The sequence below is a fragment of the Polistes fuscatus genome, unplaced genomic scaffold, assembly GCF_010416935.1.
Source record: "Polistes fuscatus isolate 324 unplaced genomic scaffold, CU_Pfus_HIC Scaffold4, whole genome shotgun sequence".
NCBI lineage: Eukaryota > Metazoa > Arthropoda > Insecta > Hymenoptera > Vespidae > Polistes > Polistes fuscatus.
The window spans coordinates 3,061,041-3,121,988 of record NW_025113118.1 but is presented as its reverse complement, the minus strand read 5'-3'; the positions used below and the strand labels follow the sequence as shown (position 1 = coordinate 3,121,988).

Below are 60,948 nucleotides of genomic sequence, written 5' to 3'. Positions count from 1 at the left end.
ATTTCATTTTTCTCTCTCTCTCTCTCTCTCTTTCCCTTTCTCTTTTTCTCTTTCTCTTTCTCTCTTTCTCTTTCTATGTGCCGCGCGCAGTTGCTTCCGTAAACAGAGCCTAATTTGCAGTAAGATTTACCGCTCTCGCACGCGTCGATGCATTCGAAGAACTTGTACCCGTGGATGTCGCTTCCTCGGATGCTGAGAGTTTTGCTCGAGTATATCTCTTTCTCTCAGTCTTTCCCACATAGGCCGTTCCGGGGGGTACCACCGTCGTCCTTCTTTCGGCGAAGAATCGTGCGAATCGATTGCGGCGGCGGTGTCTTGGTAGTAAGGGACAACACAGTCAGGGAGGAAGCGAGGTAAAAACACAGAAAAGAAAAAGAACGGTGGGTGGGAGAGGGATAAGAGGAAGAAGAAGAAGAAGAAGAAGAAGAAGAAGAGACGAAGAAGAAGGGGGAGGAAGGAGGCAGTTTGCCGGTGTAAACCGAACGAGGCATAGAGGAAGAATCGGTAGGCGATACTTCGTGGCGGGGGAGGAGAAGAAGAAGAAGAAGAAGAAGGTGAAAGAGAAGGAGGAGGAGGAGGAGGAGGAGGTGGTGGTGATGGTGGTGGTGGTGGTGGTGGAGGTGGAGGTGGTTCCAGGTTGGTAGTGGAGAGAAAAGGAGGAACGGGAGGGAAGTTGGTATCGCGGATGGCGATGGCGATGGCAGAGTCAATGTCCTAACGCTCGCACTGGGTCACGGCGAGTTGCGGCCAACGACCCAAGCCCAGAGCTCCTCTTTGCACAGAGCGAGCGAGACAGGGACACGGGACAGAAGGAAGGCGGCGGGCAAAGGGAAAGAAAAGGAGCGAGCGAGTGAGCGACTGAGCGAGAGATAGATAGAAAGAAAGAGAGAGAGAGACAGAGGAGATAAAGAGTGTGTTCTCTGGTTCCTCGTCGCGGTGTATACTGGGTGCTCGATGCGAGAAGCTTCTACTTTGCAGCTTTCTCGGCGATCTATAAGAGAGTAGTAGAGTAGTATACCATCCCCCGTCTTCTGACCAATCGATCTCGCACTATTCATCCGCCTCCGTCACGAGTTCCCTTCCCTCCCCTCCCCCCTGCACAAGTCGTCCCTCCCACCCTATTCTTCTTTTTATACGAGAAACTTCTATCTTTCTCTCGAGTTCATCGATTCCCCCCCCTCCCCCCTGTTACTACTCGTCGTTGTCGTCGTCGTCGTCGTCGTCGTCTTCGTCGTGGTGGTGGACTGACGTTAAGAGATCGCCCAGGAATAAAATAGAACGTTCGCTAAGAGTTTAGGTATATAGCGAACGGAAAAGGAGATCGTTGAAAGATATTATTTAACTTCTATTCGTAAGGATATATACGCGTGGTTTCGAGCGTGCTAAAACATACGCTGGATATCGAGAATTCGCGTATTTCCGTAAACTCACTGAGAAATTTTTCCTCTCTTCTCTCTCTCTTTCTCCCTCTTGTTATGGCGTACGTAGAGGAGAACGAGAAGAGGAGATGGAAGAGGAGTAGGAAGAGGGAGGAATGGTGGAACCGACGTTGCACGTTCGTTGTACCTCCTCCTTCTTCTCTTCTTCTTCTTCTCTTCTTCTTCTCTTCTTCTTCTCTTCTTCTTCTTCTTCTTCTTCTTCGTGCCGGCGAGACCCGGAGCGAGACTAATAGATTGCATTCTCTATCTCCACATTCTCCGTCTCTCGAGTAAATGCATCTATCCGTCTATCTATTTATCTACCTATCTATTTATCTATCTATCCCTTTCTTCTCTTATCCCCTACCCTCCATTCCATCCCATCCTACCCCACCCCCTTCCCCTTTCTTCACCACCCCCTCCTCCTCCTCCTCCTCCTCTTTCTCTTTCTTCTTCTTCTTCTTCTGTCTCCTCTCAGTCTTTTCCTCCGTGCATCTTCCTTTCTCGCACGGATGCTTCTTCTTCTTCTTCTTCTTCTTTTTAAAGTCTTTTCTTCCTTACGCTTTAAAGAATCGACGAACCGATGGAAACACGAGATACCATATATACACCTAACCAACGTGATCTTTCGGAAACTCGAGAAAAATCGATGTCGAGACGCCTCGTCGAGGTCTTTTATCCTATCGCGCGAGGTTACATCGCAATGGATAGATACATCGAGCGCGTGCGTTATTTTGATTCATTCCGTAAGTTCTCTCTCTCTCTCTCTCTCTCTCTGAATGTTTCTTTCAAAGACCCTATTCATCATTTTTCAATAAAGCGTCCATTGTAGAAAACTCATGCGCATTGTTCGAGACAATAATTTTCAACCTTTTGTGTCAAGATTCATAGTTTTTTTTGTAATTTTTAACTTAGATAGGTTTAGATCATTTGAATTAACCGTGTGATATTGTTTATACTGTATAAAAAAAGAAAAAAGAAAAGAAGAAGATGTCAACAGGTAGTAGTAGTTCTTTAAGAGCTAGTGAAAGGTATTAGACGAAACGTGCTTACCGGTTTACGCGAAATTGACTGAACAGAGTCGACGAGTTAACACGCCTGCGAGAGTAGCTCACGACGTGACGAAGCAGAGATCGTTAAACGTTAAAGCCTTCGCACGCCCTTCACAATAATGTGTAACAGATCGACGCGTTAGCCACGGGGATCAATTAACCAATTGGTTTCGATTTCTTAATTACTCGTTCGTATTAATAGTTAATTTTTCGTCAGGCTTAGGGGATAATCATTCGAATAAATTACTGACATATATATTTTTGTACATTAATCTTAACTCATCTAACGAAGAAAGATGATTCGTAGGTCAGGGGATGTTTAAAAATGAATTTAAAAGACACGAGCAAGTTAGATGCATCACGAGTGTAATTATTTGTTAACGAAAACGTTAATCTTGAAATTGATAGGTCGATATAAAAATGTATTCTTGTTTATTAAATCTCATTTATTATATTTCTATCGTCAGATAGACGAATGAAATAAATAAATAAAAATAAAAAGTTTCTTTTTATAATATCTAATATAATTATCATTTAAAAATATTTCATTCGATTCAAATGAATGAAGTATATGAATAAAACAATGGGTAATCTTCGAGCTCATATTGGAGAGAGGTTACGAGTCGAAGTTGTTGAGTACGTGTCGATCGTCGCGTTCCATTTTCGGCAAGTCGCGTGACACCGCTGATCGATTCCGCGTAAAGCCTTCCGTTAAGGTATGGAAGAAAAGAATAAGAATAAGAATATGAAGAAGAGAGGAAAAAGAAAAAGAAGAAGAAGAAAAATAAAAGGTAAAAGTAAAGGAAGAGAAGAAAGGAGGTTGCGTAGTCGAGGTACCAAATCATCCTCTCTCGTTCTGGTTACCTTTCGATTAGCAGACGACTGAATACCTTAACCACTGGGTAGGGATAGGAAGGGAAGGGAAGGGACGTGAAGGGACGGGAAGGGAAGAGAAGGGAGCAAAAGAAAGCGCTAGCCGAGGGTTACTAAGTCGAAAATGTATTCGTAAAGCGGGATCTTCTCTCGCGTGTCCCGTTATAACGTTGTCCAAGTATAGTTTGGCGCGAATGACCGAAGCCCATTTTCTTTTTTTCCTTTTTTTTTTTCTTCTTCTTCTTTTTCTTTTCTCTCTCTCTCTCTCTCTCTCTCTCTCTCTCTCTTTTCGTCTGCCCTCATTCTTTCTCTCTTATAGATTATCCCGCTATACACCTTTGTCCTTCGCCTTCTCCCAGTTCTTCTTCTTCTCGATGATGTTTTCTAGCTGCTCCCCTAACGGATGTTCTCGTTTACTCTGCCACCACCCATTGTGTTTTCCCACTGTTTTCCGTTTCCTATTTTCTTACCTATTTTACTATTTATTTTTTTTTATTGCTACACTATACTATTACTGACACAGGATTGGAAAACGATATGTTGTACATATTGGATTTTGAATTAACTGTCATCAGCTGCTGACAAAAGCAAATGATCGTATTTATCGTGTGCTCCAATTTTCGAGGAAAAAAAAAAGAAACATTTATTACGAAGTTATTTGATTTTTCAATGGAAACACGTACTGCGAGTACGCGGAACGGGGGAATCAACGTTCTAACCCGTGGAAAACATTTCCCAGAGTATTTCCGGCAACAGGAGGTGTGTTGACCTTTGTATAAGCACGTTAGAGAATTAGCGCAGTGACAGGCACCACGAGGTCTCTCTCGTAAAGGTGTTAGGTGCGAAGATTACAAAAAGTGGGAGTTTAGGGGTGGGGAGGGGGGGAGAAGATAAAGAGACAAAGAAAGAGGAGAAGAAATATGAAGTGGGGCTGTGGGAGGAGGGAAAGAGGTTTGAAATAGAAGAAGAAGAATAAGAAGAAGAAGGAAAGACTACTCGGAACAACGCGGAACGGCATGGCAGGCAAGCAAGCAAGCAAGCAGGCAGGCACGAAATCTTGGATGCGCCGGTATACTCTTTCTCTCTTTCTTTCTCTCTCTCTCTCTCTCGGCTTGTACTTTCACTTCCCTCCTCCTCCTCCCATCCTTTTCCATCCCTCTTTCTTTCTCTCGCATAGAACTACTTTTCCTTTCAAGCCCTTGACTGAGGTGCCCGACCATGCCCATCTTGAATTTAAAGATACACCTTTGAAGTCATATATACCATATAGTAAAGAAAGAGAAAAGATAGAAAGAGAGAGAGAGAGAGAGAGAAAGGCTAAAGTCGGTAGGATACAAATCCGTTTATATGTTCGTTCGTTCATCCTCTGAGGGCCGTCCTTACTATCCGTGGACTGCCCACGTCGTCGCGTGGGATAAATAGTTGCTCGTCCATCCGTACCTATTGCCCCTCGATCAGTGAACGAAGAGCGAGAGAAAGAGGTATAACCATGGAGTTGAAGTCGGTGGTCTTGGGAAAGGGGGAGGGGGAGGGGGAGGGGTAGAAGGAGGATAGTGCTCGTCGTGACCTCCGCCTTGCGAGGAGCGCCGCGAACAGGACGGAAGAGGGAAAAGGAGAGTAGAGAAATCAGACACGGTAGGGTGTAAGACGGAAGGGAGGTAAAGAACAGATAGAGAGAGAGAGAGAGACAGAGAGGAAAAAAGAGAGAGAGTGAGAGAGTGAGAGAGAAGAAGAGAGGTGTTTCGCGCGTGTGGCAACGCTTTCGTGCGAAAGAAGAAGCCGAAGAGGAGAACCGGGGGTTAGGAGAAGCGGGAGGAGAGGTGGCGAGGGAGAGGGGGAGGAGGAGGAGGAGGCAACGATAGCGAGGTTGCGATAGCAGCAAGAGGGGGAGGAAGGGAGGGAGGGAGGAAGTCTTGACTCGGCGAGTGACGCGAACGAAGAGCCAGGAAAGGGTTCGAGAGGGAGCGAAAGCGAGCTGGGGTAGGGGTTGGGACGAAGAGAAGGGAGGGAGGGTCAGGAGGGAGAGGTAGTCCAGTCGAGATGATGCAGTTGTGCGTTTGCAAGGAAGGCGGAAGGAGGAACCGCGGAGGGAACCGGTCCCGGTCACTGGGCCACCAGCCGGCCGTCGAACCCGCCACACTGCCCCCTGCCACCGCCTCCTCCTCCTCCACCCTTCTCTACACAACCTCCTCCTCCCCCTCCTCCTCTTCTTCTTCATTCTCCTTCTCATCCTCATCCTCATCCTTCTCGCGAACGCTTCCCACCGTGTGCCAACCTTCCTCTCGCCACTTCTTCTCCCTCCCTCTCTCCCTCCTCCAACTTCTCAACAACTCTCTACCTTGAAGTTCTTTAAACAATGTCAACTAGCGTGTACCCAGCCGATACTATGCTACTAACCATCGTAGTAGATGCTCGACTGTGTTCCTCCCGTGATCGATAACACCAGGTCTTCTCCTTTGGCAGTTAGGACCTAGAGAAAATACTTTTTTTTAAAGATAGATAAATAGAATATAATGTCGGTTAACACAAGTTATATTTTGGATAATTAAGGAAAGTGTTGATTTTTTATCATTTTGAATAATGTATGTATTATTTATTTGCTCTCGGTTTTGTTTTGAATTTAATTAAAATAATAAGTCGTATGACTGAAAACGAATAATAAATATACGATGCGGTTTTGGAATATTTTCATAAGATTGCGAAATATTGCGTACGGATATAACCACCATTGTATTCGTCGTGTCGAACGTTTCATTGCAAGGAACTACTCACATGCTCAACTTGCTTGCTCGCTTGCTTGCTTGCTTGCTTGCTTGTCGTTTAATCAACACGGTAGTCGCTGCTCGTGCAAAGAGAGAATGCAGAGGTTTGTTTTGGATCGGGCTTTCGATCGTGAGAGAACGCGCACGCTGGTCTGGCTGGCTGGCTGGCTGGCGCATCGCAAACGGAAGCGGGCCCTCTCTTACACCGTAATCTCCTCAAGATACGCCAAACATTTTCTCTTAATTAAGAAAGGACGTGCCCGTAATTAAGTTTCATTTCTTTCCATGATAAGTTTCACGCTTATGATTTGCACCTTTTCTCGAATTTTCTTGTTGTTATTGTTGTTGTAACTCTAACCGAATTGAGAAATAGGGGAAACGAATAATAATCGTTGATTTTTTCTTCTTTTTCTTGAGCTATTTTTTCATCCTTCTTCGATTAGATTCATTTGTTTTGATTTAATTCGATGATATTCTCGCATGAGAAAATAATTCTTTTAATGTGAGATGAAAAGGATAATTAAATGTACGAGAAAGTTTGTTGATACGAAGAGAATATGAATTGTTTGATATTTCGTAATTTATTAATATTTATGTTTTTTTTTCTTAAAATAAAGCATTTGTTAATATTAAATTATTATAATTTTTTTGTTAATATAAGATTTATGATAAATGTGTGATTGTTTTTCTATCGTAAGAATTTTAATAAGCGCGGGAAATAAGAATCTACGTTATCGACACAAGAGAAAACACATCTGTTACGATACTTTAAAAGTACAAGTATTGCTGATAATGCAGTGTACCAGTGAGACTAATTCGAAAAGATTATCTATAAAAGATACAACATCGACAGATCAGTATATATTAAGATAATGAAAGAGAACCACTTTATTAGCAGTCGATACAGCTCTGTCGATAAAAATTCCTATAAGAAAAAATCTTAAAAATTGAATAATAGATAAACATTTAAAAATATTTTCCGACGATGATATTTATCCTTCGTATTTTTTCTATTTACAAACGATAAAAAGTTTAATTACAATTTAAACGTAAACATTGTTATTTTTAATTGAATCTACCATTTTGTCAAACAAAAACTTCTTTATTTATCAAATACACAGTGTTCGGATCAAACATTTGCAATGTGTAATTTTTCACAAATTTTATATTTCTCGTAAAAAGATATTAATTAAAATTGATTACGTACAAAATACTTAATTATTTTTGTTTATTCACTATAAATGTATAACATCATTTTTATTGTATTTTTTTAAAGATTAACAATATATTCTCGATATAAAACTCATCTCTTTATCCATGTATTATTGATTTGATTAAAAAAAAATTAGTAGACAAAATGCTACAAGTTGTATATCAAAAGATAATTTGTATAAATTACGCTTCGTAACAAGAATTATAGTGTATAAGGGATATGAATGTTCTCAAAAAAGTTGTCTTGAAATATTTAAAATAGAAAAATAGTATATACGTAACAACAGACCCCTAAGCACAAGTGTTCAGACCTTTTCTTTGAACGTTCGGTGTACACATCTGTTCTAAAACGGTCACCGGTTCGGCGCAAGGGGAATATGGTTGACAAGGTTGACAGGGTTGACAAGGTTGACAGGTTGGTGGACAAGGTTGATAGCAAGGATCAGGTGGACACGTACCGCAAGGAGGAGTAATGCAGGGTACAGGAGCAGGTTCGCAGGGTACAGTGCATGATTGGTATGGTGGTATGCATACAGGTTTGCAATCAAGTTCGCAGACGTATTGCATTTCTGAAGGTGGATCGTTTCGTACGGTAAGACATTTTCCTTGAATCAGGTAGCAATAGGACAATGCCAATACGGGATTTCCGCTGTAGGGTAGGTGGTGGGGATGCGGCAAATGACCGTTTATGTCGATATTTGTGTACTTTAAAGGCGAACAGCTGCAGGCTCCGTGCTGTAATCGATATTGAAAATAAAAAAAGAGAGAGAGAGAGAGACTAAACATAGTCTTTAACACCGTTTGATAAAAATAAAAGCTTTCAAATCTATCATTAACGCCTACACCAAAACCGATTATCATTTAAAACAAAAACACATCAAACGAAACTTCCACCATTAACATAAAAATATGTGATCAGTTTAAAAGCAATTCGTTGAGCACCGAAACCTGAAATAAAGTAGGGTTTAAGATTCTGAAGAACAAAAAAACAAAAGGGTAGCACGATATTGAGGAAAAGGAATAGTTCGGAAAAATATAGGATAAATAGGTAATTCCGGAGAGGTCCTGAAAAAAATAATTCGTTATCAATTTTTTCCATCTTTTTCGTCGGTCCAGGATTGTATAATTTTGTCGAGAAGATAGTGTTTGGCCAGTGCCAAAATCGGCGAGCCTACTGGTTGAGATGGAAGATCACCGGCACTACCAGCTATGTCCAAGTGGCAGTATTTAAGTGGTTTTTTGGATTCAATACCGTTCTAAAAGTAATATAGGACCGTGAACGGTCGTAGATAAGTATATGATGACAGAAGTATAAGAAAGTAATTTTTGATTATGGTTAAGATTAGTTGAATACCTTGTCCAAGCCAGAGGCCATAATTAGAAAGGCCGCAGGTCCTTGATGACCTCTCTCCGTTCTAGAACTCGGTTTGTTTACCGCTTGCAACACGTCGTCCCCTTCCGTGCGTCCCTCGTGAAAACGGAAATCCTCTCTGCGTATTCTGGATATCTCAAATGGGTCGCCTATTGTTTCACCTGAAGCTTGAAGCTTCTCCGCGTTGCAAACCAATTTGGCTACAGCGTTGTCCATGGCAATCTTTACGATAGTAGTCGAAAAACCGTGTTATCGAAGAATATCATAATTAATAAAGAATTAAAGTAAAATAAAACAAAAGTACTTACGGAATATCCGGTACCAGCTGATAATGGAGCATGACCGGTCAACGTAGCAACCGTAAAGATATGAGGATTCACCGAGCAAAGTGCCATTTCTTTGATATGATAAAGTGCATCGGCCATAATCATTCGTCCTTCGGCATCCGTGTTACCAACTCGTACCCTCGCACCAGATTTCGCAGTTATAATCTCGTCGGAAACGTAAGCATTCTCACCGACGCTGTTTCTGACCATGCACAGGGCGACTACTACCTTCACCGTTGGTGGTTGTAAAAGATTCACCACCTGACAAATATTATTATTTCTTTTTTTTTTTTTTTTTTTTTGTATCAAATTGGGGGAAATAATCTTAGGGTTTCGTTTGTCAAAAATTGTTTTCGTGAAACTTTTAGAAAAATTATGATTTAAGAACGATGGGTTTGTTTAAAAATATTATTGAATATAGAAAAACCTGCATAAATCCTGCACAGGCAGCAGCTCCGCATTTGTCTCTCGACATTCCGCTCATGTTACCTTGACATTTAATGTCTGCCCCACCGGTATCGTAAGTGACACCTTTGCCAACGAGCATTACAGTTTCTAGGACACAAGCAGGATTCGGTGGTTCGTAAGTTAGGAAGATGATCCTTCCAGCATGACGTGGTATTACCGAAGCTGCCCGATTAACGCACGAGAAGAGAGGATACTCTTGAAGCAAGGTATCCTGATCGGATATCACCTGCATTGTAACGTTCGAATTGAAAAACAATTCGGCCACGTATTCCTCAACTCTAGGCGGTGCCATTCTCTCTGGATCAGCTCCACCTATTTTATATAAATTCATTAATTTATTCAATTATTCACATACAAACAATATAATCCAATATTCTCGTCTCCTTTTTACTTTTCTAAACGATTGAACAAATCGAATTTGTTATCATTGTTTTCCCCCCCGAACACGAATGTACGAGAGTAAGAAAACAAAAAGGGAAAATTACACCGACCAGGATTGTTCGTTCGTTCGTTTTTGCGCGGCATCGTTAAATCTTCCGATTGGATGCACTTTCGTCCGAATGAATTTCACGATTCTCCGTCTTTCTCTCTCATACTCTTTTGTATACTTCGTTCTCGTGTGCGCGGGCAAATATTTTTTTAGATTAGATGAAATCATACGCTACTGACATACCTATACGAACGTATTTCACACGTTCATATTTTACATTCTTTTTTTCACAACGTAAGCAAATAAAAAAAAAGAAAAGAAAGTTGCAGGACGTTTAGAATTCTTCATTTAATTGAATCAACTATCGATCAACTTGATAGACGTATTCCATCCGTATAAGATCATCTGTAGATCTATCGATCGATCGTAAACGCAATAAAACTTACATTAGGGTATTGTTTCAATCTCTAAGTCAAAAGATATATAACCATTAGAAAGTTATTATTTTGATTCTTTACTCTGGCAGGCGGTTGATTTAAATTCGGGTTGAATCCCGAGAGGTACAGTTAAGGTTTACTCTACGAAATTGCATTATTTTTGCCTCTCACTCTCTCTCTCTCTATGTTACCAGAGAACATAAAAATAAAATAAGAAAAGGTTACGTTAACGTATCCGAATTGGAATAAAACACTTGCACTCGGTCAATCAATTCAATTCGGAAAAACTCAATTAACTGTTCAAATTGATGGTCATATTTTACGATCTGTTCGTTGAATAAAGAACAAATAACTTAGAATATTTGTCAAAGTATACTCTATCCTATCGAAGTTTTACATCGTTCGAGGATGAAAGAAATGAAATGTATATTTCATTTTGAGAAAAAGAAAATGGAATCTCTATACCGAACGAGAGAGAAAGAGAAAGAGAGTGAGATGATTGATTTCGAAACGAAACAACATTGAAGACGCGTATGAATAACAAAAAGAATAAGACAAAGTAATACAAGAAGAAGAAAACTCGATCGTTCGAAAGAATTGTCTTCTGGTAATCGAGGGAAAGGATCTTTCCTGTCTCTTTCGTGTCTGTTGAAATTCCTACGGCGAAAAAAGGGAGTCAAGAAAGATATATATATATATACTTCTATTTCTTCCTTAAAGAAAGTTAGTTGGGGATTGGTAGGAAAGAAGAAGTCCATCTGACGAAGAAGGGATTTAGTAGTTGATGCGTTTGCTCTTGGCGATGTGACGGTGAACTTTGTTTCACCGATGGAAAAAGAAGAAGGTTAAGTAGAGAGAAAGAGAGAGAAAGAGAGAGGACTTACCGATATCCCTTGCGACGAATCTGCCACTTTCCAAGGCTGAGGCTAGCTTCACGATACCCTGGAGCTTTTTACTGCAAATCGGACTCCAGACTGCCAGTTGACAGGCCTTGTAGCAACGTTCGGGACATATCTCTCTCACCTCGAGGGGCTGGAAAATGTAGGTGTTCTGAGTTACCCGTAAAAGAAGACAAAGAATAAGAAAAGAGAGAGAGAGAGAGAATCAAAGAGAAAGAGAAAGAGAGAGAGAGTTTAGAATAGCGTTCCGATTACGCGCCGTTGGGATTCCAAAGGCGTCTTCCGGTATTTGGAAAACGATGCATCCTATTCGTCCTCGTTTAGAAGGAAAGGAGAAGAGAGATAGTGGCTAGGGAAAAAAAGGCTACGAACCCAACGGGTTGCATCGTCCCTACTAGGAGGGTTCGGGTATTTCGCTAATTAGGTCGCCTAGTCGGCCGCCAGGCTTCTGGAATGCAAGTTATTCGCTCGTTGCTTCTCCTACGAGACCTTCTCATACCTCTTTCCTATCTTCTCTCTCTCTCTCTCTCTCTCTTTCCCTTTTTCTCTTTTTCTCTGTTCCTCCACCTCTAACCCTTTTTCCCCCATTCTTTATACTTTAGCTTTCTTTTGTTTGATCATTCATTCGTTCATTCATTCATTCATTGCTTTCCTTCTTACTTTGTAATCTAAACGCATCGCGTTTTAATTCTTTTAAATGATATTTATCATTTAAGCTTTAGATTTTACTTTTTTTTCCCCCTTTTTTTTTGGTGACATAAAATAATGTTCGAACAATTTTAATTTACCCAGCGCTTTTATTGTGCTCGGGCACGTATGTCAGGATGGTTTTGTGTTTTTAAATTGACTTTTCGAGGAATTTTTAGAAATTCGCTCACCCGGAGCACCCCCACCCCCACCCTACCCCCTACCGCTTAATACAATTCAAGATAAACGCAAAAGAGAAGCATCTTTTAATTTCCAATCTTTTTTAATTTAATATTTATTAAAACGTGTGCCCGGGGGACATTTTTGACATTTGAAATAATGTAGAATTTTGTTTTAAATACTCCTTTTTATAATGAGAAATGAAAACGAAAAGAATTTGATTCCCTGTATAATATGATCCCTTGACAAAAAATGTATATATGAATTTGTGTGTGTGTGTGTGTGTGTATGTATGTATGTATGTATGTGTGTGTATAATATTACGTAGATTATTAAATTTCGAAGAGCTTTATAATAACTCGATAAAATATCATTGAAAAAGTATATACTATCGTATCACGTACGATTCGCGTATAATAATATTTTCAATTATTTTTATTAAAATTAAAATATCAATTTCTCTCTAATTTTAAAAAGAACAAAATTGTTATTATATTTCTTTTTAATTACTACCACTATTGGTATAAGTTCTAAAAAATTGAAATATTTTAGGGATAATTCGATGAAGCAAGAAGGTTGGTATTAGTTTTTGCAACATAGGAAAAGATATGCCATGCAATTTGTCTACTTGTACCTAATCTATCCGATATGCGGGGCAAAGCTTTGCAAAGTGGGTACTTGCTCAACTCGGTTGGAGGCAAAAAGTTGGGCACATTTTTTTCAACGCGTAAGCACCACCCATTAGTAAAAAAGGCAACATCCTCGGGGATGGAGAATGGGGGGGAGGAGGGGGAGAGGGAAGGGAAGGGAAGAATAATGAGTTCTTATAAAGTAATCTAACGTTGGGAACATATAATTTGACGGTGTATAACAATGTTTAATATCGTCACGTATTTGAAAGAATCTTTTTAAAAAAGAAAAAAAAAACAGAAACAAAGTTTTCATACTTTGCAAGTATCGTGTAATTATTTATCTGACAAAAATTTCAAATCTCAGTTATTATGTCAGGAAACTTCTAAACGGAGGAGGGGGAGTCGTATACTGTATTAAAATAGATTTGATATTTACAAAAAAAAAAAGAAAGAAAAGAAAGGAAAAGGGTCTTCTATCCTTATCTGTTTCGAGTTGGTAAACGATATTTAAAAAAAAATAAAAAAAAGAAAGAGAGAGATAGAGTGATAGAGAGGATGAGTAAGAGCTTGTTGAAAGTTTAGCGTAACCACTCTAGAGGCTTTTAACCGTGCAGTGAATTTTTCGGAAGTTTGCGAGTAGTAGCTCATGAAAATATGCGTGGGTCCGTTATCTGTGACTACTAATATTTGCATTTAGTTAGTTTAAACGTGACCGTGCATTAAGCATTCGACATTCGTAACTATTCATTTCAGATTAATTGAAAAATATCGAAGAGGGAGGAAGACCCCAAACCCCGCACCCCCTGTCCCCTGCCCCCCGTCAAAGAAGAAAAAAAAGGAACGTTACTCGGTAAGAATAATGGTTGCTTCCTTCTGTTCTTTTTCTTTTTTCTTTCTTTTCTTTTTCATCGGAATAATTCAATTTGAGAAGATCGAGAGGGATCTTTCAACGCTCGTGGAAAGCGAAGTATAAATGGTTGGACTGAAAATAGTTGCATTGCTATGGGAAGATGCATTTCTACTCATCGGTTAATGTCACGTGTGCGATATGCCTTAGGATCTACGAGTTTACAAGGATAAATGTTGAGAGTGAAATAAGAGAGAGAGAGAGAGAGAGGAATCGTAACTCGGATCGTCGGACAGAGTTCTCACTGAATTCGGTTTGCTAAGCGATAGCAATTCCTTAGAGATATACTATTACTGGCTTTTCCATTGTGCGAACGCAGCTGCATAGATGGTTGCATCGACGGCTTGCATCGACGGGTTGCATCAACGACTTTGCCTTGGACGTTTGAAAATGATTTTCCTTTTGTCAATCGGTAAACACCGTAAACGAGTAGAAGGGTATCGTTTCTCGTGAAAATGTATTTTTCTCTTATTAAGTTTATTTTTTCTTGTTATTATATTCGACTAAGTTTTCCACGTATATTTTATTTATCTACGAGTATATCATATACGCGTGAATTCTTATTTTTTTTAGCATCATTATTTTTTTTTTACTCGTATTCGTAGATTTATTGTTTATCGATTTTTGTTCTTGTTTTTCTTTTTTTAATTCTTATTAACCCATTCAGTTACAAATACTTAGAATTGTTTAGTAGGGATGGAATTAGTTTATTATTAGTACGACTGTTTCTATTGTTGATTGATATCGTTAAACTACATTCTAATAATAAATTATATATTTAATGATTAAAAATGTTTGTTTTGTTAATATACTTTTCATGTGACCAAGACTCAAAAGTAATAATCAATAAATAAACCGACATCATATAATATTATTTTACATTGATATTTATTATTATAAATGAAATAGCAATCAAAGGGTTAAATCGATCGTAGAAAGATATAATCAAAAAAATATGTTATTAATAAATTTAAATTATTCTTTTAGAAAAGGAGTAGTACTCACCACGTAAAGTCCTTCCAAAGCACCAAGCAATGTAACCAACTCGACATTTTCAAAACGTACGTCAGGTAGTAGAACTAGCAACGGACATCTCACCCCAGCTTTTAATGCTCTGACGAACAAAATCGATTTAATTAGATTTTCTTGGCTTTTTCTTTTTTCAAAAATATGTTGCTTTTTATTACACCTTACTTAAAATAGCGAATCCTATTAAAAGTACAAAAATAAATCTATCTATCTATCTATTCACGTATAATGAAAATTTTAATACTGATTATTTTACTTGATAAAAGGTACTGCTGGACTGCAACTCGATTAAATTACAACGAGTATTAAAACCTGAGTTCTCGTTAAATATTAAATATATATATATATTTTTAAATATATATATAAAATTTTTTTATATTATCTCGACACGATTCTTTTTATCTTTTTCTATTTCTCTCTTTCTGAATACAAATGTAGAATAATAGAAACTAAATTAGAGGATAACGATAAGGATAATTAAATGTGCTAAACGATACGAAACGAAACGAAACGAAACGAAAAAAAAAAGTAAAAATTCGATTTCGATGTAAATCATTTAAGACGAGAAAAAAATCTTTACCAGATGCCCCGTCGTCATTGGAGTTGTAGTTGGTAGGGGTAGAAGGGGGTAGGGGGGTAGTAGGAAAAACGATATCGATTGACATTACTCACGAGTTTCCTCGATTTCTCTAAACCACCTATCCCCCCCTTCTCCAACTTCGGGAGGCGGAAGAGGCCAGGAATTTCATTTTTCAAGCAAATTTCGCGGGAATCGAAGGAACGGATCGCGCGGAATTTTGTTCGTAGCCTTTAACGAATACACTTGCGTTTTAAATTCGTGGGAACGTATTACTTACACGGATAAACGTATCTCTTTGTTATTAATGCAGTAACACGTTGTCTCGAAAATGTACATACACACACATACACACGTACACGCAAAGATAAATGTAAAATCCAATATACGCGAACATAAATGTAGCAAAACATGAGCAATCAAAAAAAAAGCATGAGCTTATACAGTGTGTCCCCCACATAACTCTAGTTACGATTTTTCAAGTACTTGCGATAACCTGACAAAAAAATACTTTAAACAAAAGTTTATCTGTTTTTGATTGGCTATAATTGCAATAGAAAAAAGTTGAAAAAATAGTTTCTTTTTTAATGTTTTTTAAGACTACCTTTATCTTTTTAAATAGTTTTTAGTAGTAGTTTTAGTAGTTTAATATTTTTTAATAGTTAATATTTTTGACTTAACAGTATTATAGTCCATATAAATACGAATTCAACGATATAGTATACTATGACCTTTGGATGACCTTGAAAGCAATAAAATAAAAATTTCAATAAAAAATTATTTTACTTGCCGCCGGCGAGCAAATGGCACAAGTGCTTTTAAAAACAAACAATCAAAAACAGATCAACTTTTTTGTTTGAAGTATTTTTTTGTCAGGTTATCGTAAGTACTTGAAAAATCGTGACTAGAGTTATGTGGGGGACACCCTGTATATAATTTTAATATAGTTACTAGAACGAAAAAAGCATAAGTCGAAAAATCAAACACGAGAAAACGTGATATAACGAAAAAATCATTAATTAATTATTATAAATAAAAATGCGGTTTTACATTAAAATCTCGCGACGACGACGACAACGACGACGACGACATAATCAATGCGTTAATATAAAAACCGATTTCTCTTTATCTCTCATTTTCATTTTCTTTTTTTTGTTTTTTATCAAACAACGAAGAGAACCAGCAAATGCTGCGACAATTCGGAATCTGCGAGAAACAGATATCTCGTCCAGTTTGTTTTTTTAATTCTTTTTTTTATTATTTTGTAACTCGACACGTCGGCCAAGTTGTTCTCTCTCTCTCTCTCTCTTTCTCTCTCACTTTCTCTCTTTCTCTCTCATGTAGACCCGGATTTAATTATCTTCGTTTTCGTGCTAGAAAGAACGACCATTTTTCCCTTTACCGCCCCCCCCAGCGTTTTCAATTTCCGCGTTACGCTTGGACACGTTTGGACAAGAGTTGGGACCATGTCGAAAATTTTCCCTGCTAATCTGTAAATATTAAAGGAAAGAGTGAGAGTGAGAGTGAGAGTGAGAGAGAGAGAGAGAGAGAGAAGTAAAGAAAGACAGGAAAAAGAAATTCGTTGAATTTTCGTAACGATAGTTAAGAACAATGTACCACAATGTTTTATCGGCTGGTTAAACCCTTTTTAAATGGTTTGCACGTTGGCACTAATTCTTGCGAATAATGTCGCGCGTGTTCAAGGAAAGAAAAAGAAAAAAAAAACAAATAAAAAAACCCCCTTTCTTCCATTTTTTTTTTATTACCTCGGCCCCTTTTGCTCGAAAGTCACGAGAAGAAATTCCTTTGAAATGATAAATGAATCCTCCTTCTTTTTTTCTAAGCTTCCGCATACGCGTGCAATTTTAATTGCATAACTGGAGGCAACAGATTAATTGTGAGACGTACGAATTTCGACCTTACCCTCGGTCAGAAAAAATAGAAAAAAAAGGAAAAAATACAAATAACGTGAGAATAATAAATGGGTTTTTAATGAAATAACGCGTAGTTACGAATTTAATATTATGGAGTGGTTTTTTTTTTTTTCTTTTTATTATTTAAGCGTGCTCGACGATCAGGCGTAAGAGAAGGTATGAATTTCAATTGAAATTCTTAAATGTACGTGGAAATAATGTATATGGGGGTTGGGGGGTAGTGTAGGAGGGGGTTGGGTAAGGGTTTTAAATAAATCAAGAAAGGAAAATAGACTTTTAATCGTTGACACTAAACACCGTATCGTGGTCACACCACCGCGTTTGGTTTAAATGGTTAACGCTTTTAAGGTGATCTCGGTGTACCAGGAATTAATGGGGAATTTAGCTCGCGTTGTAAACCGCACACGCGAAACAGAAATAGTTGTCTTCGTTGGACATTCGTAAATTTGTAAATATACGAAAAAATAAATATAATATGTGTCGCATTTCGTGGTCTTTTTTTGAACGGCAAAAAATTTTCAAGGACAACTGGGGGTGTATAAGAGCGCGTGTATACGTTATTGGTTGCGTTTAATATACAATGACAAAATTATTCACTAACGTTCGTTGTATTTTTCAATTTGTTCTTTTAACTCGTTGAGAATCGTTTTAAAAATAGTCAAATATGACGTAGAAAATAAATAAATTTTTATATTGAAAGTAATTATCGTGAAAACCTTTTTTTTTATAATACGGCCTAATAATATATATGTTAGAAAATTATATGTTAGAAAAAAAAATGTATTCTCTCGAACGGTCTACGAAATTTTGGGGAATTTTTGTAGTTGCATAGATATTTCTTCGCGTTATCAAAAATAAATACCAAACACTTTGAGTAATTTTCTGACCTATATATAATTTTTTTTTTTCAAGAGATACGTCGGCGACATACTAACCCACATTCAATCTTGAAATTTACGCACCAAGCTTGAATTATCATCCAAAATAGTTTTCCTCGCTCGCTTTGCCATAATTAAAAGCTTTTTCCTATTTAGCGCATTTTCGTACTATTCATTATCTTTTCACTGAAGTTTGAAAACTCGATTTTTTTTTCTAAAAGAGCATACATAAATAAATTTACCCAATTGCGCTCTAAATTCGCATGCGTGGGCGTGTGTGTGTGTATTATCAAAACAAAAAAAATTGTAAAGACGTCACAACAAAACTTTTTTCCTCTTTTCTTTCAAAATATTTAAAAATATCTAAGAGATAACGAAACCATTTATTTTTTAACAAGAATATAACATTTCAAACTATCAAATATTTTAAATATATATATATAGTGAAATGTTGAATAATAATAACAATTAGATGGAAACAATTTTTATAGTTAACAGATCAATAATCAAAATTAACATAAAGTCTATTTTTAATAATACCGATTAATAAACATTGCCACCAAACACATGTGTATTTGCGTTAAATACGAATTATTATAATCACTATTACAACAGTATCGATTTAGTTGAATCAATATCGAAGAAGAAAATCATTCGCAAACATTCATTTACAAATGTTTCAATAATTCATATTTTAATTCGTTCTAATAATGAATTTTCTTTGAAAAATTTACCTTACGATACCTTTGGTAGCAGCCTCACCGAAACTTCGTACATCGTGATAATCCATGTTGAGTGGACCCGTTGGACTATAAATGAGTCTTTTCGCAGGTAAATTGATCGGTAGGACAGCACCGATTACGCCAAGGGCAGAATCGATTTGTGCTGCGCTATATAGAACCGTTTTGAACGGTTCTGGTTCATCGATACCAGGTGCATTACCTGACACCAAGATTATGCCATCGTAATCGCAGCTACAAATGTTCGATTCTATCTTCAGTTGACAGGGCATCCATCTAGAACAGATTGTCATCTTATCAACTGTCCAAAGTAAATACTCCTATATATGTACATATATTATACAGTAGTTGTGTTGTATATATTTAACACGACGATATATTATTCATGAAAATAAAATGGAATAATTGATCTAAGGGTAATATATGCTAAAATGCGAATTAACTGTCGAATGCAATATTGTCAAATGCATATCGATGCATTCGATTTAATATTCATTCGTAGATAACGTGTTTTTTCTTTTTTTTCTTTCTTTCTTTCTCTCAATAAATACGTAAAAATAATTCTTTTACAAATAGCGTTATGCGTCAAAAAGTTGCCCGACGATTTTCCTCCTAACATATATTTTCATTATTTTTTTATTATCTTTTTTTTTGTTTTCATTTCTGTGACCGCGTATTTCGGTAGACGCAATTTTCAGACAAATCGCATACGACACCACCGTGAACCTTTTCGAGCAGATTGCATGCGAACGTTATTCTCGAAATTGTGTAAAAAATTATCTTTCTTTTTCTTTCTATTTTTTATTTTTGAAACTGCTATATTTTTTAGACAGTAACGCAAGAGTCGCGTATCCAATTTCAATTAAAAGCGTCGAAATGGAATGGCGAAAGATCGTTTTCAATCGAAATCAAATTACATATTTATAAGATCGAAGAAAAATATTGAAATATTTTGTTTCTTTTTTTTTTTCTCGAATAGTTGCAATTTCGAGCTTATCAAAGTGTGACGATTGATAGGACGAGAATAAAACGAAACTGGTTGACGTAGATAATAATTGAATTTATTATTCATTTGATATTCCTCTCTCTCTCTCTCTCTCTCTCTCTCTCTCTCTTGCATCCGAAGAGTTCCATTTGGAACGATGACACAAAATGATAACTATACTAACGTTGACCGATTATCGAAACGTTTTTTGTTCACAAAATAACGATGGTCCCCTGCGTGTGGGTGCGTGTGTGAAACAGAATAATCATCTCTCTTTCTCTCTCTCTCTCTCTTTTACCCGTTCGTTCCTTTATTTGACTGTTCGATTTTGCAATTTCTCGTTTGCGGATGAGAAACGAATGTCATGATTCGAAATAGCAATGAGTTATTGTCGAGTTTTGTCCCCCCGCATACTCACTATATTTAATATTCGGTACGTAAATACTGAGTTATGTTAGCTTAAACGCGTTGCAGAAACGCATTGTGTGTGTATTCGTCATCCAACGAAACTTCGGTAGTAAAACGAACACGACGACAAAAAAAAACCATGAAAAAAGACAACGGTAAAAAAAATAAAGAAATAAAAATGCTTCTATACGAATTGAAATATTTACAATCGGAACTTTGTTTGACGGAAACGAGAGTAATATCACGTCCGATGAAACCAAATATCGAGAAATGTGTATTATTACGTACAAAAAGAAAAGAAAAAGAAAAAAAAAGGTAGGAGAGAAAATATTTGAAAAAAAGTGAAATTCATAATTAAAAGTACATTTCTCCATTTGAATATGTGATAAACGTGATTTAATAAACGTCAACACGTCAAAAATATATATTAACTATTTATCAAATCATAATAGTTTCGCAGATAGTAAGTGCAACATTGTATTACAAATTTTTGTAAACATTTGATAAATAATTTGACCCCTTTGTGAATCAATCGTAAACGTTTTTTTCAACATTTGTTCGTTTAATCTCGAGTATAAGGTCAAACAAAAATGAAGATATTTCTTTTTTTTTAATCTACTTTATTCTAATGAGAAATGAAATATATTGGGTTGGCAACTAAGTGGGCATGGTTAGTTTTAACAAAAATCTATTGAAAATACAGATTTTCGGGACCTAGAAAGAGATAAAAGAGAGAACGTAAATTATATGCGAACACGAAGTCATTTTCTATGAATTTACTATTGCAATTTATTTTATCTTATCGTACATATAGTTATTATTTAAGTTTATCTCCCCTTGTTTTTACGTTCCTTGCATTTCTTCGAACGATTTTCTTAGCCAATTTAAAAAAAAAAAAAAAAACTGCATATTCTTCGTTCTTTCAATCGAGTCATTCGCAACAATCCTTTGTCGCAAATCTTCTTCTTCTGGATTATTTTATTTCCCAAACTCTTTATTCGTAAATTTACTTTACGAAAAGAGAAATAAAGAAAATAAGGATACAAAAATACGAAAAAAAAGAAATTGGAAACGAAACATACTATACACGGCAAAACCCGATAAGAATATTAAATGAGAAGTAGAAGAAGAAAAAGAAGAAGTAACAAAACCTGAAAACGTAACATAACCTATAAATCATCCTACGATGTAACATAAATTCGGAACGAAAAGAAAAAAGGAACAAAAAAAGAAAGAAAATAAAAAAAAACGTATGACGAAGGTATAACCATATGTCGTTGATAGAAATCGAAAAGCTTTGGTATATTACGTATACACACGTTAATTACTGTTCACTATCGAACTGTTATATCAATTTTATACGTCTCGTAAAACATATTTTATGCGACACGACACGAAAGAGTATTAGGAACGATCGATATCTCATCTAAACATCTAATATTGCATGTTTCTCTTCTTTACTATGGCATTGAAAGTGAAAAGTACTTCTTTATAGTCACTTAAAATAATTTTTCTTTTTTTTTTTTTCTTTTCCCTCTTCCTTCCACTCTATTTTTATTCTCATAAACATAAACTCGCGTATAGTGAACCCCGCGCATGACTTGTTTCTTTCCGTTTGAGGAGAAAAAAAAAATATAAAAAGCAAGATGGTCATCGACCTTCGTAGAATCCTAATCGATAATACCTGTGTATCGAGATTGCTATAAAGGATTCGTTAAAATGTTTAACGAGAGTTCGAGAAACGGGAAGGGGAAAAAAAGAGTTTTTTATATTTGTTTTTTTTTTTAATAGAACAGAATTAGAAGAGTTATTGGTGAAATTCACGATTCGTAGTTGTATTTAGTAGGAAGTTACTGGGAGGAAGATTGGGAGGAGGTAGGGGATTAATCGATGATGAAAGTTAATTATTAACTATGTTTCCCTGGGGCTATATGCTCGAAGATGCTCAATGTACAATGCATTTGCATTTATATTAACAATATGCACAGAAACGTTGGTGGGTTTCATTTAAGCATGGTCTTATACGTATTACTAACCAATGTAAATTTTCAATCGATAAGAAGAAGACTAGTTTAATTTTATAAAAGCTGATAGTAAAGCATAGCTTGTCTAATGCTATCTCTCTCTCTAATCCTTATACGATATTAGATTAAATTATTATATTACAATATTATGTATTTAAAACGTGTTGAAGATAAATTTAAAACATAAAAGCACTCGAAGTATATCTTCTTGGATATTTCCCTGTAGTAGATAAACGTATGTGTGTGTGTATGTGTATGTGTGTGTGTGTAAGAGGGAGAAAGAGAGAGTCAGGTATTGAGTTTGTAAAGTGGAACGTGACTACAATGTGTCTATCTCGCTTTAACGATGCCAACTTTTCTAGCTGATAAGGTTTAAAGTGGACAGCATACAAAATATTATTTTAAGTCTGCGGATTCTCTCTCTCTCTCTCTCTTGTTATACCGCTAGTTACCATCATCAAAGGAAAAACGAATTTTCACCGATGTAAATGAAAAAAAAAAAGAAAGGGAATCGTAATTCGAAAAATAATATAACCTCATCTCGTTTCGAATGATACGAATGATATAGATTTAATTATGCATTTTTTTTTTCTTTTTTTTCTATAGTCACAGTTTTCCTTGTTAACCATTACATTACAGATGTATACTCATTATATTTTTAATGCAAAAGTAAAATGAAATTATGTTCATACTACCTTTTTTTCTCTAAATGGTTTGAAATTGTTTGTTACATTTTTTTCCTCATCGTATTCGTAGAAGAAAAGAATTTAATTATTGAATATAGAAATTGCAATAATTTTGTAGCCGATTTAATTAATCTAACTGATGATAAAAAAATACTTCGTTTTATTTGTTTTCTTCTGTCCAATTTAAATTTATGCAACATAGATTTAGAACAATGAAGATAGAGATAAAGAAGAGAGTATGTTTGGAAGACGAGAAAGATGTAAGAGGTTTCAAATATTTCTGTTCAATGTAACATGAAAATATCAATTTTTCTGTATATTCGGTATTATACCAGGATATATCGTGAATAATGTAATATGTACTATATACATTTCGGTGATCATATAATCTAACATAGACTTTAATTATGCATTCACCTGCAATGCTTTATTTTCCACGATGGAGAGAAAAAGAAAAAGAGAGAGAGAGGGGTGGGGGGGAAAGAAAAATCTTAAAATGAAAATGTCCAGTGATAAAAATAAGATTATTGCTAAATTATACTGTCCATAATTAATGACGTCTTAAATTATAATTCATCGTGACGATGAATAATAGGAAACGGTGGAATGAATTATTAAAGACAACAATTTTCCTACGAGAATACTAATTTCTGAATTATATTACAATAATATATACATATTTCTCGAATCTATATATATATATATATATATATTAAAAATGAGTCTAACATTTGCGTAGTATTTTTCGAAATTAAAAAAAAATTAAAGATCGACTCGAGTAGTCGATAATTCGTTGAATATTTTGATCATTTAAAAAAAAAAAACATCGAATTAAATTGCGAGAAATGTTGAAGAATTTAATTAACAAAGATACTATATAGGAGAATGAATGATTAGAGTAAAGTAGTATTTTTAAGAGTGCGAAGGAGAAGAAAGAACTCAAATCCTTGCGAATGCGTATAACGACACCGAAGTAAATCATTTCGAGAATGAGTAATGAAACGAATGAACATAATTCTAGGAGTGTTAAACGAGCGTTTCGCAGCAACGCGATACCGTTATTACTTATCTTGGGTCATGTTTCTGTCATTTGAAGATATTTCACAGTATCACACGATAACACGGAGAAATAAAACGTACGTGTGCGTTGCTGTACAATTTTCATACACGATTGTTACTAAAGATAAATAAAAAAAAAAATGTCTTTCATAATGCGAATATCGAAATGATTTTTTTTCGTTTCGTTTAAAAAAAATAAAACATCTAATATGGTGAAATTAAATAAGAAAATAAACAACCGAATAAGAAAATTGCATAGGTTATTATTTGTGATTTGTTGGTATAGTGACAGATGTAGAAAAGGTTAACTTGTGAGCAAAAGGGATTCTTGACAGTTGGGTGGTAGTATGGGACGTATAAACGTCTCTGAAAAATAAAAACTTAGAAGAGAAAAAGAAAAAGAGACATAAAGGACGAGACCGAAGGGAGAGCATCGAACCGGCGCGCGTCTTCCAGAGTATGCACAGCCGTTCTCTCTTTTGCGCATGTACGTAAAAGTAATAGTAATAGTAGTAGTAGTAGTATGAGAGAAGTGTCTATTGAGATTCGTTTAAGAATGCTTCATAGATATATTGAAAATGATCAGAATACTTTGAAAAAGTGATAGATTATTCCGACAAGTCTTCTGAAGCTTCTATAAAAATTAGGGATTTCTTTACAAGGCCGTTTAAAAGTTATAACCTTTTTTTAGTTAGAACAAATTTACACGTACTTAAATGGAAAATCTGTTGTCAGGCCAAGTTAAGTGAAAAAATAATAATGAAAAAATGATTAGAAAAATTCGTTAAATTGTAAACTAATAGATTATATATCCGAAAAGCGTATAAGCAATTAACATTTAGTGATTTCAATATTAATTATGGGGAAAAACAAGTAAAAATGAGTGATATTTAAGACATTATTGAATGTAGAGTGAGAATTCACAGATAAAACGTGGCAATCTCGTCATTTTCAATATATCTACGAAACATCTTTAATACGATTAATACGATAAAAGTTAGAGATACACACAACACGTATTAATGGGACAAAGAATATACGTAAAAGAAAACTCACCTTGATTCAACTGCCATGATGAGATAGAAACTAGTTTTACACCACGAGATAAAAGAATTCGTTGAATCGCGTTGATTTCAAATCAACTGCTGGTACGGCATTCGGGTAATATTTTGAAAATTTATTATTAACTTAATTATTACGGTTAGTAATTATTCTCGTCCAATTGTGACACCTGTCTGAAAAAGAGGAAGACGGAAAAAAAAGTTAAAAAATATCAACAAATGAGAAACGAATTTATATGTAGAAGGCGTGGAGGGGAGTTGGGAGGGAATCGATAAGAGAGAGAGAGAGAGAGAGAGAGAGAGAGAGAAAGATTAATAGACAGATGATACTTCACGACGAATTGTAAATTTATAAATGAAACGTAGCCACCAGTAACGCAGGGATTTTGTATTGTTTCCAATTCTGATAAAGAGGAGGGTCGGATTGGTGGGATTTTATTATCAGGTGATAAGCCACGCGAATAACTTATTTTGACATTGTAGAGGAAAGAAATAACAAAACGGTCAGCGTTGTTGGTTTTAAACGATAAGAGGGGAATAAAGAAAAAAAGGAAAAAAATATAAACCGAAAACGATGAACGTGTTAACGTAGCACAGAACAGCACAGCACAGCACAGCACAGCACAGCACAGCACAGCACAGGTTAACTTCTAACGCAACTAGAAAAAAAGCGGAACTTATTCGGACGATGCATTTCACGAATTACATGCAGCAACACTAAACTCCTCCTGACGCTACTACCACCGCTGCTGCTACTGCCATTGCCAGTGGTACTACTACTACTACTACTAATACTACTACAACACCAACGGAGATGGCAATGATGGGACTTTGTCGTCGTCTTCTTCGTCTTCCTTCGTCGGCTTTACAGATTCCACGCGTTCCTCATAGTTTCCTTCCATTTCTCCAAGATAAAGCTTTCAACTTTACCGCCTGATGCGTATAATACCCTCTCGTGTATGTTATTTTTATATTTTAATTTGAACGTCGAACTAGGATAAAATATTTCTAGCATATTTGAGATAATTACTTTATGATCTGAAATTATTCTTATTGTCAGTTTTTGAGAATCAAAATTTACATTAAATTATTTTTAATACTTCTGTTAATTTTTTATAATCGATCATGTTCCAAACATTATCATTCCATTTCTTTCGGGGATAATTTATTTTTTTATTTTTCGATCGATTTAGTTGCTATTGGCAAAATGAGAAAATGAGAAAATGAGAAAATGAGAAAATGAAGGGAAAATGGCGATACCTCTGGGATAGAGGCCAGGGGGAGGGGACAAAGGGCTTTGTTTCGGTACTCGGTTTTAGAGTCAAAAACAGAAGGTTTTAATCTGCCTTTGTCGACCCAATCGATAATCAACCGCGTCATACTACATATATAACCATAGTATAACAGTGCTACCAACGTGTTGCTCAAAATTTTACGGGTTGGGAGATTGCGCACTTTTATATTGCTTTGAAACGAGAAAAATTCTTTTTTTTGAACGAAGGTAAATATCCCGTTTGATTATGTGTACGGCATATTTATGAAAATAATAATAATTAATTGAGTTTATTTTTCTTATTCGTTATTATCCGTTGGGCAGATTTACACGATCGCGAGTTACTTTATCAACCGAGTCGAGTTAAACGCGAAGTTATCAACGAACAGCATATTTGTTCGATGGTATTCGAAGGAAACAAACGGTTTCTTTTAAAAAAATAACCACCATACCGGTAAATATGATACGTAAGAGAGAATAACTTTTTGCTATAGAGGGGTTAATTTTGTTAGTGGTAATTAATTATATTAATTATTATGGATTATACGTAAAATAAGCTTAAAAATGATTATACATTGAATTTATTATTGGATAGAGATTCGAAACTTTTGATAATTTTTTTATCTTTACAATTTATTCTCAAGATTTATATATATAGGAAGAAATAATCACTTATTCGACAAGTAATCTACGTTTAAACATATTCATCTCATAAATTCACTCTCGATCGTTATTAACAAATTCTCTATGCTATATAATTGATTACGTATATTCGTTTAATTAATAAAGTAATTTATAATGTGTTTTAAGTATAAATATGCACATTGGCATCGTACAAGTCACAGAAACATTTATGGCATTGTGGAATTCGTATCTCATTCATTCTTCGATCGTAACTCATGCTAAAATATATATATATATATATATATTATTATATATATTATTATTATATATATATATATATTATATTATATTATTATATATATATATATATATATATATATATATATATATATATATATTATATTATATTATTATATTATATATATATATATATATACATTTATATATAATTATATTTTATCTATGTATTTATTATAATTATATATATATATATATTTACAAAAAAAAAACAAAATAAAAATTAAGAAAAAAAATGCATAAAATAATATTTATGCATCATCGAACATGCGTACGCAATATTCATATCTCGTGATGACTATAATATTTAATTGGTAAACTTAATCTAATACGTATATATTATTCAAGCTTGATCTGATACAATATACTAATTTTTTCTTTCATTTAGAAAACAAAAAAGAAAAGAAAAAATATAGAAACACATCAAACGCGTGATCAAGTATGAATGATAGGAAAATAAAAAGAAGATAAAAAAAAAATAAAAAGAAAAAATATCATCTTAAATCCATTCCGAACGTTTTCTTTTTGGAGGGGAATTCGCGTATTTATTCGTGATAAGAAGGAAAAAAAACAAAGAGCAAGAGTAAAAGATAAGAAGAAGAAAAAAAGTCAATGAAAATAATAAAAATGTGTGAATATCACCGGTCATATTAGCCGGATCGTCAGTCTGATACCGAAGCTAGAACGCTTCTGATGCATTAATATTATTATTATTATTAGATCGAGACTCGGAATTCGTTCGGCATCGGTGTTTAAGAATAAGCGATGACATTTTTTTCATGAAAAATTCAACGTCCATTAAATAGTGCGAACAATTTAATGGCAGAACAAAAAAATACGTTCCTAAAATGGATCGATATTGTGGAACTTTTTTTTTGAACGGCCTTGTTCTAATGTAATTTTAAAACTATTATTTTATGGCACGTATGTATATATATATATTTATATGTATATCGGATCTGTATTAACAAATAGTCATTTCACCTCGAGTTGGAATAATTCGATCGAAGTATTCTTTTTTGTTTTTTTTTTTTTGTATCGTTCAAATACTCAACTTGATTACATCACAGCCTGGCAGTATCCTCGTACGAAGCACAATAATATCATGACACTTTTTTGTTTTATAATCGTTAATATAATATTTTAATAGACTAGTCGTTTTTCAAATGAACATTTTTCATAATCTCGTACCTTTGGAGATTTCATTGGTAACTTCCAACGTGACACCCTTCAAAGCATTTAATTTTTGAACGTAACCATTATCGAAGTGATTTTTACCGTTATTGCGTAGGGTACCTTGATTCGTATTGGTCTTCTCGTTTCCAGTAGAAATCGAGGTTACGGAGGAGGATGAAGTTGCGTTCATTGGATTGTTACCATTGTCGAGACGCGTGCTACTTGCGTAAAGTCTTTTTTTGCCCGGGAATAGTGTGGACAATTTGTAAGCTAACGGATGTAACAAGTGTAACTCGTAAGCATCCTCCTTGGTATTAGCCGTTAGTAAACTGACTATTATTCCAACTAGAACCGTCGATAAACTGCCGATCAAGGCGTAATACATGTAAGTAATAGCGTAGATATATGTTAGTGCACTCTCGCGGGGGTCTGGGTTTAGCAGAGTCGATGTTTCGTCATCCCAATTGTTGACAATGGTCGAGACGTTCGATACGGAATTTAACATGTGGCTCGGTTTCGTGATCCAAGATGAAAAAGTGTCGTTATGGCAGCCATCAGTTGACAACGGTAACACATCGTCTTTCGTTTCAATAGCCAAATGTCCGAAGGTCAACCACAGTGTCATGAAATGACTGAAAATCATTCCCGCGGATGCACCCTTCCAATTGGCACATGGCACGAGCATTGCCAATATGAAAACTCCTAAAAGTGGTCCGGAAGTTGCTGACGTCATTAACATTGACGATTCTATCACACCGGATAACGTTGCCACGACGAAACTTAAACCGATTATTATCAAACCGTAGAACACGGATAATATCTTGATCGTTCGTAATTGCAAGGTATCTTTGAGATTACTCAATGCTGGAATTTGACTTAGAAAGTCCTCGAACGTCACCGTTGCCAGAGAATTTAGGTTGGATACGGCTAATGTTAGCGCACTGTTGAACAAAGTCGCCATTACAAGACCCAATAGACCTGGCATGTTGAGGAATTTGTCTTGAACGAAGAACGGTACTATCTCGTCGAATTTCGAGATGTAACCCATGCTGAGTGGATCGCAATCGGCGTAGTTGGCGAAGATAACCATTCCCACTACCCAGGATAAGGAGAATAGTATAGCAATGGTTGGTACGTTTGCCATCATAGTTCTGAAATGAGAAATAAAACAACGGGTTAGTTTCGGTATTGGAATATACAAAAATTCGGGTCAACTTTTAGGACGATAAGAATTACACGAGAGAGTCGAGATAAAAGAAGAAGAAGAAGAAGAAGTAAAAGTAGAAGTAGAAGATAAAAGCAGTGAACTAAACTCGAGTCAGTAAAGAGAATTAGGTTCGGGATTATGTTCGACTTTACTTCCTTCGGATTATCTTACTTCTCGGCCGGGTTTGATTGGGGAGCCAAGTTTCGCGTATTTATTCTTTCCAAACAAATAATTCCCAGTCGAAGATTTATACCGCAGTGTTAGTTCGGTTTTTCATGGGTAAGAAACGTATGTCGGCCGGATGTTGAATTGATATTATTGACCTTATTGGACGTCGAGTATCTCTCATACTAAAAGTTTTGGCTTCATGCCATTTACCTCGACGAAAGGCTTCATTGATTATGTCGTAAGGGAAAACGATTTTCCTCGAATCGAAAAATACGATCTAACTGTTACAAACGATAAACTTTACCGAATTCCTTCTTCTTCTTTTTCTTTTTATTTTAATGATAAATCTGGTTGTTTGATTACACATCTATTTTCTCTCTTCCTCCCTCCCTCACCCCTCTTTCCAAGTGTATTATAATTATTATTAACATTTAAAATCAGACACGATTATAAACATTGTATTGCACGCCGAGTGAATTATTTAACAACTTACTTTACTTTAAGTAGATTATATTTATAATTATCTTTTGTTATCTAATGTATCGTCGTAGTAGACAAGGAATTTGAAAAATTACCTTTTATTAACTTTCTCGAATTGATAAGGATTTATGGATCATTAATCGTGTTTCGAATGAAAATCATTTCTTTTTCAAACTACAAATGTAATAATTTGTATTTTTTTTTTTTTTATAATAAAATCACGCGGTCGAAAACAGATCGGTGCGTTGGCAAAAAAAAAGAATTATTTTTTGTTTTTTTTTTTCATTTTAAACCAATACCAACGCACGACGCATCGTTACGATTCTGGTCTAGATTTCGAAAATAATTTGACGTTATTTTGAAAACTCTCACGTTACGGCGTAATTACATTCGTTAGCGGGTTCTTTTTTTTATTTTCCCGCAAAAATTGTTACATTTTCCAGTCATATAAATATTGAATAGGGACAAACAGTGTGCTAGACTGTCGGTGGTTAAACATTTATTATTCAAAAATTGAATCTCAAGGTACTGTTACTTTTCTTTGAAACTATCACGTGGACGTACACACACACACACGCACACACACTTTCTCTTTCATTTGACTTTTCCGTCGTTTATATTATTTTTACTAGGGTTATCATAGTCGTAGTAGTAGTTGTCGTTGTTATCTTTTGGTGTTGCCGCGTTGTACACGACGAAGTAGAATCGAGGACGCGTTAGGAAACTTTTGCCGTCCGCCGGGAATGAAATTATTTCCATTCTCAAGGGACGAGAAGCAACGAGAGAAGAAGAAGAAGCCACGGTTGTGTTTCGAAATAACGAAAAGATAACTTGCGAATTATTTCAACGCCGGCCCCGTGAACGAGAACAACGTGTATCTCGTTTAAATTACTTATTCCCTTTTTATTTTGTCGAATCGTCATTACTCAAAGTAATCGCGTGTAATCAAAATAATATATTTATTTATTGTCCTTTTTTTTTCTCTTTTTTTTTTCTTTTTTCCATTGCACTTCCAAACGCTTTTATTGTTTTTTTTTAACGGATACGAAGTATATTACGCGGGATAAGAGTCTCGTAAAAAAAATAGAAAAGCGTGTAATAAAAAATATTTTCGTCACGAAATTTTCCGCGAACGATAGCACGATAGTAAACCAATAATATTGAAAATAATTTATTATTTTCTTCTTCGACATTTTGTTCTTTTTATACGATTATCAATGTGTTTTTATTGAAAAACGGCCTTTGTTCTGATATTATTTCAGATCGCATAAGAGGCTAGCATAAATTTTAGAGAAGAAATTTTGTAAATAGGATTAAACGTTTCGTTAAAAACTATAGGATAGATTGTTGAAAATAAAATAAAAAAAAAAAAAATAAAGAAAAAAAATAATTATGAAGTAGGTAGATAGGTAGGTAGAACGGTACAAGGGGATTTTGTTTTAACGAAACTCTTCCTCGTTGTCACGTGATTCGAATGTTCGCGAGCGTAATTAACGAGCATGTGAACACGTCCACATCGGATCTAATTACTTCCCTTCCAGATGTTCTTGTCGAGCAAACAGTAGGAAGTCTTCGTAAGCATTCATTTGTGTCGACTGAGAGATTTCAAAACGAATATTTGAGAACACTGTTAAAAAGTTTTTATCTTTCAAGTGCGTACCACTTATACACAAATATCCAATATAATAACAATAATTAGAATCGTGTTACCGCAAATATTTGAAACGGTATACATTAAAAAATACAACATTGTTTAAAAAAAAAGTCACTTTTTTTAACAATGATCAACGATAAACAAGGCCACGGTGGAATGATTATTTGTCTGCCGTTTATTGTTATCATCGTCGTAATTTTCTATATGGAATAACACGATAATAACATATATCGAGAATGTATACACTCGCATAAACGAAATTATTATTAAATTATCGGTTACTTTTTTTTTCTTTTTTTGTTTTTATTTTGTCAATCGTAAATTCCCCGTTTAACTCGTGATTTACCTTACCGGATATTACTTATACAGAAGCGTAAGATTGTCATAAACAATCATTAATCATAACGCTTATTATTATAATAGTTAATACTTTACACATTTTGCTAGGATCATTTCTAATTGCAATTTTATACAAGTTAATATTGATTTGAAATTTATCGATACGTATCCGTGTATTAATTACGATCATTATTGTGGCATGATGTAACATAATTATATTTACGATTTGTCGAGTACTTTGTTCTTTTTTTTTTCTATCATTGGATTCATCTTCCAAAAAATTTTACGTACGAGAATACGAACGACAAAATTGTAATATTTTTTACAATAGTAGGAATAAAAAAAATTCTTACTTTACAACTTCTTTCTTGCTTTTCATGCTGCAGTATCTCTGAACAAAATTCTGCTGACATCCGAGAATTGATAGACTCATGAACAGCTGACCAAGCACTGCTGATACAGTTGTCACGCGTATAGTTGGATCCATGTCGAAACTAATAAAAACAATAATAATAAGAAGAAGAAGAAGAAAAAACAAATATAGTATAAGGTAAACAAGATTATGAAAAAAATAATTGATAAGCAAATGTATGTTAGGATACACTTACTTGTAAAATTCCCAACGACCACGTTCTACGGTAACGTTGACCACTTGTTTAACACCGCCAACATCAATGGTACCTTGAACGATTAAAACGATCGATATACCGATCATCATTAATCCTTGAATAACGTCCGACAAAATGGCAGCCTTTAAACCTCCCTACAAAAAAAAAGAAAAGAAAAACAAATCGTTAACAATAAGTTTAAAAAAAATAAGAAGATTAGAAGAATTATGAAGATTATTAAAAAGAACGTACCATCAATGTGAAAATAACCGATATCGTGACGATACCGATTATGCTTGCCCAATATGGTAAACCAATGACCGCTTTTAATGCGACACAGGGAGTAAAAACTGTCACAGATAAATTTAACAAGCTTCTTATAACGTAAGAAAAACTTGCAATGTATCTGACCAGTTTAGATTTGAACCTAAATCATTTCAAATAACGTAGGTTAATAATAATGAATCTTGTTTTACAATTAATAATTGTTCAAATAATGATAGATTACCTCATGTCCAAGTATTGATAAACCGACGTGATACCAAGATCATAGTAAACCGGTACGAAAATATAGCAAACGATTGGATATGCTAAAAGCATACCATACAAAGTTTCCCACATAGCATTGCCTTTGTAATATAATTCAGAAGGATAACCTAAGAAACTTCTGACACCTAAAGTTCCTCTAGCAATGGATAACATCATAGCCCCCATGGACACGTGTCCGGTTGCGAAGACATAATCAGCCTTGGTCTCTTTGGTTTTTCGTCGGAATTTTCCCCACAATGGTAGGACAAAGGATACCACGATGAATGCAATAAAGACCAGATAGTCTACTATCATCGAGGAAGCTTCTATAGTCATCTTGAAATGTCGTTATAAGCGGCGTTGATCCTTTTGATTCAGTAATACCAGCACCCAGTAGGTAGCAGGCCAGATAGATTTGAACTATCCGTATTGAGAATGGTACTTGAAGTTTTCAAGATCGAGTCTCGAGTGCGAAAGTAATAGTAGTAGTAGTAGTAGTAGTAGTAATAGTAGTTCAGAAGAGCCGCTTAGTAAGTCTGTGTCTCTCTGAAGACCACTCGTCAGATTGCCCGTAGACGAAAGAAGTCACGTTACTTTGTCTCTTTTTTTCTTTACCTATTCTCTTCTTCCCTTTGACTTCTCCTTCTCCTTCTCCTTCTCCTTCTTCTTCTTCTTCTTCTTCTTCTTCTTTCTCTTTAACTTCTTGTTTCTACAAAAGAAACCGTACACCAAATTCCTGTCAACTTTCTACTTGATATCACTTATCTTTATCAAAAATGTGCTAATGTGATGTAATGAATATCTATAGGTATATCTACTAGACGTGTATGTTAATGTACACACACACACATATATATATATGTGTGTCGCATATAGAAGTGTATCGAGTATTGTGGTTTATGCAATTTGCCGAAATGACGAACGTGACTGATCGATGCGATACGATCAGAACTACGATACGTACTGACTACTACCTACCTACTATTCTACTGAGGTAAAGCACTTGACGTTATTATGCTAACAACCTAGACGAAGCGCGAAGCGATAGAGGATGATTAACGCGGTGCAAAGGGGAGGGGAGACAAGAAAATAATGAAACAAAAAAAGAAAAAAGAAAGAAGACAAAAAGAAATGAGAAATAGGAGAGGGAAGAGAAGCGTGCGTGGTGTGCCAAAGAAGGAGGAATGAGGATAATGCCGATTGGTTGTAAAAAGGGGGTGGGAGCGTGCGGTTAGCATCTGGAAAAAAATTCTATCCACCCAATGCTCTCTACCCCCCCACCTCCTCCACCACTTCTTCTTCCTCCTTCACCTCCTCTCTTCCTAGTTCTTTCTCTCTCTCTATCTCTCTTTCTCTTTCTATCAGTTTCTTATCTGCTTCTGCATCGTTTATCAGACCTAATGTCAATATATATGTATGTATATATTAATCGCAGAAGCTTGTTCATACTCATGTGAGAGAAAGAGAGAAAATAAATCGTAACGATTGACCCGTTCACGATCCCGGCAAGTTGTCAGCGCGTGCAAACAACTATCTACATAATTATTATTAAATGGATTCGTCATGTGATTCAACCAACGTTAAACTCATGTGACTCGAGCTCTGTTTGACGAGATAATGATTAAAAAAAAAACAGAAGAGAAGAGAAGAGAAAATAAAATAAAAAGAGATAGAAAAAAGTGAAATCAAAATCATTGTCACGTGACTATGAGAGCGTGTGTGTCTGTCTGTGTGTGTGTGTGTGGCGCGTGTTTGTCAACTCTGGTTCCTATCGTCTAGATTTCTGCTTTTCGTTGTACGCGAATTTAATATTTATGATAACCCACCGCCAGCTTTTTGATGATTAATTTTGTTCTTTTTTCCTTTCTTTCTTTCTTTCTTTCTTTCTTTCTTTTTCTTTAAACGAAAGATGACGCATAGTTAATCAGTCAGTTTCGTTATTGTATACGAAAATTTCGTCGTTCGTGAGCGATGATGATGATAATAATAATGATTTTGAACTTTTGGTTTTTTTGTTTTTTTTCGTCGATTTCTCAACTTATCGTGTATAATCTTTATAACGTTTGTCGTTATAAGAAATTCCTAAAAATTTTCCATTAAACATAAGACGAGAAAGTTTATTTTCTTTTAAATGACTCGACACTCGATTCGATTTTAATTACTTTATAATTCAAATTGAATGATATATTATTTCACGTGTTCGGATTGAGGGAAATGAAAAATTTAAATTCCATGCGATATATCACACGTCTGATATCAAAGTAATTCGGCACGAACTGTGCAAGATTTAAAGATGGTTGACCCATTATACGTAAGTCGAGACAAATCCAATTACAATATGTCATACACGTTTACGTATTATAGAAACGTTCCCATCTTTCGATATAAACACGATAGAAATTATTCCAATCGATTTAATTAACATTAAGATCATTATACTTCGCGCGTTTGCATGACACGTAAGTAATTTTAATAAGTATGTAATTTTTGTGACATTTGTATCTCTCTCTCTCTTTCTTTCTTTTAAAATAAAATAGAAATAATTTTTATACCCGACGATGACGAAATTTCTGTTAAAAGACCACGATGATGGTTCGTTTCATTTCTATTATCCGTTCTTTTCATATTCTCTCGCCGGATCGTTAGTTGAATTTTCTTTTTTTTTTCTCGGCCCAATTAAAACCGTGGTGCTTTCGTTTATACATTAAAAAAAAAAAAAATCAAAATAAAACAAACTAAATAATTGTTAGCCAGAGTGTTTTGCGGCGAAGAAAACCGAGGAAAGAAAAGCGTTTACCAATTTTGAATCGAACAAATTAGAACGTAGACATTGGAAGAAAAATGTCAGATAAGTGTGGGGAGCGGGGCGAAAAGGGGGCGAGGTGGTCAGGATTAATTTCTAATTGGCGTTAGTATTCACGTTACGAACGATATTTTTTCCAGAGAGTTCTTTTTTTCTCCTCGTGTATTTTCCCAGGTATTTTCCTTTCGATAATGAAAATTTTTTACAGGGAAATAAAAAAAAATAAAATAGAGATTAAAAAAAAAAAAATATAAAATAAGAGAATTGTAAAGAAATCGAAAGAAATCGAAGCAAATGATTTGTCGAAAACAAAAATGGAAGAAAGAAAGAAAGAAAGAAAGGAAGAACAAAAAAATTGGTCGACCCTTTTCTTCATATCTGAAAGGATTATGGATTATTTTTGTCTTGCACGTTTTGGTATCACGTTGAAAATCATCACTACGGTGAATTTAAACGCACGTTTTTAAATAAAGAAACAAAATAGAGAAACGGAGAGAGAGAGAGAGAAAGAAAGAATGCACGATGCATTTTCCGTTCTCTTCTAAGTTTTATTTATTTTTTTTCTTCTTTCTTTTTTCATCCACTTTTCCGGCAACGGACATCACGCGATGACGCAACACGACCTACATTTAATAATAGAAGCCGATTCAAAAAAGTAGCGTTATCTCTCTTTCGGGTGTTTTTGCAAAGTGCAGAAGTATGCGAGAGGGTAGTAGGAAGGGAGGAAGGGAGGAAGGGAGGGTGGGAGGGACGAACGATCCAGAGAGAATGTTCGTTGAGGAGGAGATGTGCAGTGGGTGCTTACTATTCATGAACTTTCTTTTTATCAACGGTATACCCATGTACGATGGTAGTAGAGAGGCTTTACTATCATCACTGTACTTCCTTTTTTTTTTTATTTTTTCTTTGGTTTTTTATTTTTCTTCCTTTCTTCCTTTCTTTTTCTTGTTTTTTGCTTTTCTTTTTTTTTTTGTTTACCTTCACGTGTTGTGCGAAAGGTACGAAACAGTATTGAGCTTGGGTTCTCATGTTATTTAAAGAAAAAGGATTATTTTTCCCTTTTTTCTCCTCTTTTTTCCCCCCTTTAACGTAGTATAACGCAGTAAAGAAGAATATACTTTGGGTGCTTTCTCCCTGTTTAAAAGGTAAATCAAATTTTATCTCGAGAGAAATTTGGCGCGTAAAATACTTTTTTGATTATTAGGTATAGTTTAAGGAAAAAAAAAGAGAAAAAAAGAAAAAAAATATATTAAATGAAATCCCATTTCACGCGTGTGGATCACTTATTCTCTCTAACAAACGCGTATATTATTACCGCATACTACGTACACATAAGTCGTTTAAATTTTTCTTTCCCGAACATACCTCTTTCCCTCTCTCTTTCTCTCTCTCTCTCTCTCTCCCTCTTTCCTTCTCTTTATCTCTTTATCTCTTGAAAGTTACGATTAACTTGTTTACAATGAATATTAATGAGAGCTCACGTCGTGGCCCACTCCAGTGTATCATTCTTCCCATCTCTCTCTCTCTTATTAAATCAACCAAAAAAAAGAAAACAAACGCGTCGAGAGCATCAATTTTCCGTACGAATTATTCCAATTTTTCTCGTATTTATTTATTTATTAATCGAGAATGTGTCTAATGTGTTATTAATCGCACGCGTTTCTCTGAATGTGTGTATTTATTCGTTGCTTTTTGTCAACACGCGTAAATCAAATTAATGAGAATCTTGCCGTAACTTTTTCCCCTTCCCCACCCACCCACATCCCTAATTTGTTGTCTTTCGAACGAAAGTATATTGGAATTTCCTAAAATTCCAAAAAAGAATTTTCAAATTTACAAATACGAGACGCATGGAACGTGCCCTAAGTCTGACCTGTTATAACGCACATATACACACACACATATACACGATGATACACGTATTTGTATGGTATGAGTGCGTGCACATTCGTAGATGGTATGTACTACTCGTCCTTGTAGAAGGAAGGACTTCTAAAAATGCGAGAACAGTGCGACAAAACGGTGCCACAAATTCATGAACCTTTCATCCCCTACCCCACTCCCCTCTCTCCCTACCACTCTCTCTTTTTCTCTCCTACGTGTCGTCTTGGCTACGTTCCATTTCTCACTTTATTTTGCTTGCTCTGTTTTTTTTTCTTTTGCCCTTAACGAATCCAATTTTCCCTTATCCTTTGTTCCTTCTTCTTTCACTTCGGTCACATCAGCACCGTCTTCTTTCGATACACACCATCCTTTTTTCGTTTAGAGGGGGTTAGGGGGCGGGGGGGCTTAGGAAAGCGTACATTTTTACAATACGGTGTATACGAGCGGTATCTTTGCGTTCAATGAGAAAGAGAGAGAGAGAGAGGTACTTTTTCCTTTGTGCTATTAACAAGAACGAAAACTCATTGTTTCTCACTTGCGCCTTTTTTTTATCTTCCTATTTTTCCCTCCAACTCCACATTCCCCTCCCTACACCCATTCACCCTTTTACCCTCCTTTTTGTTTTTTTTCTTTCTTTCTTTCTTTCTTTCTTTCTTTCTTCCTTGTTCGGTTTTATTTCTTTACGTTTTTCACCCTTTGCTATCTATCTATTTATTTCTTTCTTTATTTCTTTATTTCTTTCTTTCTCATTTATTCCATATGTCATCGTTACCTTACTTTCAACGATTCTTTTATTATAGAAACGATTTTCTTTCAACATGATTGCACTTTTTATTCTACAATAATAAAGTAAGACAGAGAGACAGACAGAAAGGAAGAAAGAGTGAGAGAGATAGAGAGGAAGAAAGTAAAGCATAATAAACAAACAAAGCATGCAGAAAGTACGGAGGCATAAGTATATCGAAAAAAGAATGAAGATACGTAAAGTTTAGTCGAGCGTGTTAAATTTGATTAAATGTTTCGTGAAAACCATTTTTGACAAAAGTTCAAAATTATTTTCAACCTCGTTTGATCCAAACGAAAAAAACGTAAACCATATTTTTATATATATATTGTATGTATATTATATTATATATACATATAATACATATTATCACTATATCATGGTAGTATTATTTAAATACTTTTTTATATTATTAAAAAAATATATATATATAAATATTTCTATTTGGAATAATAGAAGAGGTAATATATGTTATATTATTTTTGCGAATGAAATAGTTAAATATTACTAACAGTTTAAATAGGAAATACGATTATATGTCTTTTTGTTTCCCCCATTAATTTTTGTTTTCGATATGTTTTAACGAATTATTTATTTATGTATCAAATGGTGCTTCCTCGTATATAAATAAATAAATTAATTAATTAATCAATGTATGATAAATAAAATAATTGTCATCGAGATATAACATAATCGGTATTCATTTCCCGTTGTAATTTGTAAAAGATAAAGAATATCGCGTTTTCCTACTCTTTGTTTTTTTATTTCTTCCCAGAACACTAATATTTCGTAAAGTTTAAAATAAGAACAACAATGTGACTGTTAGAAAAATATGAGAAATTTGTTTTTATCTCGTAAATATGTTTAATGTTCTTGCACGAAGGTTTTTAAATGTTATCATAATGATTATTAAAAAAAAAAGGCGATAAATTAGCGGAAGTAATACATTTTTGTCAGACATCTATTTATTTTCCTTCCTTTTCTTTTTCTTTTTTTTTTCTCTTTTTCTTCTACTTTGTTTTTCCTTAATGACGGCAATTGGAAATCACCTAATTCTCCCATGTTTCCGTTTTCCTTTAATTTTCTTTCCTTTATACTTTTTTTTATTTCTTTTGTGTTTTTATTATTTATTTATTTTTTTTTATTTCATACATAAGCTATAAGTAACATCGAAGAAGAAGATGAAGTTGAAAAGAATTAAAAAAAAAAGAAAAAAAAAATAGACGATTCTTCTTCTTTTCATTCGAAACAGGACGATGCTTGGTGATTCTTTCGTAATACATATTTACTGCATTAATTGAAACAATTACGTTATAGCTAATGCCGTTTGGAATATATACATATACAATACGATTTCAAGGCCATATCACATGAAATTTACGCATGTACAAATAAGAGTTAACAAATACACGTCATCCGAATGTTAAATTATTTTATCACCTGTAATTTAAATACTCGTTAAATGTTAAGCTAATTTTGCTGATCACTTTTTTTTTCTTTTTTGTTTATATTGATAGATAGCAATCAACGGTATTGCTAATTAAAAATAAAATTCGCTAAGACAAATTTTCGAATCGTTACGAATAAGTAAGTATGGGTAGTACCCATTCGATGTATAATGCGAAATTGAAAATAAATAAAGAAATAATAAAAAAGATAAGAATCGTCTTGTCGTTTGTTTAATACATATACACATATATATATATATTATAATATTTGTACAATACATGGTAAATACAGGATTTCTTTTTTAAAATTTGTATTAAAGGATTCCAAGCAACGGGTCTAACGCGCACACATACACGCGCACACATACAATTATTATTCTCGTGACATTTGCGTCATCAATTCCAAGAGAGAAAGAGAGAAAGAGAGAGAAAGAGAAAGAAGAGAGAGAGAGAGAGAGAGAGAGAGAGAGAGAGAGAGAGATTATATACCCTTTCGTAAAGCAACGTTAACATTCCGTGCTCAAATAATAAATCGTCTGCCAATGGCATTAAAGCGATTAAATTTCTCAAACTTTCCATTCGTATTATATTATATAGTTTAATGTGGCCTTGAAATATAATAGTAGAGAATACGGTTAATATCTTACAGGAGGAGTAGTCTCCGTCACTTACGAGACTTTGACTTCGTCAAAGACCCTTGACAACAACGACAACAACTAAGAAGACAATGTCGAGACGAGGATCATCGAAGCACACAAGTTTTCAGCCTTCGGTCCACGTGCTTTCTGACACATTAGTTGACTAAGGGAGTAAGACTAAGTGACAAATACAAAGACTAAGACAAACACAAAGAGATAGAGCGAGAGAAAGAGATAGATATAGAACGTAGGAGTCACTGAACAAATATTTGATGGTTTGCAAGTTTAATCGACCATTTGTTATCGTTGTCTATTTTACCTGGCGTCAGAACACTTATTTCAAACATTTGTTTCGCGAACGTAGCTCGTAGACGACCGTGATCCATGGTAATCGTCAGGCTTTCTCGGAACATATTTATTAGCATATCATAAGTTTGACGAAGTATCAAACGTTATTGCATGACATCTGCTGTTGTTTCCTTAGAAAAAGTGTATTCATTGCGTTTTAATAAGAAATATTCATATCTCTTTGTTCAAACATATGTTTGAGGAGGAGGTGGAGGAGGAGGAGGGGGAGTAGGTCCCGTGATTAGTTGATCAAACCGAATTGGATAATTAATTGAATTGAAATTGTATAATTTTCTTTGCGTATAATGCTTAGTATTATTATTTTTTGTTCTTTTTCTTGGTAAAAGTTTTTTTTTAAGTACTCATTAACTACTACTTTCATCATACAGGTTGTTTGTCAATACGATTACCGGTTGGTATTGTTCTTAGAAATGGTGATTGATAATAATTATTATAGATCGAATCTTTGATTACGAAACATTTTGAAATTTTTCGTATGCAATTATCGTTGACGTAAAACGAGTTGAGAAGAAAAAAAAAATGAAGAAAAATTAAATAAAAAAGGATATGAAGATGATTATGCGATGATAGGAGGAGCAGCAAGTGTTCGTAATGATTCTTGAAAATTTTTATTTGATGCGCGATGTATAATGAATTTCGTAGAATAATTATGTTGTTCCTTGAATTCTAATTGCGTCAATGTGATTCAAGCTTAATCTTTTTAATAGCTTATCACACCTCTCTCTCTCTTTCAGGATATATTTATATTTAATTTATTAATGATTATATAATAATATTATATATATATAAATCGTTTATAACAAATTTGATGTATGCGCGCACAAATATGCACGGGGTTTTTCTATTATTAAATTTTATTCGGCCGTAAACGATACCACCGTTGCAGTTGCACGAATGCGTTCCTTTTTTTCTTTTTCATTTTTCTTTTACTCTTTTATTCTTCTCTCTCTCTCTCTCTCCCACTTTGATTTTATCCACGGTACTGAATTTAATGTCACCTATGTGTGCTTGTTTGAGAAACACATTGGAAAATCAGTTAGCGTGGAAACTAAAAACCATAATAATATATAACGTTTCTACAATGGAAAAAAAAGCGGTAAACAAGAGGGGTAAGATTGAATAGGAAAAAAATAGTAGTGTTGCAGGATAGTAGTGGTGATGTTGGTGTTGGTGTTGTTGTTAGTGTTGTTGCATTGCTTGGACGTACGAATATTACCCCATGATTCTTTTTATCATGTTTTAGCGAAGCTCTCTCTTGTCTCGTGTCGACGACAGGTCGATATAAAAGTTTTTTTTTTATAAATTGCAAACACTGCCCACCCGACTTGATTGTTTTTTTTGTTTGCCACGGCGGCACGAAATAATGCTACCGTATAAAATAAGAGAGAAGTTCATTTTCTCGCTTTTTTCTTTTTATTGAATTTTTATTTACTTAACTTCACACATTGAAAAAAAGAAATAGAAAAAAAGATCAGCGATGATCACTTTATTTGCCACCTGTTCCACATTTTCAACGTTAAGTATCAAAGAATATCATTCCTATTTCATTATTTTTCTTTTTTTTACAAAAATCAGACTGGAATAATTAATACAAATATTTATGCATGTTAGATCGAGAATGATTTACTGTGATATACGACGCAATGTTTTAATCTAAGAGAATGTCCATACTTTAAAGATTTAAAAAAAAAATTAAAGAAAAGAAAACAACGAATTAAAAGTTGATAATTTATCGAATATAAATAGAAGAGATTTTTTCTTGTATTATTTACACGTATATTATATTTATTTATTAATTAGGGGAAAAATAGAACGTTTGATTTAACGACGTACGATCGAATGTGGTACGTAAAAAAACAAATTTTTTAATTTTCCTTTCGTAATATCGCGAGAATGAAAAGAAAATTGATTGAAATTAATTGTAAATTGGTTTTCGTCTTTTTGTTCTTTCCTTTTTTTTTCTTCTTTTATTTCAAATAATCAGAATGACAGAAAATTAGTTATCTACCCCATGTTCTTCGCGAGAAGATATGTGGCGCGCGCGTGTGTGTGTTTTTCTTTTTCTTTCGTTTGATTTAAATACACGAACTACGATTGTTGGTTGTAATAAATAATTGACGATCCGTGACGGATATAATCTTTATAATTAAAAGATAGAATACAAGCGTAGTACCAAGCGTAATTGATAATACGGGGAACATTTGCAATTATTTAAACGACTAATCGTCATGTTGCCGACTAAAAATTTCTTTTACATTGTTTGTCTTTATTTTATTGTGCTTTATGTTAACAGATATTTTCTTCTTCTTCTTCTTTTTATTATTATTATTATCAAGAGAATAGAAGAATCTGAATCGTGTAAAAATGTGACATTTCTGACGTTGTTCAAACAAATCCGGTCGTCCTTGCGAATTAGCATATTTTTTTGTTTCCTTCGATATTAAAATGATCGAGCAAAATAACTTACAACTTTGTTTTTGACGCACAATTTTTCAAAACAATACTTATTATTGGTTTAATTTAACGAAAGATAAACATCGTAAAGTTTTCACTCGTGCGGTACTGTCACGAGGATTTGTCAAAATAATTGCAAATTGTTAATATTGGACTAATAATTGCTTATAATTATGTCGATAACCTTTTATCCTTTTTTTTCATTAAAAACAAATTCTATTTTCTTAAAAATAGTCCGAGTGGTTAGTGTGGGGGTATGCAAAAGATCGTTGCGTTACGAGAATGGGAATTCGAATTTCCTTTTATCGGTTTGTAACACCCTCCCCCCACCCATCCTTCGCAAAGAAAATCCTTGGATTATTTCCTTTAATATTTGTGATATCCTATCCTCGCCCGAGGGATGGGGGGAGAGTGGGAGAGAGGGCTGAGAGAGAAATTACTTCGTTCGATAAATTTGGGAGAAAATGAAATGGTGTTGCAATAGGGAAATCACGTTTATTGGTCCGTGTGTACGTTTGCACAACGTTTGAGGGGAAGAAAAGAGGGAGAGAGAGAGAGAAGAGAACAAAGAGAGGGGGGTTGGTTTGGAATGTTCGAAATTGCTTTTTGACTTTGAACATTGAACCGAATGAACTTATAATATTATTCATATTAAATATAATAGTTACCTCCCCTTCCACCAATTATTAAACAAATCATCTAATGTTATTAGATTCGTCAATTTTGTTCGATAATTTGACATTACGTTTTTATTCGATAAGTTAGATTTTTCCTCTTACATTGATTCTAAATTGTAAATTATTTAATCGTACTGCAAAGTAGGTACGTGTGTGTGTGTGTGTGTGTGTGTATCATCAAATATTACGGCGAATGAAAGGACAGACAGTTCAACGATAATAATTGATGCAACGCAACAATGATTTAGGCTCGATTAATACGGCCAATGAAGAATTTCGACGGTATTGTTCACGATACTGTGTTTTTCCATTATTATCGAAACGTATTATTGATCAAAATGACTCCCTCCCCCAAAATATTTCGATAATCAGGTCTCGGTGAAACCATCGTTACCGGGTCGTCCAACTAACGATTCGCGATTTGATTTCTTTTTTTTGTTTTTAATCCTCTACAGTTCATAAACCATCTTGTTAATGGAAAATATAGTACAACACAATGTACGAATACTGTAATCTGTTTAAACGATTAAAAGATAATAATCCGTTTTGATATCGTATTCGTGTCGATTTTCGAAGACCTTTTTTTTTACGAATTATTATTATTTTTATTATTATTATTATTATCTTTTCAAATTAAAGCAAAAAGAAAAAAAAGGTTAACGATTAATTAATTTATATGTCCGTTTTTTCTTTGCGTTGCTTGCTTTTTTTTTTCGTATTTCTTTCTTTCAAATTAATTACCAGGATATAATATTGTTAGTAGCGTTATTTGCTTACGTAAGGAATACCACGTTGCTAGGTGTGACTCACCTAGCAAGAGATCGTTCGGTCCAAAGGAAGTGGTTAGATGAAATAAAAAGAATTAAAAAAAAAAAAGAAGAAGAAAAGAAAAAAAAATGATAGATATGACTGTACCGTTCTATATTTCAATTTTAACTGTTTCCTCGGAAACTACCAGTGTTACGCGTTTTGATAACGATCAACAATAATTAAAAAATATAATAATAATTTTATATTTTAATCGAAGACTATTTTTTTTTTTGATACGTTACGGGCTTGTAGACGACGATCACCAACAACTTCGATGATAACAGAACTAACGTTCGACTGTCTTGATAACGTTGAAAGTTCAGACGTTTATAGCTGCTGCTGCTGCTGCTGCTGCTGACGGGAATCTCCTCGACATTCATATTTTTCTTTTTTTTTTTATTATTATTATTATTGTGAACTTTTTTTTCTTTTTATACGAAACTTCAAGTTAAATCCAATCAAAACGCGAGGAATTAAAATTGACAACGTGTTTTTACGAATTTTTTCACCTACAAACGGCTACTTCAAATTTCGTGTTTCGTGCGTTTTCATTTTTGGGGAGAATATAGGGATAATTTGAAAGAAACAAAAATTAATCTATGTGTCCAGCGTGAAAATATAAAAGATGATAAGAGAATATACAATATATATCTATTGGGAAGAACGTACTCATGACAATTTTGTTATTTTATACTATGTAATACGTCAGTTTGATTCGATTAGTCATGAAACGAATTATCCTATAATTAATAGTATTTTATTATACTTATTTCTTTTCATTTTATGAACGTGTGTGTACGTCATATATATATATATATATTTAATACGTAGATTTCGTAATACGAGAGTCATTCATAAACCAATGCAATTGCGAGTTTAGAAAATAAAAATTGAGAAAATAAATGTTCTTTGATACATTGATTTTAAACATTTTTTGTTTGTTTTATCATTACGATCAGATAAGTATATAAAGTCTTGTTTAAAAGGACCAATTTCGTATATAGAATGTGCGAACACAATTTTTTCCTTTTGACAGGTTGAGAAAATAATAAAAAAAACAAGAAAATTAAAAAAAAAGCAATTATTATATATATTGAATATAAAAAAAATGGATTTTTAAAAAAATTTCAATGATGCATCGAGATAAAGAATTACGAAATAATAGTCACGTTAATATATTCTCGTAACAACAATTATTACTCGTTTATTAATTTATGATCGTTACGTTATGTACGATTTTGTTCTTTCTCTTTCCCTCTTTTTAAAGCAATTGTTTAATCGTCGTAAGAAAAATAAGAAAGTTAGACTAGAAAATGTATTATGGAAAATTTTGAATATTTCGAAGGAAACAAGAATGTCGTATCGGTTTCTTCCCCCCCTTCCCCTCACCCTTACCCCTTCACCCCGTTTGTGCTAACATTAAAATATCTTGCGTATTTCTTAAGATAATCTAATGCATATTTAATGAAAATTATCCATTTGTCAAGAAACACATGATAAATGGTCGCTTAACTTAACAACGAAAAGAGCATACATATGATAAATTTTAACTAACAGTTAAGTACTAGAGTTACTTTAATCGTTAATTAAATAACATATTCGTAATTTCGTGGCAAACAATCTCTTCAACGAGATAGTACAAAGATTTTGTTTATTCTTCAAAAGAAAAAAAATAAAGGTTGCGCTAAAGTTTACACGCTGACGTAGTAGTTAACGTGTGTAAGTATTTATTTACATACTAAGTTTGTTCATACGTTCATTCCCGCATGGAAGCTTTGCTTTAAACGTTAATGGCTTTTGTACAAATCTTGATGAATTAAATACCTTGTAAAACACTTTACATCTGCAAAGGTCGCACATGATCCGTCTACGACACGTGTTGACATTATTTTTTAAGCTTATCTATTTTTCTTTTCTTACACGAAATAAATACAACGATATATTTTATATTTATATGTTATACATTTAATATTGTATATTAATATTTGACATATTTGATATGAATTACGATCGATTTATTGTGAAAATAAAATTATATTGTTTTTTTTTTAATGTATTCGTATGGTTACTTTATATAAAAAAAAAAAAAAATAAAAAGAAAAAGAAAAATTCTATTTAAAGCAAAACTTGTTAAATGATTCATTCACTCGTAATAACATATTGTAAGAAGATTTTAACAATGCGATAGAATAAAAATATGAATTTGATTTGACGTAAATCGGTAATCAAAAAAGATTATCAATGTTTCCAAAATAATTATTAATCGACGAAGCATCATTTTAATCTTGATCAAAAAAGATTTTTCTTTATTTTAAAAACGTTTCTCATTATGAGTAAGACTGGAGATAAGTATTACGTCAAGAAATGATTAGTTTATCTTTTATTTATCGTGGAATAAACAGAAAGCAATCAGAAACGAATCGGTGTAACCACAGTACGTGAAGTTTATAGAGTATTCCTTAAGATAAATTTGTCATTGAAGACTAAATGACTGAGAATATAATCACAAAGTTTTGTTAGCTTTTAATTTGAATTTCTATCAATAGAAGAAAATTTGAAAATTAATTGAAGATTTAATTATTTCATTTTAATCTCTTTAATATATATATATATATAGATTATCTATGAAACTTTAAACAATTTAAACAGGAAACAAACATTTTCTACCGATATCGATGATACATTTATTGTTTTTCTATTCTTCTAATCTGTAAATAAAAATTAAACTCAAAGTACAATCATTAAACACGCGAGTTTGTTTGTAATAAATATAAAAATATTATCAACAGAGTTTTCGTTTTTGTCTATAAATATTATTACTATTTGATTAAGCGAATATTTGTAATTTTTGTCCCGGTAATGATAAGAAAATGTTTTAATATAAATTATATTAAATAATGACAATTAAAAATATGCATTTAAGTGTTATTCATTTAAGTCGAGAATATATACTCTATCGTTAGCATTATTTTCGCTAAAGAAAATTTTCCCGGTCTTTTTTTTTTTCCTTATCGTCTAAGCTCCAACGTAATGTGAAAAATATTGAAAGCTCTGCATCTTCGTGAGGAGTAGTATCTCGTGTGTGCTTCTTTTAAGACATTTTTCTGCATTACGTTTTATTTTCGAAATAAACAGGACGGATGGATCAAAATGAAAAATGGTACCTCCTTCTATCTTGTTACGATGTAAAAAACAAACAAAAAATAAGAAAGAAAACAAAATTTAAAATGAAGTAACAACAAAATATATAATAATATGTGTAGTTTCGTATTTTTATATTTCGAGAAAAGACCATTCGAATAATGTTTGAATAATTTTTTGAAGGATTTTTTACTTTTTCGATGAATTTATAATTGTTTGTGTTCTCGTCCAAGTAAAAAAAAAAATAAAAAAAAAAAAAAATAATAAAAAAAGAATAAAAAGTAGAGAAATCGTTGAGAGAAATTTAACGAAAATTTGAAAATTATATTGGTTATCAAAAGAGATTCGATAAAATTTTTATAATTTAATACAAGTCTCGTGACATTATGAAAAAAAAAGAAGATCCAATGGAGACCTATAGATACGTTCCAACGGGTAGATAATTATAATAAAATTTATAGCGTAGGGTAAACATAGTATTTTAAAAAATGGATAGTGTCTTCCAACTCATTTGCGTTACATGGTTTCTGGCAAGAACCTTCGTTTTTATCCGTATCTCAGAAATTATACTAAATCCTATACGCGTCTCCGGAACTCTTCGATTAATATGCAAATTTTCTTCGTTTTTGCGTCATCATTCGAATTATTCGTTCGTTTATTGCGGTGCATAAAAAAAAAAAAAACAGAAAAAGAAAAAAAATAAGAAAGAACAAATATTTCATCGAGATATTTTCTTTTTGTTCTTTTGCCATTTCAATAAAAAATTTCGAAAAAGATGAAATTAATTCGAAGGATGAATCAAACATTGAAATTTAATGCATGCGAGTTTATTTTTTAATGAACTCATGGGGAGGGGAAAACAAAAGAAGATAGAATAAATTACATTGTTAATTTGTTCGTCTCAAATTAAAGAGAATACTAACGACTATGACTATAACTATAACTATGACAAAGATATTAGGTGTCAAGAAAGTTTTTGTAAGTCATGTTTCGTTTTAGTCGTTCTATGTAATAATTTAAGATGTTCAATAATAGTCTTTGGCTTGAGCTGAGTTACTATCCTATTCTCTCTTTCTCTTTCTCTCTCTCTATCTCTCTCTTTCTATTTCTAAAGTTCATTATTCAGGTGTTCCTATTAAAGTAACGGCATCGAATTTCTTCTCTATACCTTTTCATCTTTCTCTCATTTATCTTTACACATTTCACTTCTTAGAAAACTTTTTGACGTACCGTTTTTAATGCAGTAGTGAAAGTAGTAGAAAGTTTTGGTTGTAAGTATGAAATCAATTGCCAGATTACATTTTAATATAATCCTGCTTTGAGTTAGAACAGATAGCATATAAGCCGCGTGTTGTAATCAGTATTAAAATAATTATTCGAATTATATATATATATATATTCCGATCGCATTGTAATCCGACAAGAAGAATTATTATTACATTATTTTCATCGAGTATATAAACCGGATCATTCCTTTTATTTTATTCTATTTTTTTGTTTTTTTTGTTTTCTTTACTTTTGTGCCTTTACCTTTCTTCCAAATCGATATTTTTTGATTTTGGAAATTGTAACTTTCCCCTTTTAAACCATAAACTTAACTATTTCGTTCTCTCTATATTATTATACGATTTTTTTCTTTTCCTTTTTTTATTTCTTTCAGTCGATGAATTTTATATCGTATCGTATTTTGCGTTAGGCAGGCACTGATTTCGATTTCCGATAAAACGAAAGAGAAAATACGACGACTACTACTACTACTATTACCACTACTATTATTATTCGATAGAGATACGATTGGTATCTTCTCTAGTAGAGAGAAAAGCATATTTTTTATGTCTCCGCTATGACGTATTGAATTTATATTTTTGTTGACTTGCGACGCTCTTAAAAATACATACTTTCCTATTTTTAAATATTTCTTCCTATTTATCAACGGTTATAACAATTTTTTCTTTACTTTGACGCATACACGTGAAAAAAATAAAAAGACGATATAAATAAAGTCATGAAAAATAATTCATTTAAACCACACATCGTTCAATAGCATATTATTATTATTAGAATAATTTCACATGAATATTACCGGCGTAAAATAAATATTTCTTTTTTTCTTTCGTTGTTGTTGTTGTTGTCGAATTTCACGGTACAATCCTAATTGGTTTCATAAACAAAAACGAGAGAGAGAGAGAGAGAGAGAGAGAGAGTATATATAATACAATATACCGGTATATTAAATTTACTTCGCAATTTCGAATAAGCCTTTAAATTTAGCGAAGTTTAAACGTGTCGTAACAACACATATGCTCGATTTATTCTTAGCTCTATCCGATGAGTGGCAAACACGTGGTGCACGAAGTTGACGCATCATCATCATCGATGCACCTTCCCCCTCCCCCCTTTCTCTGACTCGACTATGCACAATTGCGTTGCACTATAATATATATATCTGGGAAAACCCATACTGTTTGTCTTTTTGCTTCAAATAATCTGGAAATAAGGATCGACAGTATAATATTATCGGATGGGATTATATTACCTTGTTTACTTCGTAGAAGTAAGGTAACGTTAACACTTTTTTTCTATCGCCGATATTATTGGTGCGTCATATTATTACCCGAACGAATAATATATTTCCTTAATCTTATTTATCTTATTATTAACGAAAGATATACACGTTCGATCGATCATCTTAATAAATCACGAAGAGAATGAGGAGTTACGTGGTTTATCGTGGAAAAATCTTAATATTTGTCATTGTCGAAAATTTCGTAATACGACTAGTAAAGCCTGTCCATTATTATCCATTTAATCGAATCGATGTATCGTTGTAGTAACGAAACAAAAAAAAAGAGAAAAATAACTGGAATTACACGTCGAATCGGTACCAAACCCTCGAATGTATTCAATAATCTCACATCAGTGAAGAGAGAATGCGAGAGTGAGTGTGAGAGAGAGAAAGAGAGAAAATATCGAGTATGCCGTTTGGCAGAGAGTTATTCGTTATAAATAAAATCGGACCTACCTATCTAACTACCTACCTACCTACCTACCTACCTACCTTCAAAAAGTGTGCTCGTGACGATTGATTGATAATATAATCCTCTTGTGAATATCGAAGAGCGAACGAATTTCCGAACTAATATTCGAATATAGCCTACATACGATCGAGAGAGCACTGACTGATCATTTCGATAGGTGTATATGAAATACCAATGGAAATCGTATACGTTTGAAAATGTTAAAATACTTTTTAACGTTGTCCCGATTTATATATGTATATTTATATAATATATATATATATATGTAAAGAAATATTTGACAAATATAATATAAATCTAATCAATATCTATATATATTGATTTATATTATTTGTTATATTATTTTCGATATTTTATTTTGTAAAATATTATTATTAATTTATATTATTTATATTGTATATATTATTTGATATATATGTTATATGTGTATATTTTATAAATGTAATCAATGAATTGAACTGTTTATTCACTTAAATTTTTGTCGTTGTCGGTAACTTTAATAAATCGAAAACATCTTTCTTTTTTAACCCTTTTGAATGCTCTGGACGCATATATGCGTGTAACGAAAGCTAACCGCGTTAACTAAGGACGCATATATTACACTTATAAATTTTTTCCATCTTCCTTGGTTCGTAATATTTTTCATTTATTTTTTATTAAAGTAGTTAAACATTTTAATAGAACGAATTATTCCAAGTAATTAAACGAACATTAACATGATTGAAAGAAAATAATTAATTGGAGGAATAATCGTGTATGATATAAGTTGCAATTTTGTTAATTATTATGTTTTATCGTAAGATTAAATATCATTTTTACGAGCTAACCTTATGTATATATATATAATATTAATTAAAAATAATGTTAATATTGATTGTTAATGATAAATTAGAAAAAAAAGAAAAAAATCAATATCCTAATGTAAGAAGAAATAAAACTATGATCGAAAAATAAGATAAGGAATAATGTTTGCTTTCGAATGAAAGTTATGAAGAAAAAGATTGAAGTAAACGTTAAAGGTTTCCTTTTATTTTTATTTGTCGATCAAATAACGTACGCTCGAGGCTTGGTTAAGGATAGGTAGGATAGGTAGGATAGGAAGGACAGGAAGGATAGGTAGGTAGGTATACGATGGTTAGGTCAAACTGTTGGTTTAAAGCAATTCGCAAGTGCGACCTTTAACCTCCCAACGGCTCACGGTCAGCACGGGAGATTAATTAAAAAGTTTCAAGAGAGAGAGAGAGAGAGAGAGAGAGAGAGAGAGAGAGAAAGAGAGGTGCCGAGAAAGTTTAGTAAAAAAAAAGAAAGAGAGTCAGTCGCGTTTGATCAAAGAAAAAAGGTCGGACCAAAAAAAAAGAAAGTTTTTGTTTCGTTCGACTAGTGTATATGTGTGTGTGTGTATGTGTGTGCCTAATCCCTAAAGTTAAGACTACGTATTTTAGGGTATATAGTGTTATCTAGAATACTTCATCTACCCTTTTGGATTATTTTCCAAAAAAAAAGCACCCAACCCTTTTCTCAACGAGTTTTATTCAACAAGGTTTGCGTCTCGATCACAGTTGTTTACTGCATTTCTACGTGTTGGTGTCGCATACATTTTCGAGAAATTATATTATAGTATCTTGTAAGAAATTTGAATCGAGGATCGGTTCCTTCAGAGACTTGGTCGGCACCTTTGCTGTTAGCTAGCTTTCTAGCAAGCTACTACGCATAGTTAACGAAGAACGAAGGGAAGGAAGGAAGGAAGGAAGGAAGGAGAATGGGGGATAGGGAAAGAGAACGAGAGAACGGATCTTATAATTCCATAGTAACCGTGCAAACGAGCGAAATTGCGTACGTAGAACGTTAAGAGAGCGAGAGAGAGAGCAAGAGAGAGAAGCTTTTGGCTTTACAATGCAAATCCACTTCGAACGTTACTGACAGAAACGAGATGGCGAAAACACCATGCTGCTATCTATGATAAAGATAGGAAAGAGGGGAAAAGGAGTTTATAATACTAGGATATAAACTCTTGTAAGAATATATACCGTGTGTATTATATACATCTATATCACTATAGTATGTTATACGTTATAATACGTGACAAAAGCTATGTGTAATCGTTGTAAACATTTCATGGAAAATAATAGCAAAATATCTTGTCAATGACAAAGATTAAAAAAGAAAAAGTATATAATAGAAGATATTAGAAAACAAGTAAATTTTAAAAAGGTTGTCCTTTTTTTCCTTTTTTTTTTTCCTTAAAGCACAATATAAGCTTACAATTTATACGTACAAAATATAATATCTCTTTAAAGAAGAAGAAGAAGGAGAATAAGAATAAGAAGAGATGTGAAACGTTTTATTTCTTGTCGAATGACCCTGAAACATTTAACGAAGATAGAGAGAAAGAGAGAAAGAAAAGGAAATAGGATACTCGAACGGTAAAAAACTTTATGATACGTTTCATGTCCGACAGATTATCTGACTTATCCGAGGTTGCACATTAGAGACGTTTTTGATAACGCCAGATGCTTTCGCATATGCTTCGCTTTTTCTATACTTACCCCACCCCCCTTCCCCAAACCCCTTTACCCCATCCCACTCCCACGAACGGCCAAACTTTTCGCGGAAGTCAGAGTATAGTATAGTTCAGAAGAAACTTCTATAACGAAACGATGTTTCATCGTTTTTTATCTCACTTTTTTTCTTATTCTTCTTATTCTTCTTCTCTCTCTCTCTCTCTCTCTCTCTCTCTTACGAGTAGAAAGAAAATGAACGGAGAGTGAGAGAGCAAGAAAAGTTGACTACTGTGTCGAGTATATTTATTAAAAAAAAAAGAAGAGAAAAGTAACATACCGTGTAACGTCTTATTAAATTGTTTTTTCTTTCAATTGTTACTACGATCCACCTCCTCCCCCTCCCCCTCCCCGTTTGTTTATAAATCTTTAATTGTTATATCTATCGTCGAAATTTTTAAATTCTCGATTCTTGTTTCTTTCATTTGTTATTTAAGCAAATATTATTTTTTATGGTTTAAAATTGTGTGTGCATACTATTTGAGAAATATTATATAATTAGTATGCGGATTTTAAAAAAAAAAGAAAAGAAAAAAAGAGAGATTAAAATATACGCGTAATAAAAGCGTATACCTTAGCTTGCGAAAAAATTTTGGCTAGTTATATTAAAAATAAAAAAAAATAAAATACTATATACACACACACAAACAAAAAATTGACTGTTTAAGCAAACTCGAATGGATTTTAATGCATAGAGTAAACCGATACGTCGATATAGATGTATCCAACTTCACTCATTTTTCTTCTCTTTGAAATTTTGCTGGCGTTTGTGCAATATCGGGATGAAACCAAATTAACGCACACGTACCACGTAACGGTTGCATTTTTTTTAATCAACATTTGTATATATATAATTAATATTAAATGTAAAACGGGATCGATAAATTTGCAATAACTATTTTTAAAAGCTTTTCTCGCATTATTATAACATTTCGTGTAAAAATTCTCCCCCCCTCCTCCCCCTATTTGGGGATTCATTGTAATAGTAAAAAAGTAAAATGATTCATCATACCGAGGCATATAAATCATCGGTGTTTCTAATGCTAATAGCTGATATCGAGTCACATCCTCGATTCGTATAAACTGATCGGAATGATATTAGCAATTACAATGAGATCTCGGGTTGACCGTAAATGCTTAAGTGTGTGGTATCACACTCACGCTATCCAGTTGTATTATACCAAATACGAAAAGCCTTTTATTTAATTTTATTTCGTTTAAATATATAGATTTCTTTTTCCTTTTTTTTTTTTGAAATATTTATGCACTTTGATATTTAATATTTTTTTCACATTATATTATTATTATTATTATTATTATTATTATTATTATTATTATTATTATTACATTTCCCTGCATAGGGAAAAGATTTTCAATCGGAGTATTTGTTTTCGAATATATAACATTATTTCTTCTGTGAATAAAGGATTGCATTATAATATTACGATGGTAACTCGAGTCAAACCGCAATAATAATAATGATAAAAAAGAATAGGAAAAGAAAACAATTCGCAGATATTGTATATTATAAATCGTGATATGAATCCGAGAGAGACAAATATCTATTGGATTTTTATTAAATGCCGATCGAACACTCAACGTGTTTTCTCTCTGTCATTCATTAACTTGACCGACACTAACTCAAAATGTAAAAATAGAAATTTGGCACCGTTAACTTTTACGATTCGTCGGACGAAAGGAATTTGGCGTCGTTTAGTTTGACTTCTTGGATGTTATACCAAGTCGAAGGTTAATTCGTTAAGAAAAAACCAAAAAAAGAATCCTTCGATTTAACGATACAAATTTATTTATCCGCGAATAAGATATATATTTATTTCTATTTTTTTATATTATTATTATTATTATTGATCGATAAAAAAATTTGAAATATATGAAATTAAACGACCGTTTGTCGTTTTTAATTAACGTGATATTTTTTTATAAAAACGTACGATAAAAAAAATGAAGGGAATAATGTGTATGGTGATGGGAATAAATGTTAAAGGTTAAATGAAGAAAAAAGTCGAAAGAAAGGTTTTTTTTTGTCGTCGTATATTCAAAAAAACTCATAAGAATTTCCAACGAGATTGGCGTGCGTTATTCGATCGTCGCAATGGAAACTTTCGAAAAGTTGTAGTTGCTTTTTTATTTTCACCAAACTTTTCCTTCCTTCTTTCCTTCCTTCCTTTCTTTCTTTCTTCCTTCCTTTCTTATAGACTTATTAAAGTCACGTAAAAATAATAAATTTGCCGAACTACGCGGAAAAAAAAAAGTACACAGAAAATAATATATCGCGTATTATTAATATTAATTAAATTCGAACATTAACGAATATGACATCGTTTTTTTTTTATTAGCATCCGTTTAATTCGTTCAATTGAAATAAAATGATATATAAATCAGCAAATATAGATTCAATTAAAAATGGATAAAGAAAGAAAAGAAAGAAAGAGGGGGAAGGAAAAGAAAACTGAGATTTAAATAGTGGAAGAGTGGAGGGGGTGGGGAGGGGAAAGTTGAAGAAAGAGGAAAAGCTGAGAAAAATAATAATACGTATACGAGATGATGATGATGATGTTTACGCGACGAAAACGTAAGAGTAATAGTAGTAGTAGTAGTAGTAGTAGTAGGTGTATTCTAATTTTACCTTCTCTTCCGTAGTAATATTCGTTTTATATGAAACAAACATTTCTCTTCTAATTCATAACAATCGATTGAAATTAATCGATTCACTTGATCATTAGCACCGGCATTTTTTGTTTAACGGATTTAATAGTATTCCTATTAAAAAAAAAAAAAAACTAATGATAATGATTGAACGACGGTCACTTGGTATATATACCTACGTGTATGCGTGTAAGTATGATTGAACTATCATCGGTTAAGTTATTCGAATCGATTGATAAATCGATCGTTCGTTCGTTTGTTCGTTCGTTCTTCCGTTCGTTCGTACGATTGATATAAAACTAAACGTCACTTATATGTTTGTTCGTATTACGATTACAGTATTACGGTTTTTGTTTCTCAGTCGTGTTAAAAACCGTGCGACATGGTCAGTCGACGTCGTGATACTGAAAGACTCAGCTCAGCCCGGCAGAGGCCAGTCTGTTAAAAAATCACACCAAGTTCGTTGCATCATTTCGAGTTACGTGTGTATGTATATACACGTGCACACATACACACGTATGCTGACTAACCCATATACGATCACGTGTTGACCGTTAGCAATCGCACGCAATCGGTTCGTTCTTAGCAAAATCACCTCTTTGTTTGATATGTTTGTTTCTTTTTGGTTCGTTCGTTCGTTCGTTTCTTTGGACAACTTTAATTTTTATTTATTTTCATTTAGACGACTTATTTATAATCATCGATTTTTCTGGCTATTAATTCGATAAGCAAGGAAAATGTTTCCCAACGATTGACGGGTTTGCTGTTGCTGCTGCTACTGCTGCTGGTGCTGCGTTTTAACTCTTTGTTCGAAGAAATACCATCGGGCTTGGTGATGTTGCCATTTCTATAAATATCTTTAACTAGAAATTCGACCGAAGTTAAAGTTGGCGGAATAATTCGAATCGTTTTAACTAAATTATCTAGAAAAAGAAGAGAAAAAAAAAGAACGAGAAACAAGAACATATATGTTTTTACAAAGAGAATGGAAATTGTTTTTTGCTTATTTTTTAATCGATCGAATCGTATATAACGTAGTAAAAAAAAAATAAAAATCAATTATTCGATCGTAGTTCGAGAAAGTAGTATTAAAATTCAAACGCGATTAATTTTTCTTTACGTTTGTACGAATAATTTCGATTGTTTTATTAAAATTCATTTGTATAATAATGTTTACACAAAATGTGTTATATCGAAAATAATATTAATAATAATAATAATAATAATAATAATAATAATAAATATCGTTTAAATCTATCCAATTCGACGAGTAGAAATCTAATTGACGAATCGGAAGTCAACAAGAGATGGCGAAACACGATCTCATTCTCTTTCCTTTTCCATGTCGATGCCATTGACTAACGAGTTTCTCGGTTGAACTTGATGCAAGGTTGTGTGAAACCCTTAACAGTGTTTCACCCAGGGCGTTAAAGTAATCGGTCAAGATCATGTCGCTTGCGTTAACGAAACCGCTCGCGTAGATGGAACGACCTTCATTGAGTCCATGCACTAGCTAGGACATTTATTATACTCCAACTGTGTTTAAGCTCTTTGTGCAACGACCGAATAGTATTACCAACCTTACCTCGATGAAATAAGCTAGACCATTATCTATAGTTACTTCGATAATTAATATACAAGTTACTATTAAGGTTAACCACAAGTTAGTATATTTTTAATTGATATTTTCTAAGTTAATTTTTTACACAAACAATCCATTATGCAGTTTATAATATACAATTTATAATAGAATAAACGAACGAACTTTTGTTTCACTCTAATATTATACTTTGATAGTGTTCAACTTTTGATATATTTAACTAGTAAGGATTAAAAAATTAACAAAAACATACAATTTCGTAAATAATAATATGGTTATACTATAATAATTATATCCGTTTACATTTATCTTCGTAACATTATTTGTAACAACTCATGTCAATGTATCACGTCAACAATATATTCCTTTAAGAAATAAAAAATAACGCGTTGATTAATAGTCTCTGATTACGTTTAAAATTGTTATACGAATTTTGCAAAGAAACAAAATGAATTATTTAATAATTATAATTTATTTATATAATTATTTTAATTATTATATAAATAATTATATAATATTATATTATATAATATAATATAATTATTATATTATATTAATATTATTATATTCGATAATTATTAATACGCGTTTATAATTTTTCATTATACATGCAATCCATTTGCTCTTTGCAACTGATCGTTGACGTAAATTATGAAAAACATCGTAATCATGCTCTATTAATATATATTTTTCATTTTAAATAATTTATCGTTGTGAGTGCTGCTAAAGTTTAGTTTGATACACCCATTACGTGGGAACACTTTATAATAAATATGAAAAAATGTAAAATTTGCTTTTTCGACATCGATAATCGGTCGTAAAAAGATATACGAACAATTAAAAAAACAGCAAAAAGAAAAGAAAGATACCAATTAGTTTCTAACAATAAAATTTGAATAATATTTTTTCATAGCGTGGTAGTAAAACAATAAAACAATCAACAAAAACCTTTTTCCAAGGGAAAAAAACTCTCATTCTCACGATTTACGATTGAAACACGCATTGTTCTTTATGAAAGATCAAGAAACTAATAATAATAATAGTTTATCTTGTGTGTGTGTGTGTTTGTGTGTATTGAAATTGTGTTAATGCGTGAATGGGGATCTACCTGACCCGATTATTATTATTATTCTTTATATATTTTTTTTTAATTCACGAAAATATAAGATAACGTCCTCTTTAATTAGTAGGATATTTGAATAAAAAAATAAAAAATAAAAAAAAAAGAGAAGAGAAAAAAGATTAGCGAAAGGTAAATAAATCTTAGAAGAGAAGAGACTGGGTCAACGAGATAGAAAGAGAGACAGAGAGAGTGAAAGAGAAAGAGAGAGAGAGAGAGAGAGAAGAAGAACTTTGATGAATTTGCGCGTGCGTTCTATGAATTATGCTTTCACCGATTCGCAAATCAAATCTCGTGAGTGGATTTTAGATTCGCTAGCTTATTAAAAGTAAATATAGAAATGACCTGCGTGTATGGGATAAAAGGATAAGAGTTAGGTGGAAGGGAAGGGGGCTGGGAGGGGGGATAGGGAAGAAGATAGGAAAGCAACGGAAGAAAGAAAACATTAATAGAACTTAAAGAAGTGAGTAAGAGAGAAATAGAGAGAGAGAGAGAGAGAGAGAAATAAAAGGATACTGAAGAAAGAAAGAGAGAGAAGAAACTGGAAGGTAATATTGCGGGTTTATACTGAAAGCAACTATCTTCTTCTTGGTTTAACCAAAGTCATGTTTGCATTGTAATAGAGATTGATATGAATTAGTAGCCACCTGACAAATGAACAACCTGGTTGGTTACTATCTTTCACTTCGTTTTATTATCACGCACACCAACGTATAATATAAGTATATATACATTATACCCGTGTTTATGTGTGGTGCAAGCTTTAATTCATTATTCTCTTCGCTTGTCTCATAATGTATGTGTGTGTGAGTGTATATATCGTTTCCCCTTTAATCCGGAACTAACCGATTGCTTTTTTTCAATCTTATTTCTTATCTCGATGTGTGTGTGTTTTTGGTTTTTTTTTTACAGACAATTACGGATATGTGCACTTATTTGAAATAAATTCGAAGAAAAAAGCAACAAGTAGTGTATCGTAGGGATACGAATTATTATTTTCTTTTTTTTTAATAATAATAAATATGTCGTATATTCATTCGTTTGAGATATTTTTATCATTTTTCTTTTTCCCGACAATTATTATTTTTTCGAGTAGTTTTATAATTGGATTTTATAATTTGAATCGTTGTTTGTTGACGAATCACGATCGTTAATGAGTAATCTTCTTTATTGTCATATCAGTGAACAAATTTTTTCCTTTTTTCTTATGTTATTTTCTAAATGTCATTAAATCGTTTTTTTTCTTCTAGATAATTGCTGTAGATAATTGATTATATATTTATAAAAGAGATTATTGAGTATACGTGTTATATCTGATCGTAATTTTAAACACACACACACGCACACACGTCGAGAAAATAAATAAAAACAATTAAGTTCTGGTTGAAATAAAAAAAAAAATACAAAATAAATGTAAAACAAAAGAAGACTTAATAAAAATTAACGAGACATTTTGAAGTCGTGTCGAAAATAATTCGTTTTTGATAATTAGGTTCCATTTGGTTACAGTTTGTTGAAGTTTCTGCTTTGTGTTCTAATCACCACGTTAAAGACATTTCCTACGTGA

The 60,948-nt window shown here is 33.3% G+C and overlaps 3 protein-coding genes across 3 annotated transcripts; all 3 read right to left on the bottom strand.

The window, feature by feature from the left end:
- Positions 1-7,186: 7,186 nt before the first annotated feature.
- LOC122520965 (keratin-associated protein 16-1-like) lies at positions 7,187-8,178 on the bottom strand. The gene has a single exon (XM_043641306.1). It carries the CDS (start codon positions 8,176-8,178, stop codon positions 7,609-7,611), a length of 570 nt encoding a protein of 189 aa, XP_043497241.1. The 3' UTR covers positions 7,187-7,608.
- LOC122520964 (putative aminopeptidase W07G4.4) lies at positions 8,103-25,120 on the bottom strand. The gene is made up of 8 exons (XM_043641305.1): positions 25,032-25,120; positions 18,808-19,089; positions 14,661-14,769; positions 11,235-11,382; positions 9,443-9,795; positions 8,998-9,276; positions 8,672-8,911; positions 8,103-8,573 (listed from the first exon to the last, which is right to left on the bottom strand). Exons 1-8 carry the CDS (start codon positions 25,046-25,048, stop codon positions 8,403-8,405), a joined length of 1,599 nt encoding a protein of 532 aa, XP_043497240.1. The 5' UTR covers positions 25,049-25,120; the 3' UTR covers positions 8,103-8,402.
- A 3,023-nt stretch (positions 25,121-28,143) lies between these two features.
- On the bottom strand, positions 28,144-34,559 carry LOC122520927 (sodium-coupled monocarboxylate transporter 2). The gene is made up of 5 exons (XM_043641249.1): positions 33,371-34,559; positions 33,115-33,289; positions 32,863-33,017; positions 32,608-32,748; positions 28,144-29,557 (listed from the first exon to the last, which is right to left on the bottom strand). The coding sequence occupies exons 1-5, from the start codon at positions 33,724-33,726 to the stop codon at positions 28,408-28,410; spliced, it is 1,977 nt and encodes a 658-aa protein (XP_043497184.1). The 5' UTR covers positions 33,727-34,559; the 3' UTR covers positions 28,144-28,407.
- Positions 34,560-60,948: the final 26,389 nt, after the last annotated feature.

Bases quoted from the DNA above. Each gene is read 5' to 3' on its own strand.
- LOC122520965 (XM_043641306.1), bottom strand. From the start codon at position 8,178: ATGATAATCGGTTTTGGTGTAGGCGTTAATGATAGATTTGAAAGCTTT.
- LOC122520964 (XM_043641305.1), bottom strand. The intron at 9,796-11,234 runs GTAAGTCCTCTC...TATATAAAATAG, and splicing joins ATTCGTCGCAAGGGATATCG to GTGGAGCTGATCCAGAGAGA. The intron at 8,912-8,997 runs GTAAGTACTTTT...ACTATCGTAAAG, and splicing joins CAGCTGGTACCGGATATTCC to ATTGCCATGGACAACGCTGT.
- LOC122520927 (XM_043641249.1), bottom strand. From the start codon at position 33,726: ATGACTATAGAAGCTTCCTCGATGATAGTAGACTATCTGGTCTTTATT. The intron at 33,018-33,114 runs GTACGTTCTTTT...TTTTTTTTGTAG, and splicing joins CGGTTATTTTCACATTGATG to GGAGGTTTAAAGGCTGCCAT. The intron at 29,558-32,607 runs GTAAGAATTTTT...TTCTCATTTCAG, and splicing joins AGCAAGAAAGAAGTTGTAAA to AACTATGATGGCAAACGTAC.